Source organism: Molossus molossus, unplaced genomic scaffold (assembly GCF_014108415.1).
Source record: "Molossus molossus isolate mMolMol1 unplaced genomic scaffold, mMolMol1.p scaffold_m16_p_14, whole genome shotgun sequence".
Classification (NCBI taxonomy): domain Eukaryota; kingdom Metazoa; phylum Chordata; class Mammalia; order Chiroptera; family Molossidae; genus Molossus; species Molossus molossus.
In genome coordinates this window covers 33,770,659-33,831,606 of record NW_023425349.1, presented here as the reverse complement: position 1 = coordinate 33,831,606, position 60,948 = coordinate 33,770,659, and the positions used below count along the sequence as shown (strand labels likewise).

The 60,948-nt window shown below is 45.1% G+C and overlaps 5 protein-coding genes across 5 annotated transcripts; 1 reads left to right on the top strand and 4 right to left on the bottom strand.

The window, feature by feature from the left end:
* The first annotated feature begins 2,930 nt into the window (after window positions 1–2,930).
* SPAAR (small regulatory polypeptide of amino acid response) lies at window positions 2,931–3,907 on the top strand. Its single transcript, XM_036261886.1, has one exon. It carries the CDS (start codon window positions 3,189–3,191, stop codon window positions 3,417–3,419), a length of 231 nt encoding a protein of 76 aa, XP_036117779.1. The 5' UTR covers window positions 2,931–3,188; the 3' UTR covers window positions 3,420–3,907.
* Window positions 3,908–31,125: 27,218 nt separating this feature from the next.
* Window positions 31,126–32,142, bottom strand: LOC118629605 (olfactory receptor 2S2). The gene has a single exon (XM_036261079.1). The coding sequence runs from the start codon at window positions 32,098–32,100 to the stop codon at window positions 31,141–31,143; it is 960 nt and encodes a 319-aa protein (XP_036116972.1). The 5' UTR covers window positions 32,101–32,142; the 3' UTR covers window positions 31,126–31,140.
* A 4,250-nt stretch (window positions 32,143–36,392) lies between these two features.
* On the bottom strand, window positions 36,393–37,252 carry LOC118630073 (putative olfactory receptor 13C6). Its single transcript, XM_036261771.1, is given in 2 exon segments — window positions 36,393–36,480; window positions 36,729–37,252. Coding segments are annotated over 2 exon segments (612 nt in total).
* An 11,579-nt stretch (window positions 37,253–48,831) lies between these two features.
* LOC118629553 (olfactory receptor 13C7) lies at window positions 48,832–49,791 on the bottom strand. The gene has a single exon (XM_036260966.1). The coding sequence runs from the start codon at window positions 49,789–49,791 to the stop codon at window positions 48,832–48,834; it is 960 nt and encodes a 319-aa protein (XP_036116859.1).
* Window positions 49,792–56,351: 6,560 nt separating this feature from the next.
* LOC118629554 (olfactory receptor 13C7-like) lies at window positions 56,352–57,308 on the bottom strand. Its single transcript, XM_036260967.1, has one exon. The coding sequence runs from the start codon at window positions 57,306–57,308 to the stop codon at window positions 56,352–56,354; it is 957 nt and encodes a 318-aa protein (XP_036116860.1).
* Between the last annotated feature and the right edge of the window lie 3,640 nt (window positions 57,309–60,948).

Sequence of the window (60,948 nt, the reverse complement as noted above, 5' to 3'; positions counted from 1 at the left end):
GTGTTGGGGGTCGGGGAGGGTCTGATAGACAGGAAACATTTAACAGGTGGAGGTTGCAGCCCTTCAGTCTGGACCTCCCTGCCCTGGTCTCTGCAGAGCCCTATGTCAGTTTTGAACGGTCTGCCTTTCCTAAGTGTGCCCTCTGGGAGGTTGGCATCCTCTTTGTTTTGGGATGCCTGCCATCACCTTTTCCTTTGTTAATACAAGAGGAATGTATAGAAGATGGTCTTTTTTTCTGAACAGTTGACAATGATGGATGCTGGGAGGACACATACATATCCAAGTGATCGATGTCTTTGGGAGTCCCATTGTACCTGGGACTCAGGGCAGGGACTGTATGTTACAGGGTTACACAAGTCACAAGTCAAAGAAAAGAGACATGGAAAACACCCTTAGGACAAACATCTCTGAATTGTGGGCAAAGGTTGATGGCTGCCTTGGAAAGGGACTGTTGAGGAGGGTTGGGGGAGAGGGTGCAGAGCTGGGAGGAGGGTGAGGCTGCCCAGGCTGGCCTCCAGGGCTCTACCATTCCAACCCATCTCCAGAGCCGACTAATCTCTGGGACCTGCAGAAGCCCTACTCCTGCAGGAGGTATCTGAACTTGGTCCACTTTTACCCATGGTTATTTTTTTGCCCTAGCCATGAGATGCCACACTGGTTATTCCTGTTGCAGACTGCCAGTGTGAGCTCCATGAAGACCCCTAAGAGCCTTCAAAGCAGACTGTGCCTGTCCTCACTAGATACCCAGGCCCCTCTCATCCCACACGGCCTCCATTCAAATACCGAATGCCTATTATGAGGATGGACTGGAAGGACATTTTTACATAGAGCGAGAGGGGGAGAGAGAGGAAGAGTGAGAGAGAAAAACATCGTCGATGTGAGAGAGACACATCGACTGATTGCCACCTACACGACCCCAACCAGGGCGGGGACAAACCGCAACCAAGGTACATGCCCTTAGCGGGAACCAAACCCGGGTCTCTCTGGTCCGCAGGCTGATGCTCTAACCGCTGAGCCAAACTGGCCAGGGCGGAAGGTCTATTTTATAGGTGAATCAAAGACGGGTCCTGAAATCTCAGAAACCGATATAAGGCAGGAGATAAGAGGGCTGAACTCTTGTCCTTTATTCTAGTTTTAAAATGTTGAACAATGCATACCTACCACAGTCGGCCTCCAACTCCATTCACCCACAAAGAACAGGCAAACGAGAAATCAAAGGAACAAATAACCCAGCTTGAAACCAGGTCTGCCTGATACCTGCTCCCTCCTGGATTGACCAGTTGATCTTGGTAATTCAATCGGAAACCATCAGCACCACAGATTGGTTTCTCACGTTTTCTTCTCTCTGCTTCTGGTTGTCCCAGTTCATACAGAAAATCCCAGGTGTCCAGCTTCCTGCCATGGCTCTGGCTTGCTCCAAGCCCCTCCTCTGCTCTCTTGGAGGAGGAGCCCCATGCCCAGGTTTGTTCAATCACCTTAGAAAAGGGGAGCGTGAGGATTTAACAGGGCATCCTACTCCCAGTGGTCACTCTCCTACTCTCTGTGTAGGCCTTTTCCTAAAGCTGGTGCTAAAGAAAGTTCACTGGGGCCTTGGAGAAATTAAAAGGGACCCAGGCTGTGTGACCTTGGGCTAGTTTTTGGCCTCTCTGAACCTCTATACTCTGATAAGTAAAACTGCAGAATGAGGCGACCACTCTGAAAAGAGCACTGAACTAGGAGGAAAGGCCAGGGAGCCCCCTTCGGCCATCTGGTGCTCTTGTGATCACTACCAATTAGCACTAGGCCACAGGCAGGTCATGTGACCTCTGATCACCAGCATCTGAATCTGTAAAACGGAGACAATATCACTTCACAGCGTTGCTGGACCGATTATATGAGATAATGCCTGGCTGTGTCCTATACCTGGAATTGTTGTTTCTCACTACTCTATGTCTCAGAGTTCGGGTAAAGTGGAATAATAACTCGTCCCCTTTATAGAAGTGGTGGCAGTCTCAGGAGGTGTTGGCTGTGAAAGGGCTGTGACCGAGTGACTGTGTGGCAGACTTACTCAGTGGCCTGCCCCCCCCCCTCACCTGACGGGCAGGGCAGGGCGAGAATGGCATGGATGTGCTTGGGGGGTGGGGTCAGTGCAGTCACCAAGGGCCACAGGCAGCTGCGCAGGCCCTGGGCCCTCACTCACAACCGGAGGAAGGAATTCAGGAAGTGCTCACAGCCACTCAGACATCTTGGAGCCTAGTTTGAGGAGGACCAAGGCTTCAGCACCCAGGGTGGGGTGTGCGGTGACCTGGCTCCGGGGTGGCCCCAGGTCCTGAGACCACGGTACCACGTGCAGCCAGAGCCGTTGTTCCGGAAAAGCCCAGGGTAAGTTTTCACATCCGAGGGTGAGCAGCAGGCACAAGCAGGCAGCACGGAGGCTGGGGGAAGGCCGGCACGGAAGAAGGCTTGTCCAGGGACTGGAGGACAAAGGCCAGATGTCCCCGCCCTATCTAACGGCACTCTCCCAACCCCACGCAGAAAAGGAGGCTAAACGAAGCAGGCCCTGCCCCCCAGCCCCTGCCCAGGCCCCCACAGCACTCCCAGCGAACTCCCCCACTCCCCCGCCTTGCCCAGGGCTGGCATTGCTTCCTTTCCACCTGTGTCCCTGCCCCCAGCCCAGGGCCAGGGTCTCAGGAGGCAGCAGATAGGCTGATTTAGGGACTGGGTCAAGGTTCCTCCAGGGGAGGAGCCCCAGCTCATCCTGGATCCGCAGGAGGGGGAGTACTTTGTCTTTAGGCTGAGTGTACAAACGCTCCTGAAATCCGCAGGCGGCACCAGAGGGCTGAGTTGGCAAGGCTCCTTGTGAGCAAAGTCTTCTGCCCCCTCCTTCCAGCGCCTGCGTTCAGGGCGTCTTGAGCGCACATCTTTCAGGACAGCGTTTCTTCCAGAAACTACCAGTGGAGACCACAGAGCTCAGGAGCCTGGCCAGACTGAGGAGACAGTGACAGAGGTCGGAGTAGTGCCATGCGGAGTGCCCAGCGGGCCAGAAGGGGCATGACCCGGGTCCTCAGACCAGTATCTTCTTAGAAGACCGCAGGGACGGCGGCTGGAAGAGCTGGGTACCTGTCACCAGCAAGAGCCCGGTTCAGATGGGGAGCTAAGGCTCCAAGCCGCAACCCAGGTTGCTCATCGGTCAGCTGCTGTGTGGGGCCATGGAAACGGCAGTGATTGGTATGGTGGCAGTGCTGTTTGTGGTCACCGTGGCCATCACCTGCATCCTTTGCTGCTTCAGCTGTGACTCGAAGGCCCAGGATCCCCAGGGAGGCCCTGGCCGCAGCTTCACAGTGGCCACGTTTCACCAGGAGGCTTCTCTCTTCACGGGGCCGGGTCGCCATGCCCAGGCAGTGGCGGCGGGTGCTCGGGACTTCTGGACCTTCATGTGAGGCCTGACAGCCCCAGCATCTGCTCAGCTGGTGGGTCAGTCTCACCCACTCCCGAACAAGCCTTCCCTCACGTCCCACTTCTCCGTCTGCCATCCCTGCCCTTCCCTGCATGTGTTCGGTAAACTCCCTGTTGCATCTTGTCCTGGGCTGCTGTGCCCTCTGGCCTGGGAGATCCACAGCGGAGGGACCAGGTGGGACCCTGAGAGGTCAACTGGATCCTACTCCCAGGATGGGGCTCAGGAGAGGTCTGAAGAGTGAGTGACCGAACAGTGTTGGGTTGTGTGGTGGGCCAGCTCTTCTGATCTACAGGGGAATTGGATTGATTGTGAATGGAGTTCAGTTCACCCAGGTTAACCCCAGGATGCCTAAGAAGCTGGTTCTGTTGCACCAGAGGAAGCAGCGCCCTCAGTGGACATTTCTACAAACGACTTCTTAGCGCCTCCCCAAACCCAGCCTTTCTGCTGCCGGTGCCTGCACCTCCCACACAGGCCAGCCCCGAGGCCCACCCTGCCAGGTGCTTGAAATCAGCCCTGAAATTCTGAAACCAAAGGGCTATCTCCTGGGAACAAATTATTTATTTTATAATTGAAAATGTATATCCTTTTATGGGTCTCCCAAGAGTCAGGGTTAGAAAACCACAAAAGGAAACAAGAGAAAATCCGAGTCACAGAAAGTATGAGATATTTTATTAACAGGAAAGCCAGGAAGAGGACTTTGAAACATATTTTGAATGAGATTTTACTATTCTTTTCTTATTGATCACTTCCATTCTTAGAGAGGGAGTGACTTGAGTCTCTCCGGAATGACAGGAGCTCAAAGACAATGCCATATACGTCCAAATGTTATCTTGAGAGCATGCAACAAAGCTCTTGTTTCCATCACAAATAAAGACTCAGATTTTTTCCATAGAAAATCAGTTTTTTCTGTATCTGTGAAATAAATACTGTGCCATATTTAGAGTATAGTTTGAAGGGTACACATTTCTGAGTCCCCTGGTTAGTATGTGTCTATTCAGCCCTGAATAAATGGCTCCCCTAGGCTCTGCCTGTTAAGGGGTCAGGACTGCCCCTGGGGGGTGCCTCGGGCCTCTAGCCTCTGAGTGTGCCCAGACAGGCCACTTTGGCCATGTGGCCGCCACGAGAAGGACTCAGAGAGAGAGAGAAACTTGGGGCTGCAGAGGTGCAGAGAAGTGTGGGGCCAGGGAGAGAGTCAGGTTGATGGAGAGGGATGGAGTGGATGGGCATGAGGAGGGGAGAGGCACAGCCCAGGGAGGGAGCTCCTGGGGACAATGTCTTGGTCACTTTGGACCCCAGAGCTTCCGAGTAGGGCCTTATAGATACACATGGAAGGGAACTGGCTGCAGGGAGGACCTGGGGACTGAGTAAAGGGAACAGTTGTAGGTCATGTTCTCTGAAAGTGAACACTGAGACAAAGTTTGGGATGCATGATGTTTATCGCGATCAATGTCTGTGAGGGGAAGAGGAGGAAGCAGGACTGGAAAGAAGTCAGATTGTGATGTAGGCCCTTAATATACCCCCACCTTTGCTCCTCTGAGTGCTGCGCCCCCAGGTTTGCCTTCAGGCAAAGCAGCTCTGGCTGAGCATGGCCCCGAGTGGTGCATCCACAGGTACTCAGCAGGGGCTTGTTCTCAGAGGTGGGTGAGTGTGTCCGGCACGAAGAAATACTTGGGACAAGAGGTCCAGGTGGGCAGAGGCTGTGGTGCAAGATCTGGGAGGGATGTAAAGAATGGGCCTCGGTGCTCTGACCTGAGAGTCAGCTCAGCTCCAGAGCAGGTGCCCTTCAGCTGGACCCAATACCAGGACTCCAGCCCCAGGGCTCTGCCCCTGTACTGTGTGGTCACAACCCTCCCTGGGTCAGTGGAGGGAGGGGCCTGCAGGCTGGGAACACACATCACTCTGAAACAAAGCAATGGCGGGGCACAGCCTCACGCTGCCAGTGATGGGCAGTCTGTCAAGCCCTGTCCCAGGGACTTTGAGAAGGCAAGGCAGTCAAGGCCAGCATCCCAGAACAGCTAGAGAAGGGGCAGGAAGGTGGGAGCTGGTGGGCAGGGAAGCAGGGAACTGCGTGGCCAGATTTAGCAAATAAAAATACAGGACAGCCAGTTCATTTTAACCTCAGAGAGGCAGCAAATAATTTTCAGTATAAATATGTCCCATGCAATATTTGGTACATACTTATACTAAAACATGTGTTGTCTGCCTGAGATTCTAACTTAATGGGTGTCCTGTATTTTACCTGGCAATCCTGCAAAGGAGACAGTGGTCCCCAGTGGGGCTGGGTCATCTAGCTACAGCATCAGGAGGCCAGCGAAGGTAAGTGCAGAGGAGAGACCTTGGATTTTGCAACATGACAGTTAACAGTAACCTTGGTGAGAACGGTCTGAGTGGAGTGAAGAGAGCAGCCCTACAGTGGTGTGCTTGTGTATAGGGTGTGCGTGTGGTGTGTGTGTGTGTGTGTGCGCGCGCACAAGGACAGTGGAGTCCATGGGAGCTGAGGAAGGAAAGATCACAGTTGAAGGGAATTTGAAGGGAAGGAGAGTGATGTATTGTGGCCGGAGAGGCGTCACACTGAGGGATAGTTTATCATTATTTTTAGTAAAGGACGGAGGTTGAGCCTGTGTAAGGCCCAAAGGAGGACTGGAAAGAGACACGGAGTACACCAGAGGAAGAGACCATGGAAGAAGTCCCTGGGGTGGCCTGGGAGCCAGCACACAGGAACAGGGCAGAGGGTTCAGGCCTGGACTGGGGTGGAGGTAGGAGAATGCTGCAGGGAAGGATGGTGGGGACAGAGATAAATGCTGCCCGAGGGTGTCATGCCCTCAGGTCTGTTTCTCAGTGAAGCAGGAGCAACTGCTCAGAGGTGGGTATGGGGGGAGGGGCTGGTTAAGGGGAGAGGGGTGAGCGGCTCTGACAGTCCTACTTTTCTTCGTTGTGTGGAGTGTGTAGGGGCACGTGGTGTGAGCGTGGAGCATGTGTGTGATGTGTGTGGCATGTGAGTGGTGTGATGGATCCTTAAGAACTGGAGCACAGCTAAAGACGAATTTTCTGCGTGGTCTTGCAAGCGAGTCAGTTCCTGAAACAGATTCTTGGAATTGTCTCAAAGATGAGGTCCATTGTATTTCTACTATAGAGGAAACAAACCAGAAAACTTAAAGGTTAGATATTAACATAGAGTTAGTTACTGCTTGCCAAGCATTGTTTGTGCTCATGTAGTTACTCACATACTCTGCACATGTAATTGTTAAGCATTGTAATAAAAGCCATGGTGATCGTGAAATCAGTGCTACATGCTGAAGAGAGCTGTGGCCCTCCGATCATCTTGAATACATCTTGCCTGCTGGTGCTTTCTTCAGGTCTCCGATCATTTTAACTGCGACATCTGGTGCCCAACTGGGGCTCGAAAGTAAGTATTGGGAACAGGTAAGACCCAAAGGGTTTTTGGTTGTGCGGCCGGTACGCAAAACGTTCGGGATATCTTGAAGGGAGTCATGGGGAATTCCCCGTCATTAATGGATGAAATGTGGCAGTACTTAGGTCTCTATTAAAAAGTACTGGATTGTCAGTTAAGGAGCATGTACTCTGTTCTCTCTTAACCTTAATAATGAAACATTGTTGTTGGTTTTCACCAGATAAAAGAAGTCGATTAAACCTGAAGGTTTGGAAACAAGTAGGAAAAGCTTTAGGAAGGGCTCATCAAACTGGGGAGCTGACTAATGCTGAACCCTGGTCTGCTTTTAACTCAGCCGCTTTAGCTTTACAGCTTTTCAATCAGATTCGGAAAAAAATGTCTGATAAAGAAATCAAGGAACCTTCTTGTATCTATGACACTCCAGAAGGCATTCCCAAGGTCGTAAGTAAAGACACAGTTCAAAAGGAGTCTGGTAGTGACTCTGACTCCTTTAGCCCAGCTAGTGAGGAGGACGAATGTCCCAAACCACTATATCTAGATCTGGGCAAATATAGAAAAGAGAAGAAAAGGGATGGGAAGGAGGTTGAGCGGTCTACTTTGCTCTCTCGATTCCCTCACCTTGACATACAAAACACAAAAGGGGCTGAGATGGCTTATCCAGTAATTAACCAGCCTACTGCCCCTCCAGAAGAACCTCAATATGCTATTGCTAATAGAGGAAAAGGACATATTTTCAATTTCCATACTCATCTGAAGTTGGAAAAATACTTTTAGAGGAACATGATAGTGCAATGTCACCTGGTGTTCATATTGGAGATGATTCTTGTAAGTTATTTCCAGTAATCAGACGGCAAATGCCTGCTAATGCTAATACCCACAGGGTTATATTCAAGCTAATCATAATGCAGTTGAGTTTCAATATCTTACACTACTTAAGAATGCTACTTGCCCTGGCCAGTTTGGCTCAGCGGTTGAGCATTGACCTGCGGACCAGAGAGTCCTGGGTTCAGTCCCGCTAGGGGCACATACCACACACACACACAAAAAAGAATGCTACTAGTACATATGGTCCAAGTTCTCCATATGTTCAAGGAATTGTGGGAGCCTTTGCAAATGATAATTTACTTATACCTTCAGACTGGGAAGCTATAAAGAGTATATGTTTAACAGCTTGGCAGAAAATAGAGTCTGCAGGAAAAGTAGGAAAATCATTTGTAAAAATATTGCAAGGCCCTACTGAACCATATCCTGAATTTTTATCTAGATTACATGAGGCTATAAAATGCTCTGTTATAGGAGAAGAACCGAAAAGTATTCTTTTGCATACTTTAGGATTTGAAAATGCCAATACTGATTGTAAAAAGGCCTTGATTTCGGTGAAACAACAAGGAGGCACTATTGAGGACTACATTAAGGCTTGTAGGGATGTGGGATCTGGCACTTTTACAGCTAATTTATTAGCTGCTGCATTAAAAGGGGGACTGGCTCGGAATAAAATGAAGTGTTATAACTATGGGAAAGTTGGACATGTAAAAAGGGATTGCAGCAAAGGGAAACAGAGTAACAATCAGAGACATGAGCAAAAGAAACTGCCTCCAGGAGTCTAGAAAATGTGGTAAGAGTAGGCATTGGACCAATGAGTGTTGCTCAGTTAAGGATAGATCTGGAAATCCTTACTCCAGGTCCTCAGGGAAACTTGTCAACAGGCCTGGCTGGGGGCCCGGGAGTAAACAATACGAGTGCTTATCAGTTCCCTGAGTTCCGGGCTGTATCATCAGCTAATGAACTAGAATTCAAACTAAGGGTCACTGAGCTGTGTCATGCTACTTCACAAAGTGCTGCCTTAGACATTCCTGCTGGCCGTGATGTTCAATTAACTCCTGAACAAGGAATACAGAAAATCCCTGCGAGTCTTGCAGGTCAAGGAACTGCAAGCAGTTCCTGAAACAAATGCTTGGAACTGTCTCAAAGGTTCATGAGGCCCATTGTGTTTCTACTATAGAGGAAACAAATCATAAAACTTAAAGGTTAGATATTAACATAGAGTTAGTTACTGCTTGCCAAGCAATGTTTGTGCTCATGTAGTTACTCACATACTCTGCACATGTAATTGTTAAGCATTGTAATATGTGGTGATCGTGAAATCAGTGCTACATGCTGAAGAGAGCTGTGGCCCTCCGATCATCTTGAATACACCTTCCCTGCCGGTGCTTTCTTCTGGTCTCTGATCATTTTAACTGCAACACTGGTGTGTGAGTGTGTATGTTGTGGTGTGTGTCGGCCGAAGTGCCCCTGACATTCTGCCCAGTGCAGCCTCTGGATTCGGAACAGGCCAGCCAGAAGTGTCCCCAGGAGAGGGAGGTGGCAGTGCAGGGACAGAGACTTGGGTTGGCACCAGGATGCTAGCAAAGCCAGGAGTGTCTTTATCTGGTGGCCACAAGGGAAGGGATTGCTCCTGGTCACCCAGGAAATCTGGGGTGGAGCCACAGTGAACCCAGGCTTCCTGTTTCCAAATCCAGCGTCTCTAGTTCGTTCTACTGCTATTACTAGTCCCTGTTTCCTGGCCTCCTCCGAGGCTCCAGGCACTGTGCTTCCAGCATCTCCCCTCATAAGTGCTCACAGCTGCCCATCACCCGGAAACTGCCCACCGTCCGCCGCCCGCTGGGAGGTGCTTTGGGCCAGTGCCTCCCAGCACTGCGGCCTCAGGGACCCAGCGGAGCAAAGCTACATTCCTTTTCCTCCTACATGGGTCTGCAGGAGCGAACCCTCAGCCGACCCCTGTCATAGCCTCAGGACCAAGGGAAGGCCAGAGCACCAGGGATTTGCTTTGCTCTGGGTTTTCCTGGCCTAGAGCCTTGCTCACACCTGTCCCCCACCTGGATCTCTGACTCTGAGGAAGAAAGGGGTCTCTGCCATACACAGTTCTAACGAAGACCATGAGCCTCACCCCAGATGACATCTGGTGAGGGCTGGACTTACGGCTTAGCAGACCTCAGCCCTGAGCCAGCCTGCAAGGCCTCCCAAGGCTTCTCACCGCAGACTGCCTCTCCACGCAGGTCTTGCTTCCCCTTCTCCTCCTGGGGTTCCCTCCCAGCTCCACCTGCTCTGTTCCACCCAGCCCTGTCCTTGCCCCACCTCACCACTAACTTGCTGGGCCTCCATTTCCCGCGCTGAGCAGAGATGAGAACCTGCCCTGCCTTGTCCGGAGGATGTCTGAGAGGGGAGGGTCAGCAAAGCCCAGCTGTCAGGAGGGGCTCAGCCCCACCCTGCTCTTTCTCCACTCCTGCCTGCAATTAGGGTGGGTTCTGGAGTCAGCAGGCCCTGAAATAACATGTTTTCTGGAAAAGTACCTTCCTTAAAGGCAACCACTTGTTCCAATGTGTAGAAAAGGGTCATTGTGCCTTGTCAGGTCTCCACTCCCCTCAGGACATGGCACTTGAAAAGACAGGTACACACACACACATTCATCCAGTGCATTTGTAATAGTGAAAATTTAGAAGCAGCTGAAACACCAATCAGGAGGGGCTGGTCCAGAAAACCCTAGCATAGCCACAACACCAAATACAGGCTTAAAACAAGGAGATAAGTTTAAATTCATTAATATGAAAGGGCATTCATCTTATATCAGTAAGTAAAAGTAAAGTAAATTAGAGAACTATAAGTGCCATGTAGTAAAAGTGTATTTTTGTTAAAATACACTTAGATGCATGGAAGATACATAGAAAAAAGCTACATGTCCAGGTCTTAACTAGGGATTGTGTCTGGTTGGGTGGGAAGGTTTGTATTTCAAATGTTTTCCCTTTTTTGTTTATCTGTATTTTCTGTAATGAATGGTTTGCTTTTGAATAAGAAAGAGCAAGAAACTAACAAAGGAAATGAAGCAAAAGCTGTTTTTTCAAAAAATTATAAAATAAACCAACTCCAATCTCAGATAGAAAGACAAAAACAGTCAAACGCAGACATAGAAATGGTGACATCAGTTCTTGGGACAGACAAAAGGACAAGAACAGACACACACACACACACACACACACACACACACGCCTCCCTCTCAGGGTTGAGGTGGCTGGGAAGTGGGAGGATGGCTACTAAGTGTGGAGGAAATGCTGGGATCTGGGAGCGAGAGTGCTTGCAGGAACTTCTGGGCCTGAGTGGTGTGTTTGGGTGGGTGGGTGGTTGTGTTTGCATAGAGGGAGTGTCCTGGACTAAACCTAGCTTGGGGTCAGGTCTGGCTGTACCCCATCCACCCTCTGCCTCTTGAGACAGCACACGGATCCTGATCCTAAATCCAGGCCAGGCTGCAGAACCTGCCAAGGAGCTCCCCACCCCCCCTTGTAGAGGAGTTATCAGGGCCCAGATTGGGAGGGGCTTCCTTGCCACCACTTCTGACTTCAGGCCAAGGCCTTTCCAGCCTCTCACAGGCCCCACTTAGGAGGCCAGGGCTGTGTTGCATCATACAGAGGGGCCCTCTGTCCTGCGGAACTTCTGAGATGCAGGCACAGCGGCTGCCCCTCAGCCTGCCCTCCTCATGCCCTCTCCCCCTCCCCCCTGCCGCTGTCCTTGCACAGGCCTCACCACTGCAATACCCTCTGACCGGTCTCCCTGGCCTTACCTGCCCACTGCCTACTGACCTCAGAGGGATCTTTCTCAGATATACAGATCTAACCTCCTTAGAGGACTACTGCATGGGCTCTGTTCCTCCCTTCAAACTTGGTATCTGTGGTTGACATAATAATGGTCTCCCAAAGGTGTCCACATGCTAATCCCCAGAACCTGTGAATATGACATATTACATGGCAAAGGAGAATTATGGTTGCTAACCAGTTGATCTAAAAAGAGGGTTATCCTGGGTTATCCAGGAGAGCTCAATGTAATCAAAAAGGGTAATCAAAGGGGCCCTTAAATGTGGGGAAGGAGGCAGGAACCTCGGGTGAGAGGGATGCCCTGTGAAGAAGGCTCGGAGTTAAAAAGCGCCACCTCCAGAATGCAGGTAGCCCCCAGGCAAGGAAAAAGCAAGGAAACAGATTCTTCCCCAGAGCCTCCGCATGGGAAGCCAGCCCTGCAGATACTGTGACTTGAGCCCATCAAGTCCCATTTTGGACTTTGACCTCCAGAACTGTAAGATAATACTTTTCTCTACCTAACAGATTTGTTATAATATGTGTGTTGTTTTAAGCCTGTAAGTTTGTGGTTATTTGTTAACAGCAGCAAAGTATCTTTGACTTAACCTTTAGCGCTCACCAAGATTTAGGCTTAAATTTGCTCTGCCTGTTAATCCCACGCTCGGGGCCAAGGCACAGAGTACGGTGGCATCAGGGGAGATGAAGAAGGCTGCTGGGCTCAGGGCATCGGTGGGCAGGACAGCTTACAGATAAAGGTGGGGTGACAGAAATGGCACTTTTCCGGTGCTGATGCCAGAAGGATGAGAGTAACGAGGAGCTTGTCAAGCCCTGGCTAGGTGCTGTGCTGCGTGCACCTCCTGACTCTTACCTGTGGAAGCACCCACACACGTGTGCACACATGTATGTCCAAGGGTGCTCTTGCAGTATTCTTTTATTTTTTTAATTTAAAAAAGATGCATTGATTTGAGAGAGAAAGACATCGACATTGATGTGAGAGAGAAACATTGATGGCTTGCCTCCCATATGCACATCGACTGGGATTGAACCTGTAACCCAAGTATGTGTTCTGACAGGAAATAGAACCTGCAACCTTTTGGATATATAGGATGATGCTCCAACCAACTGAGCCAGCCTACTGGGGGCCATTGGTTGCTTCTTGTATGTGCCCTGATGAGGGATTGAACTGGCAAGCTTGGCGTATGGGGACAACGCTCTAACCAACTGGGCTACCCGGCCAGGGCACAGTATTTTTCTTAATAGCAAAACATTATAAAGTTCCAACTATCCATCCATAGGGAAATAAAAAAATTATGGTACATCCACCAAATGAATGAATAAGCATTACAAAAATGAACTAACTTGGAAACTGCCCATTATAAATAGAGAAAAAACAGCCAGTTACAGAATTGTCTCATAAAAAAAAAAAAAAAAGAGCAAATAAAAAAATATCACTTGTCCCCAAGAAAACAAAAGCAAGAACACTCCTAAATATACACATGTATATGTGCTTGTATAAATGTAGAGAAAAGTCTGGAAGGATATGATTACCACTGGGACAGGCTCGGAAGGAGGAGGAAGCTTATTTTGTATACTTCTGTATTTGAATTTATTTGAACAAGCATGTGTTGGTTTTTATTACATGTGATAATATTTTTTAAAAAATTGGTACAAAGGTTAAGAAAAGTAAACTTTATGATTACTGTTCAGTAAATAGTTTTTATTTGCACAAAGAGCTCTCTGGGTTGAGCAACACCAGAGCTCCACTTAGCAAGACACGCCAGACCACAGATGGACCAAGTCAGAGCCTTTTCCTGTGTGCGCTCAGCGTGGGAATGAGGCCGCGTGAATTCTCTGAGTGGAAAAGTTGAGTCATACAAGCCCTCCTGGCCTTTTGCAGCTGTGTGATCTGAAGTTCGGGGAGGGAACTGACAGATTCCTCTACGTTTTATGGCAGTTCTAGGCTGAAATACAACTTTCTGGTCCCCATTTCAGTGAACTTTGAACTTCTTCATAATTCACCTTCCCTTTTTATAATCCGTAACTTTTACATGAGAGATCAAATGTTCTGAGTTTTACTGCCTGATCCCCACTAGTTATTGAATGACTCTAATTTAAATCCAATGTATTGCTGACCTTGAAGGCCCAGCCCTTAAAAGGGACAGGCACGGGCAGAGAGAGAGAAGGGAAGAGGGGGAGAGGAAGAGACCAAGACCATCCCAGGTGTGGAGTCTGGGGTTCCAGTCCTTGCTCCCTCCATCAGGCTCACATCAGGGTTGTAGCAGGCGTGTGGAAGTCCTCTGTCTGCCTAGTACCTGCCACTCTACCAGGTGTCCCAGGTTTGCAAAGCTTTCCAGCAGCAGCATCTCCCACAACCAGCCTGGAGCCTCAGGAGAACTGTATCAACTGCAGTTTACAGATGATGAAACCAAGACTCAGAGACACCGCAGTGACAGATCCTGAGTCACTCAGCAACTTGCAAAGTTCAGGACAGAATTATGTCTCCTTTTTCTTTGTCTCCTTTACCCAGAGTTTCATTTTGACCTCTTTTATATCTTCTGTTTCCAAGGTAGATTTTGTTTGATAAAAAGAAACTGCTGCTTTAAACATCTTGAAAGTTAATGGTCCAGAGTAATGTTTCTAAATTCCCAACTGATGCTAATATTTAGCATTCAGTAATGAAAAATTGGGATCCAAGAATTCTCAGGAAATCATAAATTATTCTGCATTTTTCATAACACTTTATTTATATGACTTTTAAATAAGTGACAATAATAAGAAACTGAATAATTTTCTGTAATACTAAGATGCTAAATTTCAGATGTTTTCAGTAAAAAAAGAAGTTTTATAGTTTACTATTATGAACCAATACATTGGACAAGATTATTTCAGTAACTTGTAAAAATGATTTGTACTTGATATAGACATGATATAGGAAACGTTAAAAAGCAGAGAACAGCCCTGGCCAGTTTGACTCAGCCGTTGGAGCATCGGCCTGCCGAAAGGGTCATGGGTTCGATTCCTGGTTAAGGGCATGTACCTCAATTGCAGGTTTGATCCCTGACCCCTGGGGTTGTACAGGAGGCAACTAATCAATGTGTCTCTCTCACATTGATGTTTCTCTCTTTCTCTCCCTTCCTCCCTCCCTTCCATACTATCTGAAAAAAATAAATGGAAAAATGTCCTCAGTTAAGAATTTAAAAAAGAGAGAACATTAACACAAAATAAATGCCAAGGAAAAGTAATTTAAAAATTGAGTACCACAAATATTTAAAATTTAAAAGTTATTATTTTAAAATGAACTTCGAAAGCACAAAGCATTAATTGTTCCATCTGATAGTTTTGATCTTGTTTTCCTTTTTTGTTTTTTCATTGATTTTAGAGACAGGAAGGAAGGGAGGAGGAAGGGAGAGAGGGAAAACGGAGCACCAATTTGTTGTTCCACTTATTTATTCATTCATTGGTTGACGCCTGTGTGTGCCCTGACCGGGGATTGAACCCAAAATCTTGATGTACAAGATGACGCTCATTTCCTTTTTCAATGAGAAAAGTGTTTTGTCTGCTTGCCCTAGTCTAGATTTTGCTGCTGAATTCAATATTGCTCTTGCTGATGCATATTTTAGAGCAGTTTCTGATTTCACATTGGAGCGTTCTGTAGAATCATATTTTTGCAACTCTACTGTTCGGTATTTACAAATAATTGTAGCCTATAGTGAATGCTCAAACACTTGGAAATGCCAGTGATCATTCCTGGGAACTTTGTAGATAACGTTAATGTTCAGATCGACTAGCAATATCAATAGCACTACACAGAATCACTTGCTGAAATCACTAATAGAAGGGCTTGTTCTGTTTCCAAAATTTATTTTTTGTAACACTACTCATAGTGAGTATAGACTTACTAAAATTTATTTTATTTGTAAAAATGACAGTGTTAGAAGTAGACCAGGCCATAAACACACACTTATAACCAGTGTGTACTGGTAAACTGACTCTCTGGAAAAAAATGTAAAAAATCCTGATATGTAGCATTTGACAGTTTCTGAGGGGAGGTATAAATACTCCCACTATGGTCAATTTCATGTTACCTGTGTGATGTCAGAGAGACGAAAAGAAATCGAGCCTTCATGGATCAGCTCCAGCACAACATTGCTTATAATGTGGCATCAGCTAGAGGAAAGATTAATTAGATGAGGACCACCTAGTCTTGGCGACTCCATATAAGTGTCCATTTAATAAACATTTATTCATCCGTGAAATCTGCAAATATGGTAACCACTGGCAGGATGGATGAGTTGACACTTGTCTCTTTGACTTGACCTTTCAAGGAGCTGTAGTTTATGGGAATGGCCACTAGATGCCACTCTTGTGTACTTACAGCAGCTAGATAATTTCATTGTTCAAATTACAGAAACCAGAAATGAGATCCACTTACTCTACAATAAATTAAACTTTATTGACAAAGTATTCTTTTTTCCACATACAGCTAAGTTTTGATAAACACTAACTTTTATTAGTGTTTGAAAATAAAATTAATTTTCAAAGTTCTATTCTTAAAATGAAAGTGCTTTCCTAAATGTTCTCTTTAAATAGGCTCCAATATTAACAGAAATTTAGTGTACTTACAATAAACTGTTTCTCTTGGTCAAGAGCCAACTGGCTGATATCTTTATTGGTGTGAGCAGAGACTATGTTCTGTCCATTTTCACAGCATGTAACATGATGCCACATTAACATAATGATAATAAACTCTATTTATCTAGTGGTTTACATTTTATGAAGCCCTTATAGCTTGCTTCTTCTCAATGGTAGTTCAAGTTTATTCTTCTTTTTAATAAGTCAAAGTCTAATAATGCACATTCATTTTTCTTTTTATCCTCACCAGAGGACATTTTTGCATTTATTTTCAGATAGGGCGGGGGGCAGAGAGAGAGGAAGAGAGAGAGAGAAACATCGACGTGAGAGAGACACACTGACTGGTTGCCACCCACACAACCCCAGCTGGGGGCCGGGGACAAACTGCAACCGAGGTACGTGCCCAGGCGGTTTGCTCACCTCTGGAAGCACCAAGAGCACTGCAGCAATCGTTCCTTCGCGGTTTGGCATCCCCAGCCCTAAGACCTAGTCTTAATTCTTCGTGCTCTCTGTTCTGGATTTGGCCGCTTATGCGCCCCTGGGGAAAGTTAGTAGTTCCTAGTTTTGAGATAGGTATCAGGGTGGATTCTTGAATGTACCTGGAGCTGTTCACTGCGCCTTGAAATGGAAAAGGCTTATGAATGAAAAAGAAAGAAAATGAAAATGGATGAGGAATATTGGAGGATATTTTAAGACAGACTCCAAAATAAGGGTAAAATAAAGGGACTAGCTGAACAATTTCTGTGACAAAGTTTGGCATTAACCATCCCCTGGGGGAAGGGACAACAAAAACTAGCAACAATCCCAGGTAAAATTTCCTCTCTTATTATTATATCAAATTAGGGCAGACAGATACAACACAGGTTGCCCAGTGAGATTTTAATTTCCGATAAACAATGAATACTTTTAAAAGTATAAGTGTGTCCCAAAGTATGTAGACATATATATACTAAAAAAATATTCATTGTTTATCTGAAATTCAAATTGAATTGGGTTTTCTTCCTTTCCCTCCTCCCTCCCTCCCTCCCTTCCTTCCTTCCTTCCTTCCTTCCTTCCTTCCTTCCTTCCTTCCTTCCACCCACCCTTTCTTTCTTTTGCTAAATCTGGCAACCCCACAGCAAATGCATGGGGACTCTACCTGTGAAAGAGGACTTTTGACCTTTAGGCCCCTTCGTTTTCTCTCTTGGAAGATGGTTGAATTCTTTTTCTTTATTCGGTCTCCTTATCCTGCATATCTACCTAATATCATAGCATTATATTGAAAGAAAAAAAAAAAGGACGCTGTTTATATTAGCATCAACAGAATATAAGGGTATTTATTCCTCTCATCATACCCTTTTATTTTTTTATCCTCGCCCAAGGACTTTTTTCCCCCATTTTTTGTTCGGATAGAACGGGAGGGAGAGAGAGAGGGAGAAACATCAACGTGAAAGGGACACATTGAGTGGTTGCCACCCCCACAACACAACCAGGGCCGAGGACAAACTGCAACCGAGGTCCGTGCCCTTAGCGGGAACCGAACCTGGGTCTCTCTGGACCGCAGGCCGACGCTCTAACCGCTGAGCCAAACCGGCCAGGACTATACCTTTTAATTTTTGCTAATCATCAGGACAAAAAGTTTGAGATTTGTTGGTTTATAGCACTTTTTAAACGAGACAAATTTTTCTCCTGTGATGACTAGCATCAAAGTTTTATTTAAAAAAAATTTAAATTTCATTTCATTGTAAAAAAAATTGTACAATGAAATGTAATGACTTAAAACATTATCTGTTTTTAAAATTCCAACATTGGATTTCCCAGCTACTTCCAACAAAAGTGATCTTTTCTGTGCATACTCAAGTCAAAACTCAAGAATTTCAGATTAGCTTTAGCAAAAGCCAATATTTATATTAAAAAAAACCAACATTTGAACTTGGAACCCATTAAGATAAAAAAGTCAATAAACTAAAGATGCCTTGTTAGTTGATGCCGCTAATGGCAACATCTAGGTCAGATAACTCATATCGACTTAAAACAGCATTCCCACTAACACTGTGCAATCGTTTTTAATTATTGCAATGAAGATTAAAAAAACACACCCTAGTCTCTTTAATCTACATTTCCAAGAAAAGCTGTTGAAAGAACAAATTTCTGCTTAAAAAAAGTGCCAGGAACCTCACCCCCACCCTGCTGCTGGGTAATAGTCAATCATTTATTATTCCTGGATCAAACACAAGCATTCATGCCTATGAAAACATCTTGCAATGAATGGGATCTTGGTCTCTACTGAAAACAAAAAATGGCTAAAAAGAGACTTCAATTTATTTTCAAATTCTATGACTAAATTCCTATAATTCCTAACTGGTGAAAATATTGGCAGGTTGCTAGATTTGACTTAGGATCTGATTTACTTCTTTGGTGTGTCCGAGAGGAGTTATTGAGAGCTATTTGTGGTTAGCTTTTTAAGAGACCAGATGGACCTCAGATGGAATGAACATTGACACTGACATACAATGCACAAGGGAAAGCCAGAGAGAAAATGGAATAATTTCATTTTTTTAAATAACTAAAGTTCGAATTACTTCAAACTTTTAATATTTAGTAAGTCAAAAAGGACTTCTCAAAATGACATAACTTATAGCTGAACCCTTTATTTGTATTTTGATATAACCAGGAATTATATATCTCATCAAAATTCTTATCAACTAATTCAACCAACCTCACCAAATATAATCACATCAATCCAGACACACTCAATGTCTTCCTTTCCTCAAGCCTAGTTAGCTCTAAACTTAATTAATTATCTAGAAACCAATATATCCCCTAAACTAACCACCTTCCAGAGTGATCAAACCCCTTTTCCAAACATTTCCAATCATCCAGTCAACCACTAGTCATTATCCAGCAATTATTTATGAAACAAATGTCGTTGTGGCAGAGACTAATAATCTTTCAAAATCCATTTTTTATTTCCCCCTTTCATTAATAGGAACCCCTAAATTTTAACTGAGCACATGGCTTCTGGGCTAAACACTATATTTCCTACCATCCTTTGCTTCTGGGTGTGACCATTTGACTAAATTCTGGCCAATGGAATTGAGTAAAAACAATGTTTTCAAATTCCAGGTCAAGTCCTTCAGAAAAAACTGTCTATTCCTTCTCTGTGTGCCTATCTTTGGGATGAAGTGTTTAAAACAAAGTGGTGACGTTGCTTTGATCATCGGAATGAGAACAGAGCAGGAGAGAGGGGAGCAAACAGAAAGAAGCGGGTCCCCAGATCACCTGCAGAGCCGCGCAGCCCACATGCCCTGCACTGTCTGCACCAGCCTCAGATTCCATGTAACAAAACCACCCAATTAACATTTTTTCTCTGACTTTAAAGATTTTAGCAAGATGGAAAATGATTTTAAAATATCAAGCTTCCTCCTAGAGGTTGGAAATCTCAATGTAATAAACCAAACCAAACCAACTCGGAGACCTAATAACCTCCTCAGCCTCAGTTCCCAATGTAATTAACCCACAAAATTGAAAGTTTTTGTTAAATCTTTCTTTAAAATTGTTTTTAGAAAGAAAGAAAGGGAGAAAGAGACATCGATTTGTTGTTCCACTTATTTACACATTCATTGGTTGATTTATTGTATGTGCTCTGACCAGGGATTGAACCTGCAACCTTGGGGCGTGGAAATTATACTCTAACCAACTGAGCTATCTGGAAGAAGCTAAAAGTTTTCTTTTAAATTGTCTAAAAACCTTTACCTAAAAAATAAAGTGGCTTTCTCACTATGTATCTGAAATCCTGGTGGTCAATATATTTTTTTATTAATAATGTGAAGCATGAACTCTTCTCAAAGAGATCCCATGAAACTATAAAACCACTACCTTAAACAATTTAAACAAGGATAATTGTGGCTATTAGAAATGTAAATCCCATTTGATTAAGAATGGTTGAAAACAGCCCTGGCCGATTTGGCTCAGCGGTCAGAGCGTTGGCCTGCGGTCCAGAGAGACCCGGATTCGGTTCCCGCTAAGGGCACGTACCTCGGTTGCAGTTTGTCCCCGGCCCTGGTCGGTCGTGCGGGTGGCAGCCACTCGATGTGTCCCTTTCACATCGATGTATCTCTCTCTCTCTCTGTTCTTCTCTCTCCCTCCCACTCTACCTGAACAAAAAAATGGGAAAATGTCCTCGGGTGAGGATTAAAAAAAAAAAAAAAAGAATGGTTGAAAACAAAATCCACAGGCAAGGTGTGACAACAGCTTTGATATAATAATGACAGCAAGGACATAAAGGCTGATGAAGTCTCGTGGTCATCCAGTCCCAATGCATGTCGGACAGAGGCTGTTCCCGTACACCCACAGCTGTAAGGCAGCGTCTGCCTCTCCCAGCTTCCGTCCAAGGTGCAGCCAAGCAGAGACGGGTTTTGAAGGGTTTAGCACCTTCCAAGTCCTTGTTACTCAGATGCTGAAGCCTGTGATTAACCTGCTCCCAAATATCCCAGTTACAGCCCAGAAAGGTAAAGTCACCTGAGGCTTCTGGTGAGAAGTTTGCATTCCCTTAGAATTGAGCATTTGAAAGAGACCACAGAAGTACTTTAGAGTTATGGAACACTAAATTAAATCTGGACTATAAATCTGGGTAGAGTAGGAGCCTTTACTAAAGCCTATGGGCCATTACTATAGACATTAAAAAATTAGCCCTGGCTGGTGTGGTTCAGTGGTTAGAGTGTTGACGTGCACACTGAAGGGTCTCAGGCTCAGTCCCTGGTCAAGGGCATGTACCTGGGTTGCAGGTTCGATTCCTGGTCCCAACTGCGGCCATGTGTGGGAGGTAACCAATTGATCTGTCTCTCTGTCTCTCTGTCCATCCCTCCCTTCCATTCTCTCTAAAATTCAATGAAAAAAATATCCTCAGGTGAGGATTAACCAAAATGTATAAAATTTTCTATTACAGTTGATGTACAATATTGTATTATTTTCAGGTGTACAACACAGTGAATAGACATTTATACAAGTTACCAGGTGATCGCTCCAATAAATCTAGTACCCACCTAACACCCTACATTGTAACTATAGACATTTAATAACTGTGGGGTGGATCAAAATGTTATCAACAAAGCTGGGGATGGGGTTGGGGGGATGGGGAGGAGGGTGTCAATGGGGGGAAAAGGAGAAACATCGGTAACAAAAATAAGTTAATAAAAAAAAATGTTATCGCCCTGGCTGGTTTTGCTCAGCGGTTGGAGGGTCGGCCTGCCGATCAGAATGTCCCAGGTTTGGTTCCTGCTAGGGGCACATACCAAAAGAAAAATGTTATCAACATGCAATATTTTCAAATGGATGGTGAGCTGGCTTTGAACACCTCTTGGTGGTTTCTGCAGCCCCTTTGCATGTCCTGAGTTTGGTGCAAGGTGATTAATTAGAGCATCGAGCCCAGCTGCCTCTTGAGACTTGGGATTTTTCTGCCAGAAGATTCAGTTGTGCACTTTGAGGACTATTTGCAAGAGTTGATGAAGTGAAGCAATGTCAGTGTTTCACTATTGGGGGACCCAGTTCTGCCCCAAAATGGCTTTTGTGCTATCACACTAGCATGACAGCTTCTAGGAACCTTTCTTACAGGACGGCTGGCACACGCCCTTTGCTGCCTGTGCTGGTCAAGATGCTCCAGAGACACAGGACCAACGGTGTGTGAGGGGTGTGTGTGTGGTTTATTATGAGAAATTGGCTCACATGATTGTAAGGGCTGGGAAATTCCACAATCCTGGAGATTGAGTCTGAGTCCAAAGGCCTGAGAACCAGGGAAACTAATAGTATAAATCCCATTCTGAGGCAGGAGAAGATGAGGTGAGATCTCCCAGCGAATTCCTCCTTCCTCCACCTTTTGTTCTATTCAGGCTCTCAATAGTTTAGAATATGATGCCAATTCACACTGCGGAGGGGAATCTACTTTATTAAATTCTCAGGTTGAAATATTTGGAAACACCCTCAAAGACACACCTACATAGAATGTTTCTTAATTGTGGACACTATTACAGATGTCCCCATCCCCCCACACCTTTGCCCACCTCCATACACATGATGTTTATTTATTTTATTTATTTATTTACTTATTTTTTTATCCTCACCCGAGGACATTTTTCCATTTTTTTGTTCAGGTAGAGTGGGAGGGAGAGGGAGAAACAGAGAGAGAGAGAGAAACATCGATGTGAAAGGGACACATCGAGTGGCTGCCACCCGCATAACCGACCAGGGCCGGGGACAAACTGCAACCGAGGTACATGCCCTTAGCGGAAACCGAACCCGGGTCTCTCAGGACCGCAGGCCGACGCTCTAACCACTGAGCCAAACCGGCCAGGGCCATACACATGATGTTTAATCTGGGCATCCTGTGGCCAGTCAAGATGACATAAAATTAACCATGTGCTCTTTTCCTCCTCCTGCCTCTAACATGGTGTGACAGCGGGAGCTCCAGCTGCTTTCCTGGACCATGAGGATGAGAACCACACCATTGGGATGGTAAAGCAATAAATATAAAAAGTTTGAGTTCCTGGAGACTTCGAGGAACAGAGAAATCCTACAACATTCCTGGATTACCGAGTCTGCAGACCTACACAAGGCAGAGAAATCAACTGCTGTCTTGTATACGCAGTATTACTGTGAGGCTCTGCCTATATTCAGTTCAACTTCATCCTCACTGACACACCCATTTCTTTATGTTTATTTGAGTCTTCATGGGCCTTAGTCAAGGGTTTCAAGTCATTTCCCCTTAGTGATAAGAGGCCAAACCTTGGTCCTTAAAATGACAAACTCCACATGTTGAGAGAGCTGTCTTCTGTCGACAGCAAGGACTAGGGGCAGGTGCAGTGAGTCCCATGGACTTAAAATTTCCAGCTGCTTCAGAGGGTTCCCAACATAGTAGCCATGGGCTCCACAAGGCAACGTGTCGTCATTTTAACTCTGCAGAGAGCATTGCTGCCAAAAAACACACCTGTCCTTTGCTTAAAGATGTCAGTTATTTCCCCAAAACATTATTGCTAAGGGAAAAAAGTCATTCGATGAACAAAATTTTCTATTAATTTTACTGGAAAAACTTATGACACATTTCATTCTGACCCAATGTACCCTAACAGTACTCACAGATACAATATATATATGTTTATATTAACTGGACAATGAAAACAAATTTATGTAACAAACAGAAAAACAGTTTGTATGTAAAATGTAATCTAATAAAGTTTAGAGTACTTACCAAAGTGGGTGGGGCTGGGGAGAGAGAGATTCTTTGGAAGGCGCTGGCTTCTGTCGCGCCATTTTCTTCAACAATATGTCAGCATTTCAGGGTGTGCTGTAATCTTGCATTCAAACTACACAATATATAAAGTTCTATCACAGAAAAATACTATTAGAGCAAAATAAAAATAAATACACGAATGCTTCAAAAGGTAAAAACTGTGTGTGTGCCCTGGCCTGTTTGGCTCAGCGGTTAGAGCGTCAGCCTGTGGACCGGAGAGTCCTGGGTTCGGTTCCCCCTAAGAACATGTACCTCGGTTGCAGTTTGTCCCCGGCCCTGGTTGGGTCGTGCGGGTGGCAACCACTCGATGTGTCCCTTGCACATCGATGCTTCTCTCTCTCTCTCTCTCTCTCCCTCCCACTCTATCTGAACAAAACATGGAAAAAAAGTCCTCGGGTGAGGATAAAAAACAAACAAACAAAAAACAAAACTGTGTGTGTGCACAGCCCACTAGAGTCATAGGAGAAGCTGCTGGCCTCTTCATCCCTACCCCTTGGCGATCTGTTTTGGGTTCATCTCTACCTGACAAGTGATTCCTAGTTCTTCCATATGACATTCTTCGGCTAAATACTGCTGTGCAGAGTGACAAGCTAGTGAGTGTATCTTTGCCCGACACCATAAAGGTAAACTATTGCTTCTTGTAGCGTATGTCATGGGGTGAACATGTGATTACATAGAAAAAAAAGTCCCGGTTTGAAAAGTAGTATGAGCTTTCCAAACCATAAAGGCATCAGGTCATTACTGAACTGTCATTAAGTGGTGTGTGCGTGAGGCTGAGGGGGGCAGGGGCAGGAAGAGGCAGCAAACAAAACCCTTTACAGGGTCCGCCCTCGGTAGGTAACACGGGGAGCTGAATCCGCGTGAAGCCTGGTGAGGGCCCACACGCCTCTGTGCCAGGGCCCTGGGCCTAGAATCTCTCCATGTTTTCTTTCAGCCAGACTTGAGGGCACAGGGTGTGTGCGGGCTGAAAGTTCCAGCGCTTCCACGGAGCTGCTACAGGATTTCCCGAAGTGGCATTTACTTGGTGACTCCTAGAGAAGCAGGATCGGCCTGCCGGGACAGCGTCCATCTGTTTTGTTGAAGGAGGAACTGAGTCTGGGAAAGCCCCGCTGGGACAAAGAACGAATGTCGCTGATCTTCCCGTTTTCTTCTGACTCTCCTGAGTGCTGGCTGGTCTGCTGCATTCCCACCCGTCTCTGGGTCCCCCTGGAAGCCTGCGGAATGCTGCCCGGGCCCAAAGGACGTGCGCTTCAGAGCTGGACAGATTGGATTCGAACCCTGGCACTTCCTTCTCCGAACACTTTCAAGTCTTTCTGATTCACGCCCCACCTCACCTTCCTTTGACCTTGCGTTCTCCTCCAGTGGCATCTTGTCACGGTTTTTCTTCCAAACTTCACTATGTACGAGTGTCCAATCGGCCTTCTTATCAGGAACTCTTTCGGGCTGGACTTGGATCTCCCGGAGTGCTCTGGGCATGATTTTGTTCCTTGGGGTTCGATCACACTAGGAGGCTTGTTTCTCTGGGTTGTGTTTGCTTCCTGTCTAGCTGCTGTGTGCCCTGCAACCGGCACTCTTTAGACAGCTGCCGTCCTGAGAGGGGCAGGCGCGAATTGCCCGTGTGGGCTGGGGTATGAGGCTGTAGCCAGTCGAGAGTCCTTTAATAGGCCCTAAGCTGCAAAGGCCAGTGAAGCCTGGGGCATCCTCTGCTCAGGGCCGAGAGACCCCAGCTCTTCCAGCCTCCCAACATGGAAGCCATAGCCCTGCACCTCCAGGGCCCAGGAACCCCCAGCCTGACTCTCAGATACACAGTATGTCTTCTTTCCTGCTTCAAGACTCTGATGCTTGTCTCCAGAGTCTCCTCACACAGAGGACTAAAATTCCAGCACTTTTAAGGCCCCAACTGAGCCCCTGCCCCGCCCACCCCCTTTGAGCTCAGGCAGTGGCTTGTTTTAAGAGAACAGAGTAGCTGGATGGGGGTTGGGTCCTGAAGCATCATGGATTCTACAGAATAAACTGCCAATTTTTTCAGAATCCTCCTCACCTTCCCCTCTCATCCAGAACTTTTTTTTTGGTTTGTTTCTATTTTAATCTTTGATTCCTCTGGGATTTATCTTGGTCTTTGGAGAGGAGCCTTTTGCAGCCGAGACCCAGAACAATGAGCCTGGTTCTGAGAACAGAAAAAGATGCAGGACATTGGACCCAGCTGATGTAGGAAACACTGCTGCTCCTGGGCCTCACTCAAGGACACTGTGGTGACAACATGCGCAGGAACAGGAAGCAACGGTTAGGAACAAGCCCCTCCCCCCACTCCAACCTTCCACTCTCCCTCCAGCACCCACTATGGGCAGCCCCTTAGGGAGCTGATGAAATCTTGTGCCTCTCCCATGGTCCCACCCTGTGATGTCAATCATCCCTTGTCCAGAGTATTGACAGATATCTGCCTGTCAGTCACTTAGTTGCTGTCTCAGGTATCAGATGGCCTGTCATAGTTCCTAGTGCTTGTGTTAGAAAAACCTTTATTTTACTTAATAATGGCCCTACAGCACAAGAGTAGTGATACTGGCAGTTTGGATATGCCAAAGAAAAGCCATCAAGTGCTTCCTTTAAGAGAAAAGGTGAAAGGTTTTGGCTTAAGGAAAGAGAAAAAAATGTATGACGAAGTTGCTAAGATCTATGGTAAGAACAAATCAATGGGTGAAATTGTGAAGGACAAAAGTTATTGCTAGTTTTGCTGTTGAACTTCAAAATGCAAAAGTGATGGATGGCCACAGTGAGCAATGAGTGTTTAGTGAGGGTGGAAAAGGCATTAAATGTATGGGTAAAAGACAAACACAAATGTGTTTTGATCGACAACCGTGTGTTATGCCAGAAAGCACTGAGCCCATACTGTGACCAGCATGGATCCCCAGATGTGAGCGACACCACGGTTATTGCTTTAATGTGAGTAAGGGATGGTCACACACACTCAGGAACAGGTTCGGACTGAAAAACATAAAAATTCCTGGAAAGGCTGATCTACTGGTGAAGTTGCTGCCACATTTCCTGCAGAGTTGAAGAAGCTGACTAAGGAGACAGAACAGCACTGAAGCATCTTTAGTTGTGACAAAACCAGGCTTTTCTGGAGGAAGATGCCCAATAGAACCCACATTCATTAAAGTACGAAGGAGGCACCAGGGCATAAAACACGGAAGAACAGATTAGCTCTGGTACCATGTGTCGACGCTGCAGGGCACACGCTAAAGCCAGGTGCAGTATACAGAGCTGAGAACCCACACACTCTCAAAAACAAAAACAGATGATTGATCCTCCTTCTGAAGTTTTTGTCAGAAAGTCAATAGTAACCTAACACCATGCCATAATGCCTGCGACATTCACCTCATGTTGTCTCATCCATAGGCATTGTATCATCTCACAAAAGCACAAGAAGGGTGAGTATAGTACTACAATATTCTGGGGGGGGGGGGACCACATTGGCATCACTTTTTTTTTTTTGGTATGTGCCCCTAGCGGGAACCAAACCCGGGACTCTCTGGTCCGCAGGCCGATGGTCCAACCGCTGAGCCAAACTGGCCAGGGCTTGACATCACTTTTTAACAAAAATTAAAATGTGCCCTGGCCAGTTTTCTCAGTTGGTTGGAACATTGTCATGTTCACTGAAAGGTTGTGGGTTCAATTCCAGGTCAGGGCTCATACCTAGGTTGTGGGTTCAGTCCCCAGTTGAAGACAACCCATCAATGTTTCTCTCTCTCTCTCTCTCTCTCTCTCTCTCTCTCTCTCTCTCTCTCTATCTCCTTCTCCCTCTCCCTCACTCCCTGCCTTGGGTGATGAATAAGATAGAACCAGAGGCATGGAAACATGGAACAGGCTGACTAATCTCAGAAGAAAGGGAGTGGAGGGTGGGGAGAGATTAACCAAAGAATTTATATGTATATATGCATTGCTCATGGACACAGATAATAGGGTGGTGAAGGCCTGGGGTGGGGCAGGAACCAGGTGGAGGGGAGCATTGGGGGAAATAAGGGGAACATCTATAATACTTTCAACAATAAAGATTAAAAATTTTAGATGTGCCCCAGTACAGACCTCTTTATATTGAATGTATTGGGGTCTTGTGCATTCACATCATCTTTATTACAGAATATTGTTATAGTTGTCTTATTTTAGTACTAGTTATTAATCTCTTACTGTGCTTAATTTGTGTTAAACTTTGTAAATATAGGAAACTGTAAATATAGGAAAAAAACAGTATATATGGGGTTTGGTATTATCTGAAGTTTCAGGCATTCACTGGGGGTCTTGGAAGATATCCCCCACAGATAACGGGAGACACTCTATAGAAAAATAACTTTGAAGCTGAGTGACAATAGCATAATAATCAGCACGTTGACTTTATTACACATTAAATGACTATATTTGAGTCTATTTCTATACTCTATTCTGTTCTAATGACCTATTTACTTCTCTCTCAGTATCAAACTTTAAAAAATGACTCTAGCCCTGGCCAGTTTGGCTCAGCGGTTAGAGCGTCGGCCTGCGGTCCGGAGAGACCTGGGTTCGGTTCCCGCTAAGGGCACGTACTTCGGTTGCAGTTTGTCCCTGGCCCTGGTTGGTCGTGCGGATGGCAGCCACTCGATGTGTCCCTTCACGTCGATGTTTCTCTCTCTCTCTCCCTTCCTCTCCCTCCCTCCCACTCTATCTGTACAAAAAATGGAAAAATATCCTCGGGCGAGGATAAAAAAAATAAATAAATAAAATAAAAAAATAAAAAATGACTCTACTTTTATACATTTTCACATCTGATAGGACTGTTTTCCCCTTGTTGGTCTTTTTCCAAAAATTTCTGGCTCTTCTGACATGTTTTTCTATATGTATTATATTCCATATAATATATAATCATTTTTCCCTGTGAATTAGATTGCCTTGTCTGTGATTGGGGTCACACTGAGGTCAGGGCTTGTCTGGGAGGCAGCCAATCAGTGTTTCTCTCTCATCGACGTTTCTCTCTCTCCCTTCCCCTCTCTCTAAAAAATCAATAGAAACATATTTTTAAAAAACCAGTTGCATTAAGATCAGGTAATTTGTAATATAAAAGGATATGGCTGCCACTACTGAGGGTGGGGGTGGGGAGTGAGCAGAGGACAGCCCAACAAGGAGGTGGGCTTGTCCAAAAGTGTTTCTCTGCCTGATCTCAGTCACCATGGGGCAAAAGAGTTAGCTCAGCAGCACCATTATTATTCTCAAGGTATTTTTAGAAATATCATATTCTTTTTATTGCTGGAATAAACTAGATGATGCTTTAGTTATGTTCAGTACTTGCCAGTTGGGTAATGTTAGGTGATTTTAGCACCGGAAGAAGGACTGGGGTTGTTTAGGCTGAAAGGAAATATACTCAGGAGACCAAAAGGACTAACATCATATATTATAAGGAAAGAGATTAAGTGCATTTCATGTAGAGGCACAAAGCTAAATTAGGGCTGGGAAGTAGAAGCTACAGGAGGATATATAATAGTATAATTCAAGGAAGAATGTGCTAGTATGGCTAAATAAAACAGCTAGAATCTGGAAGTATTGAATTCTTTGTCACTGTAAGCGTCCAAGCAGATAGTGGATAATTGGGTCAGGGATATTGGAGAGGAACTCCATGCATTATGTAGATAGGATTGAGCAAGAATTCTGAAGCCTCTTCCAACAATAATTCATAGCTCCACAAGTGTCTAAAGTTTGCTTGAATGGCCGCTTGATGTCACTCTTGTGCATATGCAGTAGCAAGATTATTTCTTGCAGTGATTCTCAACCTTCCTAATACCGCGACTCTTTAATACAGTTCCTCATGTTGTGGTGACCCCCAACCATAAAATTATTTTTGTTGCTACTTCATAACTGTAATTTTGCTACTGTTATGACTTGCCATTGGAAATATGTATTTTCCGATGGTCTTAGGCGACCCCTGTGAAAAAGGTCGTTCGACCCCCAAGGGTCGCAACCCACAGGTTGAGAACCGCTGCTTACTGCAAAGTAGAAATCAGGAACATGCTAACATAAGAAAGTGAAATTTTATTAACAAAATGCACATGTTTATCTTATGCAATTAATTTTTAATAAAATAAGAAAAGCTAAATATCACTTGAAGCAAAAATTTCCAAGATCTATTCTCAAAATTGGATTCACTTTCTAAATTCTCTTTTTAACTGTCTTCTGAGGTTCTCAAAATTTAATGTAACTTGCCATAAAACTGCTTCTGTCCATCCACTGCCAGAATCATTCATCTATCTTTTGTGTCTATTGTTCTAGGTAGGAACTATGTTTTGCTCTTTTTTTTTTTTTTAATTTAGTGGGAGGAAAGGGAGAGAGAGGGAGAGGAGGAGAGAGAGAGAGAGAGAGAGAGAGAGAGAGAGAGAGAGAGAGAGAGAGAGAGAGAGAGAAACATCAATGTAAAAGAGATACATTGACTGGCTGCCACCCACATAACTCCAACTGAAGCTGGAGACACACTGCAACCGAGGTACGTGCCCTTAGCAAGAACCGAACCCGGGTCTCTCTGAACCGCAGGTCGACGCTCTAACCACTAAGCCAAACTGGCCAGGGCATTTTGCTCTCTTTTACATGGCATATAGCACTGCGTAGTATTTGTATACTACCAATAACATCTTACATTTCTATTGGGTTTACCATTTACAAAGCACTTATTTATAGTATCTTACTCATCCATATGAAGTCAAGTGATTAGTTTTTAAAATATAAATGAATAGGCTGAGAAAGGCTAAGCAACCTATCCAAGGTCATATGTTGAAAATAGGTAAGAAAATGCTCCCCAATTTTTATTGTGCTGAACTATAGAGATTCAGAAAATGCTACAGACTTTTTATATCTTGGACATTCACCATGCACTTTAGCATGTCAAAGGCTCTGAGAATTTCTGAAACACAGAAAACTGTCAAACTTTAGCTCCCAAAATCTTCAAACAGATTTAGCCACTATATATTTCCTTTCTTTCTCTCTCCCTCTTTCTTTCTCTCTCTCTCTCCCCCTCCTAGCTCTGTCTCTCTTTCCTTTCTTCCGTCTCACCCTCCCTCCTTTCCTTCCTTTCTACATATCATCTTTTTCCCCCCAGAATGCAAGTTATTAGCTAACAGAATACTAGCTCTTCTATTGGAAATTGCTATAATTGATGAATATCAATTTCAAACTATACTCCTTAAATTGAGTTTACTAGCAGTGTTTCATAATGTGCAATGCATCAAGAAAAAAAAAAAAGCTTTATTTTTCTCTTAGCCAAAGGGAAATTCAGTTTATCCAAATAGATTATTCCCACCCTAAACTCTCTATGTGGAGACCTTGTCTTTATTTCTTCTTGGCACTTTGAGCAAACTAAATTAATTAAACAAAAGCCCAAAGTGAAAGTTTTCGCTTCCTTTGTATTCCTCTGATTCTCCCGGTGAGTCCAATGGGAGCAGCCAAGTCACTGGGAGAGCAGCTCACTCCCCTACTAACGCTACAGCTTGGACACGGCTCAGATGGTTCATCAGCTCGGTTTTAGCACATGTTCAGAATATCTCCATACATTCAATTAGACAGTTATTGTCTGGCATCTGTTGAAGCTGTCAGGCAAATGGCCCAAATTCAGGATATATACACTCTGAAAAGTTAAGCATTCCCTGAAAATGAATTTAGGAGCAAGGGACCATTCCAATTAACTTGACTTGGCTTTAGATGGCAGCCATAGTGATTGGGAGTCCTTTCTTCCACAGGGGAGGACAACAGAGGACCCCCTACATCACTGGCTGGCCTTCTTCTGAGCCACAAGGTTCCACACAGCAGCCTTCACATCCTTGTTCCTCAGGCTGTAGATGATGGGGTTGAGCATGGGGGTCACCACCCCATAGAAGAGGGGGATGAGCTTGTCTGAAAGGTCCTGTTCATCTGTTCCCAGGGAGTCCTTAGACTTTGGCTTCCCATACATGAAAAATAAGGTCCCATAGAAGATGACCACCACAGTGAGGTGGGCAGAGCAGGTGGAGAAGGCCTTTTTCTTCCCCTCAGCTGAGGGGATCCTGAGGATGGTGGCAATGATGAACACATAGGAGAAAGAGATGAACAGAACTGGGACCCCCAAGAAGATCACATTTGTAACCTCCATGCTGATCACATTGATGGAGATGTCAGCACAGGCCAACTTCAGGACAGCCAGGATCTCACAGGTGAAGTGGTTGATGATGTTGTTCCCACAGAAGGGCAGCTGAATTGTCAAGGTTGTGTGTACCACGGAAGCAGCACCACCAATAGTCCAGGAGCCAGCAGCCATGGGCACATAGGCAGCCTTACTCATGACTATGGGGTACCTCAGGGGCTTACAGATGGCCACATAGCGATCTAACGCCATCATGCTCAGGAGCACACACTCTGTTCCTGCCATGGCAAAGGAGAGGAACATCTGCATAGCACAGGCTGAGAAAGAGATGGTCATCTGGCGGGTCAGGAAGCCATTCAGGACCAAAGGGACGGAGGATGTTGTGTAGCAGATGTCCAGGAAGGAGAGGTTCCCCAGGAAGAAGTACATGGGTGTGTTCAGGCGGGAGTCAAGGATGGTCACCAGGATGAGGACCCCATTGCCTAGCAGGATCACCAGGTACATCAGCAGGATGAGCACAAAAAATGTATTCTTTAGCTTTGGGTGGGCTGAGAGGCCCAGGAGAATAAACTCCACCATGGGGGAGGTCTGATTGGACTTTTCCATGTAATAGCCCCTCTGTCATCAGCAAAGTACAAAGCAGTACATCAGGCTGACTTGTGAGGGGTCCTAGGCATCTGGTACACGATCAAGTTCCCGCTGCACAATAGGATAGCATGAGTGTGTAAGATAAAAATAACTGAAAGAGACAGTAGAGGTGTCATTAGCTCTTAGAGCAGAGTCGGACCTGGAGCAGAGCTTACAGAGATAAGACCTGAACTCCACAGAGCTAATCCTGGTCAGGGAGGGCTTTTCTTCAGCCTTATGATTAACAGCTGGAAAATGCTACAAATTATTTCTTTTTCCTTTTTTTTTTTTATCCTCACCCGAGGACATTTTCCCATTTTTTGTACAGATAGAGTGGGAGGGAGAGAGAGGAAGAGATAGAGAGAGAGAAACATTGACGTGAAAGGGACACATCGAGTGGCTGCCACCGCACGACCAACCAGGGCTGGGGACAAACTGCAACTGAGGTACATGCCCCTAGCGGGAACCGAACCCGGGTCTCTTCGGACCACAGACCGACGCTCTAACCGCTGAGCCAAACTGGCCAGGGCTCTTTTTAATATAAATGTACAGACATGTCATTTAATATGAGCTTTCGTAGATTCTCAGAGAGGTAAATCCTCAAGCTGATCTAATTCTTAGAACTAGGCAACTTTCAAGCCTCTTTGAACTTGAACTGCATTTGGAGGAACTGGTATAAAAGTGCTAATCCACATGCAAACAGAAACAAGCCTTCATAACACCCCCACCATAACAAGGGTTACTTCTTTAGCCGGCCTGCCATCAGCAACAGAGACTTGACCGTTTTCAGCACTGGGATCTGCCTTTTTAAACATTTTTTTATATGATTGATAGCACTATATGAGGAAGAACTCTATGAAGTCAACACAAGGATTCATTGGAGTGATTGTACCCACATTACAGGATGGCAACAAGGCACCGTACCGACCAGTTAACTCAATTGTTAATAACCACATGAACCACAATGATCAGATAGTAGGGTATATGGACTTAACTTATAGTCCATCTCATTAGGATATTGGTAAAATTCTTGGCCAGGGGTGACTAAGGAATGTTTTTTCTTTGTCCTTTTATGTGTGTAATTTATTCTTGTGTAGTATTCTGGCTCTCTGCCCCCACTCCACGCAAGCGGCTTGTTTATAGTCCTGTATGCCTTTGCATAGAGGACTACTGGTCTCTTACCTGTAATTGCCCAGGTTCTAAATTCAGAATCCTCATTGATAATATTTCTATACCTTCTTCAAAATTTCAGTGGGGGGTGTGCGATAGAGAGAGTGAGTGGGTGGGTGATGGAAGATGAGAGGTTAATATTGATGAGCATCTACTTTGCGCCATAGTCTTTGAAACACCCCGTGGAAAAGATATTGTTATTTAGGTTTTATAAATGAAGGAACCAAAGCTCAGAGGAGCTAAAGATTTTGCTCCATGGGGTTGAATGATAGAGCTGGGGCTGGATTGCAGGCCCCAATTCTGAGTTCTTTCCACCAAATACCCGCCTCACTCGCTTGGTGCACAGATTTTTGAAAGAGTTGGTCTCTCTAATGCCATCCGTCTGCATTCTCTGATCTGTGTCATGGTCTGCTGGGCACCCTCACGCTTCTCTCCTGGTGGGAGACATTATGTCAGATGTGTTGCCAGGCAGTACAGCTCCTGACCGGAATCGAACCCAAGGTTTCTCAACCTCGGCACTTGACATTTGGGCTGCAGAATTCTTTACTGTGGAGAGCTGTCCTGTGCATTGTAGGATGTTTAGCAGCATCCCAGGCCTCTGCCCACCAGTTGCCAGTAGTACCTGCTCCCTGTGTTGTAACAATCCAAAATGTCTCTAGACGTTGCCAAATGTTTCCAGGAGGAAAGGGGAGTACAAAATTGTGCCCAGCAGAGAGCCATGGATCTAACCCAGGAGAGGTTTCCCTGTTGTGCAGTCACGGGTTTCATTGTATTTTCTGGGCCAGCTTATTACCCTCCCCCATCCCTCAATGCAGCACGTCAGGGTGTTCCTGTCGCTCAGCGCAGGCCCACTCTGCTGCTCCACCAGGCAATCCTGCCCCCACTTCGCTCACATTCCTCCCAGTGGCTCTCCCAGCTCCTCCAGAAAATGAAAAGTAAACATTATAGTCAGTGTCACAAATAAGGTTGGATAGTGACAAGGACATGCTGTGGTCATAGAGGCCAAGGAAAGTGGGTTCTCTCAGAGAAGCCATCCTGCCCACTCCCATCAGACTCAGAAGCTTCTGCCCATAACAGTGTGGTGTGGGCATGAGCAATGCACCGGATTTGACCCAGATGAGAGCTGCATCCACAGACATCTTAGTGTCTGTGACATGACGTTGTTGACTGAAAGCTGGTTCGATTGGAATGAACTGAACAGCTGGGAAGACCGTGTACCCTGAGACCGGGGCTGCGGACCTGGCCCTGTGTGACATGGCGATTCTGTGCAGCTGAGAGCAAGTCCCTTCTCCTCCCTCGGCTTCAGTTTCCCCAAGTACATTGCAAGAAAGCGAATCGGGTGCTTCCCAGGGCATTCCAACTCACTGGCGCACGCACGCGCATGCGTGTGCGTGTGTGCGTGTGTGTGTGTGTGTGTGTGTGCGTGTGTGTCGGGGAGATCTGAGTTCTTGGTTTCACATGAAGGAATGGTCAGCAGGAAATAGGGCTGTGTCAGGTGTTGGAGGGGATTCAGGATGGAGGAAAACAGAGCTCTGATCCCTCAGCCCCCGACAGGAGGGAGAGAAGGGAAATGGGAGGGGAGGGAGTTGGGCAGGAAGCAGTCAGGAAGAGCAAGGAGAGGAAGCAAAGCTCTTACCTTTGTGGCCACATCCTGCAGGTATGGCACCAGGGCTTGTCCCAAGGACCGGGCCTGGCTGGTGGTCCTCCCGGAGCCAGCAGGCAGCCGAGAAATGGAAGGGAACACAGTATGTCAGCAGAGCCCCACACGCCCTAACACAACCTTTCCGGACAGCAGTTTGCTAAAAAAAGGGAAATCCCCCCAAACCCATCACCTCAGCAGTTCCACCTCTGGGAAGAATTCTAAAGAATCAATGAGAGTAGAATATATATAGTTTTTTCTCTCTCCTTTTTAATCCTCATGAGGTTATTCTTCCATTGATTTTTTTTTTTTTTTTAGATAGAGTGGGACAAAGGAGGGAGGAAGGAGGAGACAGAGAGAGGAACATCGATGTGAGAGAGACATATCAATTGGCTGCCTCCCACACGATCCTGACCAGGTGGGGAATCAAACCCTCAACCAAGGTATGTGCCCTTGATCAGGAATCGAACCCACGACTCCTTGGTCCATGGGCCGATTCTCTAACCACTGAGCAAAACTGACCAGGGCCCAATATTTCTCAATAAAGAGAACCATCACAACAATGTGAAGAAAATAAGAAACAAATAACTGTCTACCAATACGTGCCTAAATAAATGATGCCATTTCATATAATGGTATATTAGGCAGACATTCAAGTTATAGTTATTGCTTCTATACTATAATATTATTACACTATAATGATAATTTAAAAGGATGAATACAAAATTGTACATAGTTGTGACCTCAATTAGGTAAATGATTATGTGGATAAAAGCAACTGAAAAGAAATTATAGCAGAATCAATATGGGAGGGATTCCTCTCTCTAAGTCTTCAGTATTACCAAGTTTTTTAACACAACGGGTGCAAGTTTCTATGAATTAAGGAGAAAAAATCTTAGTGTTCATAGAAGGAAAGTGAGAAAAAAGGAAAGAACTAGCCATAGACTGGGAATCAGACAGACAGGCTGTGGGTCCCCGCTGGCCTGTCAGTTCACCCTCTGACCCTGAGGAAGGCCCATTCTGAGACATCTCTGCAGGATGGGTGGGAACCTGCCCTCCTCCCTCCCAGGCTCTGTGTGAGGTCAGAGCTGCAAGGTCAGGGCGGCTTGGTCCGTGCGTGCCCTGGAGAGCTTGAAGGACTGCTCCCCACTTACTCCCGCTGCGCCTCGGCCAGCATCCGCTGCAGGAAGGTTTCTCCGCGAAGAGGCAGGGTGAGGAGGAAAGTCCATCTTCAGAAAATGCTCTGCAGAAGGCGTGGCCACCACCTCTGTCCCCACCACAGCCCAACTCTCCCACCTGCATCCTGCTCTGGCCACTTCTCTGAGACTATGGGTCCCAGATGCGATTCTCAATTCTTCCCTGCACCCAAAGCCAGACCTTGGATGGCAGAGAAAGGCCCCAGATATTCCCCTGCTTGAATTTTTTTTTTTTACCTCTGAGACCCTCTTTCTTCTTTGTCCTTCTAAATACTGTGGAAACAGCCTCTGGTGGACATTTCATATCCTTCAGCACAGGCTACCTTCAGGACAGCTAGGATCTCACAGGTGAAAATGGTTGATGATGCCCAGCCGGTGTGGTTCAGTGGTTGAGCATCGACCCATGCACCAAGAGGTCGCCGGTTCGATTCCCAGTCAGGGCACATGCCCAGGTTGTGGGCCTGATCCCCAGTGGGGGGCATGCAGGAGGCGGTCAATTGATGTTCTCTCTCATCGATGATTCTCTCTCTCGCTCCCTCTCCTTTCCTCTCTCTCTCTAAAATCAATAAAGAAAAATAAACTTTAAAAAAGAGAGAGAGAGATGGTTGATGATGTTGTCCCCACAGAAGGGCAGTCACATTGCCAGGACGTCTGCACCATGGGAGCTTCCAGCTACCCAGCAGCCAGCAGCCAGGGGCACATAGGCAGACTTGCTCATGATCTCAGGATACCTAAGTGGCTTGCAGATGGCCACATAGCAATCAAATGCCATCATGCCCAGAAGCACACACTCTGTGGCTCCTATGGCAAAGGAGAGGGACATCTGCACAGCACAGGCTGAGAAGGGGATGGTTTTCCTGGGGGTCAGAAAGCTGTCAAGAATGAGGGGAACTGAGGGGGTTGTGTAGCAGATGTCTAGGAAGGAGAGGTTCCCCAGGAAGAAATACATGGGTGTGTGCAGGTGGGAGTCAAGGATGGTCACCAGGATGAGGACCCCATTGCCCAGCAGGATCACCAGGTGTATCAGAAGGATGAACACAAAAAATGTATTCACCATCTTTGGGTGGGCTGAGAGCCCCAGGAGAACAAACCCCACGACTGGGGAGGTCCAATTGGACCTGTCCATGATGCATCTACTCTGTCACCCGGAAGAAATCGGAAGCCAGCTTCATGATTCTCTGATGCTTAATGTGGCCAGAAAGCCAGTGAGGAAATTTGCCTTGCTGAGCAGCTGGAGAACCACTCTGGAAATGTGGGTGGTTCTCTGTGTTGTTCTAAGTAAAATATAGAGAATTAGATAAAAATATACTTAAGATATTTGGCCACCTCATAGAGATATCTGAAATGTCACCTGAGTGGATTTAATATTCTTAATCACATTCAAAGTAGGAATCACTCATTTACTTTGAGTTATACCATATGTGGCCGATTCATTTTAATCAGTTTTGTGAGAAGTGAAGTGTTATATTTCATTTGCATCCCCCCCCCCCCTTTGGGACATAGGTCTGGTGGAACTAACTGGTCAATTACTGAAGATTCCCCTCTCCAGGTACTTTTGGTTATGACTTTCTTTCTCAGTTTTTAAAATATGTTTTTATTGATTTTAGAGAGAGAGGAAGGGAAAGAGAGAGAGAGAGAGAGAGAGACATCAATCATTTCCCTCCCATATGCACCCAGACCAGGCATCAAACCCACAACCTAGGCATGTGCCCTGACTGGGAATTAACCCAGCGACCTTTTGGTGCACAGGATGACACTCAGCCAACTGAACCACCCCAGCCAGGGCTGAGTTCCTTCCTCTTTTACAGCTCTCTCTCAGAGTCTGCAGGCCCCTGAGCTATTCTGTCCTTCCTTCCTTCACTTGCCTGCTAAACTCCTCTGGAGCACTTCCCTGAAGAACTGGTCTTCATGTGGAAATGTTAAGTCCCCTTTCCTCTCTGGGCCTCGTTTCCCTAATACTCACTTTGAATGGATTATTTTTAGTGGTATTCCATCCCAGGGCCTAAATGATCTCATGAACTTCTCATTCTTGGACTTTCTGTTATACCACTGAGACATCCTTTTTCCTTTCCTTCAAGGATCCCCATGCCACTTAGTCTCAAGGGATGAAGCCAGAAATGGGGTTGGGACCACAAGAGTGTACACCTTCTTTTAAAAATGCTCTCTTGCCCGGCCAGTGTGGCTCAGTGGATTGAGCATCATCCCAAGGACCGAGAGGTCCTGGTTTGATTCCCGGTCAGGGCACATGCCTGGGTTGTGGGCTTGATCCCCACAACCGATTGATGGAGGCAGCCAATTGATGTTTCTCTCTCACATCGATATTTTTATCTCTCTCTCTCTAAAAAATCAATAAGAACATATAAAAATAAAAAAATAAAAGTGCTCTCTTACCTTTTTGGTAAATAGATTGATAAAGAAAATTACTTGTCCGAGGCCTGGGAATAGTCCAGAGTCCGAAGATAACCAACCTGGTCTGAAGTGGCAGCCAGAGGAGTTAGAGCCTGAAACAGGTGGAAGCTAAGCTTTCTTATCTTTGGGTAAAATCCAGAGGACCATCTATTGAGTATCTATTGAGTATAAGAAGCCATTTAAATCCTACCCTCCTATTGGGATTATACAAGTCCCTGAAGTAATTTAAAGTTTAGAAACTAAAATGACAAAGTTTAGAAACTTAATACACTTGGGATTATGTCCCCAAGATCCAATTTATTCTGAAGTTCCTTCAGAAATACTTTCTTCCCCCTCCTTCCCTTTGTACCTATCCTGCTGAGTATTGAAAGCACCAGTGAAGAAGGGTCATTCCGGTCCTGCCAGAATTAGTATCAACCCTCAACCAGTGAGAACTCTCACCCAGAGCCTATGATAGACGTAAGAGGATGTAAAACCCATGGCACAGGACAAATCCTTGTAGCTCACTACTACTCTTGGCCATTTCCAAATTCCAAATTCAGGATCTCAGGGTTGGAAAGAAGCAACTGACCTAGAAGGTGCCCTCTTCTCTGTGTCCCACCAAGTAGATTCTGAGCTCCTACAACAGGTCAGGCCTTTAAAGGGCATTGGGAGGGTCATAATTGAGTATGGTCTGGGCTCCTGCCAGGACAGTTTCACAGCTACTGCAGACTTGAAAAAGGCCCATTGATTGCAAAAGTGATGTCCTGTTGTTTGAAGTCTTTCTTACGTGTGTATTTAGGAGTATCCCGTATCTGTGCTTCTGTGAAAGCATAGCTGGTTTACCACTGGGATCTGGTGTCCTCCACTTCCAAGATCCCAGCTGAGAGCTGTGACCACCCAGCAGACAGAAGCATCTTAAACCAGGAACACTGTTTTCTGACATCCAATAGTTTCTCAACCACATCCTAGTTCCTCCTTCTATTTAATACTAATACTGGAGATGATGGTTGGCACGCATTGAGCTCTTGTTCCACAGATGCCCGTGGTGTCCAAGAGGAGCCTGCTCAGTGTCAAGAACAAATAAGACTTGAGTGATTCCTCCCACTTCTTTCACAAAGGAAGCACACCAGCATCATGCATTGGCTTCTAAAAATCTTAGAATCAAATATATGCCACATTCATGATCATAAATCATTAGGCCTTGCATTGATTTTTTTCTTTCTGTGAAATATATTATACATACAGAAGAGTATAAAAAGGATATGTGTAATAGTTAAGGAAAAATAATAAAATACATGCTATGTACCACCACAGGTTAAGAATTAGAATGTTCTGGTGCCTTAGAATCTCCTCGTATTTCTCACCACAATTATAGTCCCTTCTTCTCTCTCTTCCAGAGATAATCACTATTCTGACTTCCATGGAAATCATTTTATTCTAGGCAGAACTTAATGATCCCCATCTCACCTCATGATCCCCGAACTCTGATGATTGAGTCAAACACTAACCTAGGTGCTGTTGTGAAGAGATTTTGTCAACGTAACTAAAGTCCAGAGTCAGTTGACTTCAAGATTAGATTATCCACGTGGGCCAGACCCAATCAGGTTAGCCCTTTTAAACAGACAGGTTTCTCTGGCTAATAGCAGAAGTAGGAGACAGAGTCAAAGCGTGGGAAGTATTTCACCTGCTATTTCTGGATTCGAGGCTGGAGGGTCCACGGCGAGGACCAGAGAACTCCCACAAGAAGCCGAGAATGAACCCTGCCAAAAGCCAACTAGGAAACTAGGACTGTAGACTGACACCCCCCAAACTAAATTCTGCCAACAATCTGAATTTTCTCTGAGCCCACCCCACCATCTCACAAAACTGTTAGGTAATAATTGAATGTTGTTTTAAGCTGCTAATTTTGTGGTGATTTGTTATGCAGCAAAAAAAGCAAATATACGCTTTCTTGATTTTTTTAAATAGTTTTACCACCTACAAATGTATCTGCGTACAATGCATGTTCCATTTTACAAAACAGAATAACAATGTAAAAACCCAGCTTTTTATGTAAAGGACAAAAATGCCACTATCTGGGAAGTCTCACCTGAGAATAGAAGCTTATGATTTTATTTTATTTTATTTTTTGTCTTTTTGCTATCAAGAAAATAGAAACAGAATGATGAAGACAGGAATGATTGGAAAAAGAAACGTTTTGGAGGAGGGAGTCCGTAAAGGCCTACGAAGGCGTGCTCAAGCAGAGGCCTCAAGGGCCAGATGAGCGACACCAGCCTGGCTCTGGGCAAAGGGACCCCAGGCAGAGAGCGTCAGTACAAAGACCGAAGAACAGACTTGACATGTTCCAGAAGCAGAACCGTGACTGCGGCATTGGTGATAAAGAGGGAAAGAGGAAGAAATGAGGGACGCTCGTGGTTTTAGCCCCTTCTGGCGGAGTCAGGCACGGCTGTAGTGTGGCCAGGTACCAGGCACCTGTCAGATATACCATCAGAGGAAGTGGTTGCTGTATGTTTTTCTGCTTCTAAGCTCTCACTGTGGCTCATTTCCTACTCTTAGAAACAGGCCAAAGTAGACCTGTGGGGTGAAATGAGTGTCCTCAGCTAACCCAGCAGCAAGGCACGGAGAGAGAAGAGGGAATTTTATCAGTGCGTGGCCAAGACAAGGCAAGTACGGGAAGGACTGTCAGAGAGAACCAGTGTTCCGGCTCACAAGCAGTCAGGAGAAGGAGTTTTCTCTGAGCCTTTTTGTTCTGTTCAGGCCTCTAACTGATGGATGAGGCCGGCCCACACTGGGGAGGGCAATGTGCTTTACTCAGTCTGTCAGATCAAGTCGTAATCTCATCCAGAAACACCCTCACAGGAACAAAATAATGTTTGACCAAATATCTGGGCACCCCATGGCCCCGTCAAGCTGACACATAAAATGAATCATCACAGTGTGGTATGGAATTCTAGGAACTTACTGGACATCATTTTCCTTCTGAATTTGAAGGTACTGCTGGTGCTAAGTCTAACTCTTTTGTTGTTGGTATTAATCCTCACCAGAGAATACTTTTCCATTGGTCTTTTTTACAATTTTTTTTAGATAGAATGGAAGGGAGGAAGGGGGGGGGGGGAGAGAAACATCAATGTGAGAGAGAGAGACATTGATTGGTTACTTCCTGCACTACCCTGACCAGGACCAGCGATTGAACCCTCAACCAAGTTATGTGCCCTTGGCCAGGAATAAAACCTGCAACCCTCTGGTGAGTGGGCTGACACTCTAACCACTGAGCCACACCAGCCAGAGTGCCATTCTAATTCTTGATCCTTGGTGATGATAGTTTTTTCTCTCCCTGGAATGATATAGCACCCATGTTCTCAACTGTGCCTCTTCTCCCTCAGTGCTAATAGACATTGTTTTATACTCTGCAGAGAATAAACCTTTTGTTGAGGTAGATAAGAGACAGTTGACCAAAGTCATGAAATGAGGGAGAGGGTGTAGGGACTGTGTTTTAAAATATAGTTTTCATTGAATTCTTATAGTACTTCCTTCTCCCTGGTCCCAAAGGGACCTGGTACGGTGACTCCCTCCGTGCTGGAAATCTGGCTGTTGCTTAGCCCTCCTGGTTTGTGCTTAGGATTTGGTTCTATCAAATCTACTCTGGCGATGACTACTCACCCATCCATTTTTCCAGCCTTCCAAATGTTATCATTGTGATGTGTCCCTTCTTCTCCTTAACCGTGTAAATTTTGTCATTGCAAAATGTGAAACAAACAAACAAAAAACCATTTATTGTCGTTTTCGTGGGTTTCAGGAAGGAGCAAAATGAGATGCATGTGTTCAGTCCTTCTTTACTCCTCAGTCCTGATTCCATGCAGTTTCTAACATCCTCGTTCTTATTTTGGTTGTTTCCTGTCTGCTCCCCTCCTCCTAGAGTGTACATTTCTCAGAGGCGGGGCTTGCCCTGTTTTGTTCACAGGTGTATCCGAGGCATAAAAGTAGGACCTGGCTTGCAGCAGGCACTTAAAGTAACAGTTGCTGACTGCATTAGTAAATGAATTTTTGGCCTACGCCTATTTTCTTCTTTGCCCCATGTTAGCTCTTCTTTTTACATTTTATCTCATACGTTTTAATTTCTATTTTTGTAAACATTTTAGAATGTGCATGACATACTGGTATAGTAAAACATCCTACATTTTATGAATAAATAAACGAGCATACAGTGTAAATTGTAAAGAAGCATGATTTTAAAACCTAGAAGACCCTTGACCCTAGGTATCTAGGCTGCAATACAAATGCTATGATAATCTGGGATTTGTTTCAAAATAATCCAGGAGAGGGAGAAGTAATCCATGGAGGTATGGATGAACAGGATTGACATGAACAGATCATTGTTGAATTTGATTAATACTTAATGATTCATTTTATTATTCTCTCCACTTTTCTATAGGTTTTAATTTTCCCATAAAACGAAAGAAAACTGACGTTTCCATCTTAACTTGTGTATTGCAGCCTCTATTTCTGTTTGCGTGTGGGTTTAATTCTCTTTATGCATTTGATTTGTCTCTCCGCAGACCAGTTTTCTCTGTCTTACAAGGCACATGGCCACATCAGTCCTGGATTCATGTGGTCTGTCAGTTCAGGAGCCCTGTGCCGCCCTGGCCAGGTAGCTCAGTTGGTTAGAGCATCATCCCGATATGCCAAGGTTGTGGGTTTGATCCCAAGCCCTTGGCCAACTAACAAGGTTCTCTATATCCAAGTCCCAAATTCCTTGAAGAAAAAATATGATTAGCCAAATTTTGGTCAAGAGTCTAATCATCTGAGGCCAGGAGAAGGGGCATGGCTGTCCTTTCATCAGGTTCTAAGGGAGAAGACACTCTGCCCCTGATAGGGCTTTCTAGCTAGTATGCTACAGGCTCCAGCGATGCCAGGCTCAGAGTCCCCCCAGGATCGCTAAGTAGGACATGCAGTGACCTAATCCCCCAGGTCAGTTGCTTTCACCCATTAACAGACTCATCCACTTACCCCAGAATGCCTTCAAATCCCATTATTTTCTATGTGTTTTGTGCCGAGAAAAAGATTGGGAAATATTGAACTAGGGAGGTGGGCAGGGTAGGGGTGGTAGGGAGATTTCAGAGAAGTTATCTACAATATAAAACAAACTAAGGTGACAACCATGATAAATAGGGGAGCTGGAATCTAACCAAGGTCTGGTTCCAAAGCTTCTGATGCTAACATTATACTACACTGCCTCACCCAACTATTCCGCATGATTTTCTAAGTATTTCCAGTGTTCATGGATTATGAAAAGAGAACATGTATTACTTGAATATTGGAGTTTGTGTGGTGTCACAGTTTGGGTCTGCTCAGAAGCAGACTTGAGATGGAGACTGGGGTTCAGGAGGTTTGTTGGAGAGCTCTCTTGAGGTCAACACTGGTGGAAGGGAGGATGGGAAGCAGGATTGGGCAAAGGGATAAGTTGTGCAAAGTCTCAACAAAGGCTTTGGTCAACCCCATGGGGAGCCCTGGCACTGGGATGGCCCTTCCGAGTTGTCCTAGTTGGGGCAAGACGTTTATATCCCCCATCAACAAGTCATTGGATATGGGTTGCCCGAGGAAGGGGGCATGCTGTTGGGTGAGTCAGCTCTTTAGCTAAGAGCCCTCTTTAGCTAATTCCTGAAGATGCCTGACAGCTGAAGGCTGTCTGCTGGTAGTACAGTGATACCTCGGTTCTCGAACATAATTCGTTCCAGGAGGACGGTCGAGAACCAAATTGTTCGAGAACCGAAGCAATGAAACCCAATAGGAAATAATGGAAACTGGATTAATTCGTTCCAAGCCCCAGAAAATGCCTATTTACTGGCCTAATTTGTATATAATATGTAGAAAAACATAAGTCTCAACAAGAAATAAAAGTGTACAGTATGTCTAAGGGTTAAATTCAGTGTAAAGCGTGACTCTCTCCACAAAGCGTGACTCTCTGTCTGCACTCACACTGATGACGCAAGCAAGGCGCGCTGGGCCGAATGAACGCCATTCGGCTCAACTCGGCTCATCTCGGAAGTTCGAGTTCCAAATATTTGTTCGGATTCCAAGACAAAAGTTTCTCGAATCTCCTGGTCGAATACCGATTTGGTCGAAATCCGAGGCGTTCGAGAACCGAGGTATCACTGGTACTTTCAGCAGCTGGAGGAACACCTCCTTCCGTCCTGTAGAAAGGTCTGGGTGGGAATTAGGCACAGTTTTCCAAGTCAAAACTAGTGAAATAAAGTATGTTGAAAAGGAATTTTGCTCTGCAGGACTGTTTCATTTTTAAGTCAATTCTTGACTTATAAAGGTTGGCATTAATTCCCTAGTTAATGTCATCCTCTCTATAGTGAGCTAAAAAGTATGCAGAATAACTCCATGCTCAATAGGGAAAGGCAAATTCACACCAGGGCGGGACAGATAATACTGTCTCTGAGATGGAGAAACAGGTACACGCCCCATGTGCTCGCTCCTACAGCCTGAGACTACTTTCAGGGTCACGCAGGCAGTGACGGTGTCCACGCTTCTACCCAGTATGGGCAGGAGAGCGTGTGGGGACAAAGAGAGGTGCAAGGCAGGCAGAGAGCTTTTTTTTTTCATTAGAAAGTCTTAATTCTCAGGAAAAAATGAACATCCAATTGCCTCAAGAAAAAAGAGACATTCAAAGTTCTCTATCCCACAATAGCTTGCTCTTTTTAGTTATTCTACTGACTGAGATTGTCACACATTTTACCTCTGGACCTCTTGTCACGTACCTTACTTCATCTTCTGCTGGTCACGTCTTACATTCTGACTCTGGCTTCTCTCAGACTGCTGTGTGACCCTGCTCTACTCTCCCAATAGGTCCTTCCTTCAACTCTTCAGACTGTAGGGCCAGACTATGTACTTAAATAAGACTTACCGAGAGCAGGACACTGAACCCTAAAATTGGATGGAGTTAATGAATTCCAGCTATGAATGTTCCCAGGCAAAGATCCTCCACACGTGTGTTAAAAGGATCCAGCTTACTTGCCCTCAGAGGAAATGCCTGACGCGGAATCTTCATGGTTTCAACTCCTCTGAGTCTCAGGGAAAAGAAGACAAACTTCATTCTCATCTCTAACCTCAGCCCTGCCTCCAAGATAAAGTTTAAAGATGCTCCATTTCATATACAATGAAGAAATTTTTTTTTTCAAATCTTTATTGTTGGATGTAAAATGTATTACAGATGTTCCACATTTTTCCCCCATTGACCCCCTCTTCCCCACTCCTGCCCCCCTCCCACCTTTTCCCACACTATTGTCTGTGTCCATTGGTTATGCATATAGGTTCTTTGGTTTATTTCTTCCCACCCCCCCAACCCCTTTCCCTTTGACGTTTGTCAGTCTAGCAATGAATTTGTGCTTCTTAATCCCTTCACCTTTTTCACCCATTCCCCCAAACTCCCTCTCATCTGGTAACCAACAAAATGTTCTCTGTATCTATGATAATGTTTCTGTTCTTCCTGTTCATTTTGTTTGTAGATTCCATTGTTGATAGATATGCATTCATTGCCATTTTGTCTGTTCATACATTTTATCTTTTTCTTCAAAAAGACCCTTCATCATTTCATATAATAACGGTTTGGTGGTGATGAACTCCTTTAACTTTTTCTTGTCTGGGAAAGTTTTTATATGTCCATCAATTCTAAATGACAGCTTTGCAGGATAGAGTAATTTTGGTTGTAGGTTCTTGGTTTTCATCACTCTGAATATTTCTTGCCACTCCCTTCTGGCCTGCAAAGTTTCTTTTGAGAAATCAGCTGACAGCCTAATGGGTACTCCCTTGTAGGTAACTAGCTGCCTTTCTCTTGCTGCTTTTAAGATTCTCTCTTTGTCTTGAACCTTTTGCATTTTGATGATGATGTGTCTTGGTGTGTGCCTCTTGGGGTTCATCTTGTTTGGGACACTCTCTGTGCTTCCTGGACTTGTATGTCTGTTTCCTTCACCAAGTTAGGAAAGTTTTCTGCCATTATTGTTTCAAACAGGTTTTCGATTTCTTGTTCTCTCTCTTCTCCTTCGGGCACCCCCAAGATGCGAATGTTGGCACGCTTGAAGTTATCCCAGAGGCTCCTTACACTATCCTCATTTTTTTGGATTCTTTTTTATTTTTGCTGTTCTGATTGGGGATTTTTTGCTTCCTTATATTCCAAATCGATGGTTTGCTCCTTGGATTTACATACTCTATTATTGAAGCTGTGTAAATTATTCTTTATTTCAGTTAATGCCTCCTTTAATTCTAACTGTGTATCCATGATTTCTAACTGGTCCTTTTTTATGCTCTTGAGGCCCTCCCTAAATTCACTGAGGTTCTCACTAAGTTCATTGAGCATCCTTATAAGCAGTATTTTGAACTCAGTATCTGTTTGGTTGCTTATCTCCCTTTCGCTTAGTTCTTTTATTGGGGTTTTGTTCTGTTCTTTCATTTGGGACCTGTTTCTTTGTATTCTCATTTTGGCTGCCTCCCTGTGTTTGTTTCTGTGTATTACTTAATGAGAGGTATGGGGCTTGCTGAGACCCCATGCTGCTTGTTTGAAAGAATTTAGGAAAAACCTGAAGCAGGATCCAAGACCGGCCAATCCTATGGTTAAGCAAGTGGCAACAGCTTGGGTGGGCTTGAAAGTTGTGTGGGGCGGGGCGGGGCCTCAGGGAGTCAGCAGGGCGGGGCTACCAGTGTGAGCCAGGTTGCTGGAGTCCCAGATATGGCTTCTGTCTGCCGCTCCCAGGAAGGGCTCACCAAAGGAACAAAGGCCTCTTACAGCACGTTTGTCCCTGAGGAAGCCCCGTCTCCAGCCCTCGCTCCAGTGCCAAACAGCTCAGTTCTTCCCTGTATGTCTCTGGTGCCCCTCGAGCTGCCTCCCCTCCGAGCTTAGAGGGAGAGAGTCCGATAAGTCCGTGCTCGGGCCCTTTAGGGAGCTGCCTGGGGCTCCAGCCGCTTCAGCTTCCTTGAGCCTCAGTTCCCGCTGGTTTTTCCAGCCAGAAGTTATGGGGACTTCTCTTCCTGGCACCGGAACCCTGAATGGGGCACCTGGTGTATGACGGGGACCCCTCAGTCCTCAGGAAGGACCTTCCCAGCCGCGGGAGCCTCCTGATTTTTATCCACCACGCTTGGGTGTGGGACCAGCCCGTCTCGCCGCCGCGCCGCCACCCCTCGTGCCGCCACCCCTCGCGCCGCCGCCCGTCCTACAAGTCTGGATGTAGCTGTTTTGTTTTTTTTTTAATTCCGTAGTTGTAGGACTTCCATTCAGCTTGATTTCAGGCAGTTTTGAATGATGGTTGTTCTGTAGTTTAGTTGTAACTTTGATGTGGTTGTGGGAGGACGCGATACCGTTTACCTACGCCGCCATCTTGACCGGAAGTCCAAGAAAATTTTTTAGTAGTGTAATGTCATGAAGTTTGCCCCAGACGCTATCTAGAGTAGGATTGCATTTTTATGTAACACAAAGGTACACTAAGCTGCACCCCGCAAATGAGCAACCTGCTCAAAAAGGTGTATTCAGACTTGCCCAGTAGAGAATCAGAAAATTATTATTATTTTTTTATCCTCACCTGAGGACATTTTTCTATTTTTTGTTCAGGTAGAGTGGGAGGGGGAGAGAGGAAGAGAGAGAGAAACATCAATGTGAAAGGGACACATCTGAAAGGGACACATCGAGTGGCTGCCACCCGCACGACCAACCAGGGCCGGGGACAAACTGCAACCGAGGTACGTGCCCTTAGTGGGAACCGAACCCGGGTCTCTCGGGACCGCAGGCCAACGTTCTAACCACTGAGCCAAACCGGCCAGGGCAGAAAATTCACTGTTTTGATTTTAGCAGCATTCCACTTCCATTCCTTCAAGTCACTCTCCCATCAGGTTTCAGGTTTTATTGTCTTAAAAAAAAATAGGTCCAGTAACAGCTAAAATTCTCCATTACATGTGTAATTTGATTTTTCTGGTCGTTATTCTTTTTTTTTAATCCTCACCTGAGGATATGCTTAGAGAGAGGAAGGAAGTGAGAGAGAAAGAGACAGAGAGAGAGAAACATCCATGTGACAGAGAAACATTGATCGGCTGCCCTCCACACATGCCCCAACTGGGGACTGAACCTGCATCCCAGGCATGTGCCCCAACCTGGAATCAAACCGGCAACCCCACGGTATACAGGATGACACTCTAACAACTGAGCCACCTGGCCAGGCTCATTATTCTTCACAAGTATCTTCTTTGGGGGACACATTCTTCTGAGATTGGTGAGTGAAAGTAGCCAATGGGCACAGAACTACAGGGACATCTGCTCTCCAAACATCACTGGGTGAAGTGTTTCTGATGTACCAGGTTCCTCACAGCCATCTTCACATCCTTGTTCCTCAGGCTGTAGATGATGGGGTTGAGCATGGGGGTCACCACCCCATAGAAGAGGGCTATGAGCTTGTCTGAAAGGTCATGTTTGTCTGCCCCCAGAGGGTCCTTGGATTTGGGTTTTCCATACATGAAGAGGATGGTCCCATAGAAGACAACCACGACTGTGAGGTGGGCAGAGCAGGTGGAGAAGGCCTTTTTCCTTCCCTCAGCTGACGGGATCCTTAGGATGGTGGTGAGGATGAAGATGTAGGAAACAAAGATGAACAGAACTGGGACTCCCAAGAAGATCACATTTGTCACTCCCATACTGATCACATTGATGGAGATGTCAACACAAGCCAACTTCAGGACAGCTAAGATCTCACAGGTGAAGTGGTTGATGATGTTGTTCCCACAGAAGGGCAGTCTCATTGCAAGGGATGTTTGAACTATGGAGACAGCAATTCCAGCTCCCCAGGAACTGGCAGCCATGGGCAGGTAGGCAGCCTTGTTCATGACCATGGGGTATCTAAGGGGATTGCAGATGGCTATGTAGCGGTCAAATGCCATCATGCCCAGAAGCACACACTCTGTGGCTCCCATGGCAAAGGAGAGAAACATCTGCACAGCACAAGCTGAGAAGGCTATAGTTTTCCTGGAGTTCAGGAAACTGTCAAGAATGAGGGGGACTGAGGAGGTAGTGTAGCAGATGTCCAGGAAAGAAAGGTTCCCCAGGAAGAAGTACATGGGTGTGTGCAAGTTGGAGACCAACATAGTCACCAAAATAAGAACCCCATTGCCCATCAGGATCACCAAGTACATTGACAGGATGAGCACAAAGAACATTTTCTCCAGCTTTGGGTGTGCAGAGAGGCCTAGGAGAATAAACTCTGTCGCAGAGGCTGTCTGGTTGGCACTTTCCATGGTGGGTCTCCTCTTTCAACTGAAGAAAATATTGAGACTCAAACTCAACATTCTTTGCCTTGCATAGGTGCAGGCCATCTGGTCTTCAGTTCAGTCAGGCTGAGTGATTAGAAAACAGTTCTAAAAGTCCATAGTCTCTATTTCTTTCCAAGAAAAAGAAGCAATAAGACATCAAATTTACAATGTTTAAAATAATGATTCTGATAATTTGATGCATTTAATCAGAGACAAGACACATATATTCATTTTAGTGATTATGTCTTATATGGCAATTCACCTCATTAAACTTCAATGATAAAAATGACTTAGTGTTTGCTCCATGTTCTTCTACTGTGCCAGGTACTAGTAATATGGTTAGTTGTGAATATTATATTTTCTCTCCAGATCATTCTCACAGAAAACATCCTCCTATTGTTCCCAAGATCTCCTTTCTCATGGGCACACCAGCTCCAGGGCTTTCCATCCATCTGTCCAACCATTCATTCATCCATCCATTCATCTTTTTGTCTATATCTGAACATCCATCAACCAAAACACTTGTTTCACCCAGTATGTAGGTATCACAATTCCTATGAGGAACAAGGGTGACCCATGGCCCAAGCTTAAATGGGCTCACAGTCTGGCAGGGAGGGGAAGCAGCAGGGTTTAGGAGAGGCCAGAGCATCTGAAAGAACACTCAGGGTATTGGTGGGAATAGAAGTTGTGGAAGGCTCCTTTGGTGATATGGAATCCAGCTGGGATTTTAAGGACAAAAGAAGACGACATGGAGAGATAGAAGGGAAAGGTGAGGGGAGGGGGGTCTCCATGGTAATGCTGATATGTCCTTAATAGTTTGAATCCGATGTTCTATGAAGATAGACAAACTCCCCATCAACTTACACTATACACAAAAATAAACTCAAAATGGATAAAAGACTTAAATGTGAACCGTGGATCCATAAAAATTCTAGAAGAAAATGTAGGCAACAAAATTACGTACATCATACGCAGCAGAATTTTCAATGATATATCAACTAAGGCAACAGAAACAAAGGAGAAAATGAACACATGGGACTACATCAGACTAAAAAGCTTCTGCACAGCAAAAGAAACAACCATCAAAATGCGAAGGGAACCCACTGTATGGGAGAACATCATTGCTGATGATACATCAGATAAGGGGTTAATTTCCAAAATATATAGAATACTCATACAACTCAAAAAAAGGAAGACAAAGAACCCAATTAAAAAATGGGGAGAGGAGCTGAATAGACACCTCTCCAAACAGGACATACAAATGGCCAAGAGACATATGAAGAAATGCTCATCATCACTAATCATCAGAGAGATGCAGATTAAAACAACAATGAGGTATCACCTCACACCTGTCAGAATGGCCGCCATCAACAAATCATCAAACAACAAGTGTTGGCGAGGGTGCAGAGAAAAGGAGACTCTAGTGCACTGCTGGTGGGAATGCAGACTGGTGCAGCCACTATGGAAAACACTATGGTGTTACCTCAAAAAATTAAAAATTGAACTTCCTTTTGACCCAGTGATCCCGCTTCTAGGAATATACCCTAAGAAGCCTGGAACACCAATCGGAAAGAATATATGTACCCCCATGTTCATAGAAGCACTATTTATAATAGCTAAGATCTGGAAACAGCCCAAGTGTCCATCAGTAGACAAGTGGATAAAAAAGCAGTGGTACATATACACAATGGAGTACTATGCAGTGGTAAGAAAGAAAGATCTCTTATCCTTTGAGACGACATGGAGGGGCCTGGAAAGTATTATCCTAAGTGAAACAAGCCAAGCAGAAAAAGACAAATACCACATGATCTCACTTATATATGGAATATAATGAATATAACAGTCTGAGGATTAGGGTAGACCCAAAACCACAGAAGTAGGGTACAGACTGACAACCCTCAGAAGAGGGGGTGGAGGGGGTGGAAAGAGATAAACCACAGAACTTATATGCATGTATGCATAACCCATGGACATAGACAACAAAGCCGGGGATGAGGCGGGGGGTTGGGGGGGAGGGGGAGAAAGGTGTCAATGGGATAAAAAAGGAGAAACATCTGTAACAAAAATAAAATTAAAAAAAAAAAAGATAGACAAACTCCAAAAACCCACAGTGGACCACAGCTTCTGGAAATCTACTTCTTTTAGAAAACTACAGCAGGGTTTTTTTATCTTTCTACTGGGTCACCTTCCCCCAGATGACTGACTGTCCACACAAGAATCAGTGGACATCAATAGTCCTTGAGCCTTTTGGCTCAGTGGCTTAGGTATGTTACCCAGACTGATATCCTGTCACTAATTATGTGCCCAAATAATGTAGTCCAACTCCCACTCCCATTCTAGATCTTTTTCTGCACCACACTGAAGCATAGCTTTTCAGTTTCATCTTGATCTCTTCTAATGATAAAGAGGTCACTATATTACCAGTGTACTCTATTATTTGCAGAGTTCTGGAATATTAGAAAATTTTTTTATCCTGAACAAAGGAGGCAGCTTTCTGAGTTTTTCTCATTCATATAATGGTGGTCGGCTTCCTTCAGGATGCACTGAATTTGTGGAAAGTCACTAGGTCTGTAAGCCACAGATGAGCTGTGTTCTGCTTAACCTTCCAACTTGCTGTATAGATTTCAGTTCTCCTTTCCTCTTTTCGACCCTCAGGTTACTGTATTCTGTATTGGGACTAGAAGAGATCAATGATGTTCAAACTCTTTATGAAAGAGAACTTTTGTGTTCTTAAATTCAGAACCCTCAAATATAAAGCAGAGGTGCTTTTATTTAAGTGGGGAAAGAAGGCTCAGAAAGTATGGGCTGCTCAGTCCGTGAGGCTGCTTTGAGTCCAGGCCACAGTGATACTCAGCTCCAGGAGACGCCACTTACATTGTAGACAACATAAATGATGCTCTCTGGGGCACAACTACAGGACAACCCCAGCCATTTCCATGGGTACAATGTGAATGGTGCTCCCCGGAATTGTACACGAGGGGGCTCTGAAACTATGGGACTCTCTCATTTCTCAAGGTGTCTCTGAAGTTAAGTGAGTCCGTGAAATGAGACTGAAAAATTTCATAGGTTTCTTGCCATCTTGGTTTTTCCGACCCCGGAAAAAGGGGATCTGCATGGCCCTCGGTCTTCGTGATACCACTGCAATTGTTTTATTTCTTCCCTTCTCAAGCCTCAACCCCGTTGGGAAGAAAATCCAGAAGCTGAAAGGGTTACTATGCTAATAAAAGGTTAAGGATTACTCTTTATAAGAACGCTCACTTACCTTGATCAGGAACCTAGTGAAAAAGGGTCCCTATGTCTTGGGAACAGACATGGGCCAGAAATAGCAACACAAGTCTGAAAGGCCTGGGCTGAGATGTCCACCTCTTATTTGAAGAAGTTGTGAAATCCAATTCTTCCTGCTCTGCCTTGGTTCTGTGTTTTAGGCAAAATACCCAAAGGAACAACTAGTACATGTAGAATGAAATTTGAAATTAGCACTGTAATTGGAACTACTGTGTTCCCTGGAGTGATTAAAAGTTTGGAAACGAAATCGTAGAAAGTCAGAAAACTTTTTATACTTCTGAGTCAAAGTCCCTAAGATCCAATTATGCTGAAAGCACCCCAGAAAGACTTCTTTTCTCCTTCCTTTGTACCTGCTGGAACTTTCCACTTTGAAGCCACTGAAGGACATCTAGGGAAGCATTTCCATGTCCTGATTGAATTTCTACAAACTCCAAAATGCTTAACATTCTTGAAAAGAGCAGCTGGGAAGATAAGAATTATTTATAAGCACACTATACTTACGACACATGGAACCAACAGCTGTGGGCACAATGCTTCTAAAGCAAGTGCTCAAGGTCCTGATTATGGACGCTTGGGGAAACTTCCACCCCGAGCTCTGAGGGGGGGACTTCAAGGAGGAGTCCTCCTTGAACAATGGAGGAGAATTTACAAATAAAGAAAGAGGCAAGGGATGAGGAAAGGAGAAGACCTTTGGGGACAGAGTATGGCACAGGTCTTGGGCTTAAATATTTCTTCCACAGCCTTAACAAGTCATTTTTTAAAAAACTTCATGGAACAGGAGGTACTGAACAAAGTTCAGGGAGCCCATTCTATGTTGGTGAAATCCAGAATGCCGAAGCAGCCTCTGAGATGGCTCCAGTGATTCTTGCCTACTGGGATTTGTGATGTTGTATAACTTCCTCGCTGTTAGTGACTTGCTTTTAACCAAAAAATTACACTCTTTTGCTGGATTTGATGAAGCAAACAACCATATTGGAGAGACCCATTTGGCAAGGAACTGAGGGAAATCTCTGGACAACAGATAATGTAGAACTGAGGTCCTCGGACCAACAACCCTCAAGGCACTGAATCCTACTAATACCCATGTAAATAAGCTTGCAAGTAAATCCTCTCCAGTCAAACCTTCAGATGAGATCCCAGCCCTAGTCAACATTTTTTTTTTAATCCTCACCAGAGGATATTTTTATATTTATCTTCAGATAGATTAGGAGGGAGGGGGAAAGGGAGAGGGCGAGAGAGAGATGTGAGAGGGACACATCAACAGGTTGCCTCCCACATGACCCTCACCAGGGCTGAGGACCAACTGAAATTAGGGTATGTGCCCTTGGCCAGAATCTAACCCACGACTCATTGGTTTGCAGGCCAAGGCTCTAACCACTGATCAAACCAGCCAGGGCCCTAGTCAATATTTTGATAGCAGTCCTGTGAAAGACCCTGAAGCAGAAGACCCAGATATTCTGTGTTCAGATCTACACAATCTGTATTAGATCTACATAAACCATAAACCACACAATGCAATGTTATAATTTCAGCTTTAAATGCTCATTAAAATGTTAAAGAAATTAAGAGGAAAATAGAGTTTTCTATTTATCTACATATTTATAATTTCCATTGCTCCTCTTAAAAATCGAGTTTCCATTTGGTATCACAACTTTTCAATATGAAGAATTTCCTTTAGTATTTCTTGTAATATAGATCTGCTGGAAATAAATACTCTTAGTTTTTATTTATCTAAAAGAAACTTTGTTTTGTATTTATTCTTGAAAGATTTTTGCGGGTATAGAATGGTTTCTTTTCTTTTAAATATTGTTTAAATGTTTTTCACTGTATTCTAGCTTATTTTTTTTCTGATGAAAAGCCACCAGTCATTCAAATTTCCTTTGAAGATTTTCTCTTTCCTTTTCAGTAGTTTGACTATGTGTCTATGATATACTTAATTCTTTGTTACTTTTGTGTGTTATTATATAATTATATACATATTTTTAAATTATATATATTTTTTTGGTTTTTGGTTTATCTTTACTGCTGAAAGTATTACAGATGTTCCCCCTACTACCACCTTTTTTCTCCCCATTGATCCCTCCATCCAGCTCCGCCCCAACTCAGGCCTTCACCACACTGTTGTCTGTGTCCATGAGTTATGCACATATGCATATAGGTTCTTTGGTTAATCTCTTGTTAATGCATGAGGTTTACTGTGTTTCTTGAATCTGCATCTTTATGTTTTTCACCACTTCTGGGATATTTTTCTCTATTATTTGTTGAAATATTTTTGCTCCACTCTTTCTCTCTTCTGTGATTCAAGTTACATATATGTTAAATCATTTTTTTAGGGCCCCAAAGGTCACAAAGACTCATTTTTTTCCAATCTTTTATTTCTGTTTTTCAGATTGAATACCAGTCATTGGTTTATCTTGCATTTTGCTGACTTTTCCTCTGTCATCTCCAATAATCTGAAAACCCAGCTTGTTAGTATTTTTAATTTGAATATTTGTTTTTTGTTCTAGAATTGTCATGTAATTCTTTTTTACTTTCCCTATTTCTCTGCTGAGATTTTCTATCTATTCATTCATTATGATTATACTTTCCTTACTTTCTGGAGCAAAGTTATAATTGCTTAAAAAGTTTTCTCTTCACAGAAATTAGATGAGTGGTGGCCTAGTGTTGGGGAGTGAGGGTGATCGGTAGGAATAGATGTGCCCTAAGAACAGCAAGACAAGGAGTTCCCCCAAATTGGCTGTAGAATATTAAACAGGAAATAACTAAACTAGAAACACTCTGAGCTGCTACAGTCAAGAGGCATTAATTAGTGTAATTTGGCATGTCTTGGTGTTGGTAATTTTCCAAAATGCAGATTGGATTTTAGTTTGCACACCAGTTAACTAGTGACTGTTCCTCATTGCCAGGCTCCCCATTACACAGTAGAGCAGAAAATTGGCACATACAAACTGCAGGTAGTCTGTACATGAACAAAGAAAAAAGTATAATATTTTTTTAAGTTTTAATTTTATTGCTTATTTTTTCGGAATGAAAATAAATTTTACAAGTCACTTATTATTGGTTCTAGATGATTTAGCACAACGCCCTCTTCATTCTGCAGAGTTGATGGTGCCTTGTCAATCACACAGTAAAGCCCCATTCTGATGCACGTTGTTTGGGCAGTTTTGTGATAAAACTGAGCAAGTCTGTGCTTATGTGGTCATTTCCTAGGGGATCTCCTGTGTGTACAGAATCACAAGATACACTGCCTCCTCCTGTTATCACTGGGCAAAGCATTTATGACTTGTTAGGTTCTTCACAGCTACCTTCACATCCTTGTTTCTCAGGCTGTAAATGATGGGGTTGAGCATGGGGGTCAGCACTCCGTAAAAGAGGGAGATAAGCTTGTCTGAAACATCCTGCTTGTCTGCCCCCAGTGGGTCCTTGGATTTGGGTTTTCCATACATGAAAAGAATAGTCCCATAGAAGATGACCACCACAGTAAGATGTGCAGAGCAGGTGGAGAAGGCCTTTTTCCTCCCCTCGGCTGAGGGGATCCTCAGGATGGTGGTGATGATGAAGATGTAGGAGACAAAAATGAACAGAACTGGGACCCCTAAGAAGATCACATTGGCCACCCCCATACTGATCACATTGATGGAGATATCAGCACAAGCCAGCTTCAGGACAGCTAGGATCTCACAGGTAAAGTGGTTGATGACATTGTCCCCACAGAAGGGTAATTGTACTGCAAGAGAGATCTGCACCAAGGAGTTGGCTCCACCAGCCAGCCAGGAGCCGGCAGCCATGGGCATGTAGGCAGACTTGCTCATGACCACAGGGTATCTAAGGGGCTTGCAGATGGCCACATAGCGATCAAACGCCATCATGCCCAGAAGCACACACTCTGTGGCTCCCATGGCAAAGGAGAGAAACATCTGTACTGCACAGCCTGAGAAAGAGATGGTTTTCCTGGGAGTGAGGAAGCCATCCAGGATTAGGGGGATGGAAGAGGTTGTGTAGCAGATGTCCAGGAAGGAGAGGTTCCCCAGGAAGAAGTACATGGGTGTGTGCAGGCGGGAGTCAAGGATGGTCACCAGGATGAGGACCCCATTGCCCAGCAGGATCACCAGGTACATCAGCAGGATGAGCACAAAGAATGTATTCTTTAGCTTTGGCTGATCTGACAGCCCCAGCAAGACAAATTCTGCCACAATGGACTGGTTGGCCACTTCCATTTTAAATTCCATTTTAAATTCTCTCTTCTACCCTCAGGAAAACTGACAGCAAACACATTTATAGGGATCAATATGTGGGGATTATAATGAGATGCTTCCAGCACTTATAATTAAATGTCCCCTTTGACACATTTGTAATATCAGTGTCTAGGGGAGAAAATTCACTCTGTACTACAGTCACCTTAAAACTCAGACTAGCTCTGGCCGGTTTGGCTCAACGGTTAGAGTGTTGGCCCACGGTCTGAAGAGACCTGGGTTCGGTTTCCACTAGGGGCATGTACCTTGGTTGCAGTTTGTCGCCGGCCCTGGTTGGGTCGTGTGGGTGGCAACCACTTGATGTGTCCCTTTCATGTCGATGTTTCTCTCTCTCTCTCCCTCCCTCCCACTCTATCTGAACAAAATATCAAAAAAATGTCCTTGGGTGAGGATAAAAAAAAAAAAACTCAGACTATATCACATCAAAAGCAGGAAAGAGACAGCTTGGAAATCCAGTCAAACCATGATATATGAAATAATTTTAGCCAGATCAATAGTGTTAACACACTTGAAGGAAGGGATGTGTAAGGATGAACCTACATGGGGACGTAAAACAGAAACCCAGAGGGTCAGCTCTGCCTGTCCCCAAACTGTCCCTGCAGTGTCCTGGGAGGTTATCATATTCAGTGATGCTGACCACTGACATCACCTGACTCCCCTGACTCTAATTCTGTGCTTGTATTATTCTTTTTCTGATGGTCATTTGGCTTCCCCTGGAGTCCTACACAAACGGAATGTGATGAACACGGGCCAGGAAGATTAGAGTCTGCCTAGCATCTACATTTGTTACTTGATACCTGGTTTATATTTAATTTCTTATGAGTTTGTTTGTCGATCTCCCTTCATGACACTCAATAGGGGGTTTCTGGCCAATAGACTGTGGAGACCCAAACAGAAGCACTTCCACATCCCCCCTGTCCAACCATGGCCTCTGTCCACAGTCTGCTGTTTCCTAGTCTGGTCCAGCCCTGGGGGTTGGGGAGCAGGAAGAGAATCCAAGGACAAGTATCTGTATGTCTCCCACTGTGAGCATCTATGACACTGTGACAAGGCTCTGTGCTTCTGGAGCTATTTAATAAGTCACAATACCTAGCTCAGACCGTTCTCTGAGTTGATCATTACAGCCACTGCAATGCCACAGTAATGCTTTCTCCACAAGAAAGCAGACAATTCTACGCATCCTTGCAGAGAGGTCACTCAAAGGAGGTACTGCATATAGGATGTCCTTCAGTCACTACAGAATGATTCAGCACACTAGAGAGAACCTCAAGCCTTGGCCGCTCACATTAGAGACGAGGAAAATGAAGTTCGGAAGGGTCACGGGCAGCACAGACAGAGCCAGGACTGGAGCCTGGTCCCCGACCTTCTCCATAGGGCGCCTTCCCTCACCACTCCGATTGTATTCTGGCTCCTCTGTTTGTATTAGAGCAGGTTTACTGAGAAGCAGAGGAGCAATCATTAAGTCTGTTTTGTTGTAATCCTCACCTGAGAACATTGATTTTTTCAGATAGAGTGGAAGAGAGGGAGGGACAGAGAAACATCGATGTCAGAGAGACACATCAATTGGTTTCCTTCTGCATGACCCCAACCGGGGCTGGGGATCAAATCGACAACACAGGCATGTGCCTTTGACAGAATCAAATCCACACCCCTTCAGTCCAAGGGCCAGTGCTCTAACCACTGAGCCAAACAGGCCAGGGCCAGTCATGAAGTCTTGGCCCTCCTCGCTCTCCCTAGGGCACTCATGAAAGGTACAGGTGTCACACCTTTCTCCAAAATATCTGCCTCGCGCAATTTTCAGAGATTAACTGTGGATGTCGGAAATATTTAGGGAAAATAAATCTGTTTTTAGAGATATTTATATTGTTAACTGGAGATTCTCAGACTTGGCAGAGATGCCGTAAAATGCCCAGTCTTGCCCCTTCCACCTCCTTTGTATGAATACCTTCTGCGAAGCACAGTTTCCCCATTTCCGCTTTGGACATCTTGAGTTGTGCGAGCGCATGGCTCCCTGTTAGACAGGCTTGATTGTTGGAAAGTTTCCCCTTACTTTAAGGAGAAACTTCCTTCTGCTAATGTCATCCCCACTCCTCACTTCTGCCTGCCCCCACACCTGGCTAGACTCCCAGGACATGCCTGCTCCCTTCCCCCAGAAAAACCCTTCGGAGACTTGGAAGCTGAGACCAGGTCTCCATCATAACCACCTCTTCTCTCCCTCTCGCCTGCCTGAAGGAACTTTAGCCACAGAGAGAACTCAGTCTACGTCCAGTGTGGGGACGAGGCCATGATGGGGTCAGGAGCTCACCTGGACAGAAGGTCTCATGGCAGGGAGCGTGCTGGGAGGCCTCTGAGCTTGGGAGGTGACTGCTTCAGCCTCTCGCCTTGACCATCCCCGGCATGGTCCTACCTGCGGGGGCTGTGCCTGGAAGCTAATCCTGTTTTGCCATCATGAGGCTCAACAGTCCCTTCAAATTTCCCAGCAAAGTAAGGAAAATTTAGGGTTGACCACAGATGAAGGCACCCTGGCTGCTCCCTTTCGGTGGCCTTCTCTATGCCCAGTAAGATATGAGGAGGAAGGACAGCCTGAGAAGCTGCCTCCCCGTGGTCCTGGCAGCCACGCCGGCCTGCGCGCTCAGAGCTGACGCCCTCTGCTCTTTGTCCCTCGCCCTGTCCCAGAGGTTCTGTTACAGAGCCTGCAGCAATTTAGAGCTCTGGTTGTCTGGGGCCAGTTTTAATCCCAGAAGCAATTTAAAGTTTGGTGGGAGTTCTCACAGGAGTTTAGGGCCTGTGTCCCATAAACCCAATTAGATAAGATTCAGACAGTTCTATGTAAATCTTAACCCTCACTACAAAGAAATGTTTCTTAGATTACAAGGTTCCCATCCTGTCTTTGCTGACCTTCCTGAAGTAGAGAGATAACTAAGGTCTGGCTGTGCTTTGACCACGATGGTGTCTGTGAGGGGGGCTCTGCACTTGTCTTTGCAAGGCTAAGTGTCCAAACAAGGGGTGGGAGGTTTGCCTTGCTCCCGACACACACACTGGTCTTCCACGTGCTCCGGAGCAGCTGGCCCTCTCCGCAGTCCCTCAGCACTGTCCCTCCAGAGCTGTCCAGGCAAAAACAGGAAGCATGAGACATGGACCAAGGGCAGGCACCAGGCACTAGAAAGAGAGCAGAAATGATAAGGGCGGGTGACAGCTACAGTCTGGGATGATTGCCCCTAAGTCGTATGAGAGCCCGAAGCAGGGAAGAGTCAAGGGTGGGAGGTCAGAGTGGAGGGTGTGAGGGGAACTAGTGTGAGAGACCTGTCTGCAGAAGAAACTATAAGGCTTAGGGACAGGTCAGGGTTAACGGAAAAGACTGAAGTAAGGGCAGGAGTTCGTAACTAAGAGAGGGAGAGAAATAAAGAACAAAATAAGAGGCAGGAGAGAGGGTGTTTAAGCTAGCACAGGAGACCGGGGACTGAAAGGTTGTTTTGACATTTAGTCAGAACAGTGAATTCCTCTGATCATCTCCTTATTCTATGCTAGGCACTGAGGATAAGGGGATAACTTCAAAATCTTTCCTGAAACTGAGTAGACACAGAGGGTTTGTGTTGGGATGCTA

Excerpts from the sequence above, each read along its gene's own strand:
- SPAAR (XM_036261886.1), top strand. The coding sequence starts at position 3,189 with ATGGAAACGGCAGTGATTGGTATGGTGGCAGTGCTGTTTGTGGTCACC.
- LOC118629605 (XM_036261079.1), bottom strand. The coding sequence starts at position 32,100 with ATGGAAAAGTCCAATCAGACCTCCCCCATGGTGGAGTTTATTCTCCTG.
- LOC118629553 (XM_036260966.1), bottom strand. The coding sequence starts at position 49,791 with ATGGAAAGTGCCAACCAGACAGCCTCTGCGACAGAGTTTATTCTCCTA.
- LOC118629554 (XM_036260967.1), bottom strand. The coding sequence starts at position 57,308 with ATGGAAGTGGCCAACCAGTCCATTGTGGCAGAATTTGTCTTGCTGGGG.